We start from the raw sequence: 57,953 nt of genomic DNA, 5'->3' as shown, positions 1-57,953 counted from the left end.
TAGAATTTCGTTGACTCATCTTTTAACACGTGTCTTGATCTAAATTTATTAATTGAATTTATATTTATAAAATAACATCATTTTTATAAAATTATAGTAATCTCAAAATCATTTTTATTTTTTAAAAATATACAAGAGAAATTTTGTAGTAATGAATTCAAAAAAATTATTTCGTTTCCATTTCATTCTTTAAAATTTTGTGTGAAAAATGAACACAAGGAATTATATTTAAAAGCAGTTGTAATATATTAAAATTAAAAAAAACGGAGTAAGTTGTATTAGAAATGGTGGAATATGTCAAAAAAAAGGTGAATATGTGGGGTCCACAAAATTGCCTACTGTTGGGAGTTCCATCAATTGTTAAATGTTGAAGTCTTATTAATGAATCAAAGAAGTATCAATTTTTGATGCATTTGATTTACTACATTACATACTATAACTATATTTTTCTGGGCCAATTGAAAAAGCCGTTGAATCAATGAAAATACAGTTTTCATACATATGCTCTAAGCATATAAGTAATAAAAAGTTTCATTAATTGAGATCACTATTTAAATTATGACTAACACAGTATATATGTTTGGCAAGAGAAACATAGTTAAAGTACGGTAAAAACTTGTTTTATGAGAATAATATTTTTTGTATGGTTCTAAAGTACAACTTATATATGAGAAATGATGGAGGTCCTGTACCCAAAAATATTCAACTTATGGAAATAATATATTATATTTTAATTTAAAAAAATAAAATTTAAAAAATTAGGTAACTATATTTTATAAAAAATTTAAAGTGCTTATCGAGTTTCCCTCCCCTAAAAAATTGAATAGGACGATAGGAGTACGATTCAAATTCAACGGAGGGACTAGGAGTATAGTTATTCTATCACAGAATAACTATATTAAACTGATTCTTCACCTACGTGGAAGAAAAGGTGAGTAGATAAATAAGGGCTGATAGAATAACTATATTAAACTGATTCTTCACCTACGTGGAAGAAAAGGTGAGTAGATAAATAAGGGCCCGTTTGAAATTTCTTAAAAAATGTAACTTGTGACTTAAAGTTAGAAAGATATGAACATGATAACTTATAAGTTATTTAAGTGTTTGGATAATTTCATGTATAAGTTATTTATAAGTTTATAATGTCTTTGGTAAATTGTAACTTAAAAGTTATAATTTTTAAAAAGATAATAAAATATAAATTACAAATTACATAATTTAATAATTTTAATACATGAATATAAAAAATAAAAATCTAAAATCTAAAATCTAAAAACAAGTAATAAAATTATACGATTGGAATGAGTTTTGAAATAATATTAAAATCAAAGATACCTAACTATCATTTAAAATTTTAAATGTACAAATTTCATATCCAAAAAATTTCATCAAATTAATTTTATAAAAATATTTAATATATCATACAAGTTTTAAACTAATATAAATTTAAAAAGAAGAAATTAGGAGACAGAATAAATCATGAGTTGTGATAAAATGAAAATGAAGAATGGAAAGGAAATGTTAGGATTTCTAACATTCCATTTATGACTCAAAATGGATTCTATATGATCGATTAGTTAATCTGTCAAACAGCTAAGCAAATAGTATAATGGGCTTTGGACTCAAATGAGCCCCAAGAATGATGAGCCAAACTTGCACTAGGTATTGTAGTTGCTCATTCCCATTTTCTGTATTCATTTTTTTTTATTGATCAAATAAGTCAAATTTTGATAAAAAAAAATAAAGAGAAATTATCAAAAATACTAAATTTTCTAAATTTTTTGCAATTTTACTATCTTCGGAATTCTTTTGCAGCCAAAATCAAACAGATATGCAACTAGTTGAATGGAGTTGCATGTAATTGCAGAAACTCGTCAAATGTTGCATGCAATTCATTTCAGTTGCCAAAAACCATATTTTTGCAAAAAAAATAAAATTAAAAAATAGTATTTTGCAAATTAAAAAGTACTTTTGCAATTTTTTTTAAAAAATAACAGTATATTTGCAAAAATATTTTTAGACTTGGGTATTTTTTCAAAACACCCAAATATAAATCTTATTTTTATATTATTTAAAAAACTGAAAATTATATATTAAAGTAGATAAATATATTTTTTAATGATAAAATTTTTGTTTTTTTTCAATTATTAAATATTGAGATATTCTCTATAATACCACTATAATACCACTGTAGAATTGACTTTTCTCACCGAACCATCAATTTAATGACTTTTATCCGTGGTAACTCTCTACATTTGATTTTTTACTTGGAATATCCTGTGTTAAGTAAAATATTATTGAATTGATTTCGGATTGGAAAATAAATTTTATATTTGAAATTTTTGCAAATAAATACATGAAATAGACTTTTGAATCATGTAAAAGGGAGTTAAATTGAGTGATATATATTTAAGTTTCATAATCAAACTTTGATCATTAATATTTCACTCATATTTACTCCATTTTACATTATTTAAGTATCTATTTTAGGTACTTTTTCACAAATAATTTAACTATACAATTTGTTTTTCAAACCGAAATCAATTCTATTACATTTTACTTACATGAGGTTATCCAAAGTGAATTATTAATGAGTAGAAGCTAATAAATTATCATGAATAGAAGCTAATAAATTGACGGTATTAACGGTATTAACGAGAAAAGTCATTTCTATAATGGTACCATAGAGAATATTTCTAAAATATCAATAAATTTTGGTCAAATTGACTACACAAAAGTCAAATGTAAAAATTAAAAAAATATGGAGGGAATATTATTTAACTAAATCATTCTTCATAACTTTATCGTGATTACATTTGATTTAGAAAAATATTATTTATATAGTAATTTTGTTTCAAAGAAAAAAAGAGTGAAAATATAAAACTACCTTCTTACATTCACAATAAATATATCTTGAAAAGATTAAGGTACGAATAATTTAGTAATTTCACACTCTTTTGCTCCGAAAATAAAAAAAAAACTGCTTTGCAAATAACATTTACCATAATTTAAGATCTGCTAATAAAAAAAGTTTATTGGGAAGTGTTCTAAAATTCAAAAATGGACATTATTCGGTAGAGTTAACTTTTAGTGATTAATTGTATTAATGAATCGGATCATTAAGCATAAGTAATTTAATTATTTAAATAAGCCGAATAGTAGCGCTCCGGCACACGCACGTACATGATTCAACTCTAACTACCTGCATCCCCTGTCAAAGGCCCAAGTCATAGATATACACACATCATCTGTGTATGTATGTGTCTATAAATATTACTATAATTTTATCAAATATTGGTGAGGAAGAAAGATGCCATCTTCAGCACCGGGTTACCAAGATTGGAAATCCGACCCGCTCTTTTCAGCAGCCGAAGTTGTTCAAGACTCTGCTGACAGGTCCACTCCTCCCCCTTCATATATGTATATAACTATATATGTAGTCTGCTTCTTCTGTATGTATTGTTAATTAACTTGTCGAATTCAACTTCAATTTCAACAACTCTTATCTTGTTACATTGTACTATACAAATTGCAATTAATAATAGACTGCCAAGTTCTTGCTTATTGCTACGAGTGAAAAGGTTGGTTCTTGAAGTTCATAGTTGATTTGTATATCGAATATGAGTGTTTTCTTGTACATCATAAGAGAAGATATTGAACTTCTTGCTTATGCTATGACTTTAAATTGTTGCTTTTTTGTTATAGGATGGAATCAGTGTATCGAGTTTTGTTGCACGAGCAAAGTCTTGTTCAAGAAACCCGTAATCCTGACCATAGACTACTTGCGTCCTTAAACAATCACAAGTGTCAATTAGCAACTAGTCTCGAGACAGTAAAGTGGCAGGTGAATATCGTGCTTTGCTTTTGGTGTTTTTCTTTGTTTCCGTTGTTTTAGAATACTGATTTGTTACTGTTTTAACAGCTTGAAGATTTTGAAAGAGAGGTGGCAATGGCAGCAGCTACATTGGAAAAGTCTCAGAGGAAGCAAATTGCCATTTCTAGACATAAGCAATTTATTGCAGCCATTGTGGCACAGATAACACAAGTGTGTAATAGCTTGTCAGATACGTCCTCGTTGAGGAACCAATGGGTTGACTTGGATGAACAAGATAGAGATGGGTTTGCAATGTTTCTTTCAGGGGGAAAGTCTGTTCAGAATGTACCACACCATAATGTAGAAGATCGAAGCGTGATGACAATGTTTCTGGATCCCTCTTCGTCGTCTAGTTTCAATAATGAGATTGTTGAGCAGAAGCCTGGGGAGTATATTAGTTTGGATATGAGCGCATTTGAACAATCAGATAATTTGATGTTAAGAAACGCGGCCTCTAAGCATACTGTGCAGATTGGTTCCGAAGTGTCTGAACAAGATGAAAAAGAAAATTGGGTTCAGGAAGCTAAATATGTTAATGATAAGAGCCACCCTTACAGGAACAAGTTGGGAGTGTTATACAGCAAAATTAATCCTCTCGGGTCATTCAAAAACTTATTGTCAGCATACGGGACCAGAGGCTACAAGAGCTTTACTAAGAAGTGGGAAGATGCAGAAGAACTAGGACATTCTTCAAATGATATTTCACATGCTACGCAGGTAGTTTCACTGCATTTAGCTATGATGATCTTTAAATCAAGATACATTGTGCTTAAAATATATTGTGTTACAAACGTCCGTTTGCACACTTGTCTAAATCTATGCCGTTATCAAAATTTTGAGGTGGTTATATAATGTTGGTATTTTTTAATATAATTTTAGGTAAGAAAATATGTTATAAAAAAATTGTAACTACTTAGAGCACTTGTTCCAGTCTGGACATCTTGTGTTATAGTGGCATTAGAGCAAAATATAAATTAGGCAACGTCGTTTGGATTGGATTAACCTCTACTAACATGTTTTTCTTTTATAGGCAGCGTAGGCACTTGGTAATTGGTATAAGCTAAATGTATAAAGCAAAAACATTTAACTGGTAGCTAGACATGGTACCTATAAAACATTTAGATAACCCGTAATGTTTGTAAATCTCTGAGCTCCTAGGCTTTGAATAGTAAGGAAATGAATTTCTAAAGTGTTTGAGATTTAGCTAGAATAAATAGATGTACAACCGTCTGCAGACGGGAAGAGTCGTATTTGCAGCAGGATAGACAGTGTACAAATCACTAACAAGATAGAGACGTGGTGAGGAGAATACGCTGAGTCGATTTGATTCATTTGAAAATTTAGCAGGAATTTGAATTGTGAATTGAACTGAACTACACTAATTATTATGTTGCTTCTTGCTTCAAATCTTGTATTTACACTTTGTGATGTTTTGTTGCCAGCGACAGTCCATATTACTGAGATTTTCTATTGCATGGAGCAGCGTTCAAAGGTTGTGGTTGGAGTTATTTGCAGGAGTTATAGGACACTCACAATAGAAGTCTCCCAACTACTGTACATAATCCATGGTTGATAAGTGGTCTTTGTATTTTCAGTGCATCTGAATATTGCTTATACTAGATGTACATATTTATTATCTTATTTTATCTCCAATTCGGTTTCATTCCTCGTTGCTTATATTAATAATTATATGATGATGAATGTCTTTAATCATCTCTTCAATCGATAAACCCACAACATCCTGAGAGCCATGCCCTCTCATTTCTAGATCGTCATCAATCTTTTTCCTCCTTGAGGTGTTTCAACACACATTCTCTGATGATATTCGAAGCTCCGGATCAATGAACATTGGTGAACTCCTAAACAACTTCTCCCAAGCCCCGATATTTCCCTTAGCACTGCTGCCCCCATGGGAGCAGCCACAATCCCCACAGCTGCAGCCACAGCCAATACTAATCTATAGTTTCCTGAAGGCGAGATAGAAACATCATCAGTGAATGATACTGCTAATTTTTAGGAAGTTAACTCTGCCCAGAATCAGGCAACAAAGAAAGAGATGAACCTCGAGGATTTTCTAATTATGGCTGGTGTGGTGCGGGCACATGATCGTTCACCTCCTCTGCAGCAGTCATGTACACCTGGTTGTGCAGTTGTTATTGCTTCAGGAGGTGTAGGAAATGTGCCGGTTTATCAGCCACTGCCAGAAAGAATGGCCAGTGGATACCAACCACGAGAAGTTCTGTATGGTGAGAAGTTCTGCTAGTTTAGTTTCCCCTAAATTTGACAAGAATGGTAATGCAGCAGACATGTGCAGTGGTCAGTTGGAGAAGGTGGCGGCAAGGAAACAGCCCTGTATGATCAGAAACAGAGAATCTGCAGCCAGGTCAAGGGCAAGGAGGCAGGTACGGTCAATTTCCCGTGAAATGATTATACCGTGAACGAATAATGTGGAAGATGCAAAGTGATACTTAATACTTAGGTGGTTTCAGAAAAATTTACTTTTGTTTAAATTTTTATGTGAGAAGAAATCATTGTAATTATTTGACACCAGATGAGTAAATATGTAAAACTAAACACAGGACAAAGTACTTCGAGCAACAACTCTTTCTCAATATTTTATTGAACAGAAAAATAAAGCTTATAAAGAAAATAAACACCACACATTGTAGCAACAGATCGGGAAAAAAGAATCACACCACCTTCTTAATATTACTCCACTCCTATCATTATTTGCTGGCACTCATAAAATCTCTCTGAAACATAATGACCAAATCAATTACTTAAACAAACAGCTGAACTAAATAAGGTAATCAAATATTCAAGATTAACTCCAACATTCTCCCCCTTAATCTTGAATTGGACTTGCAACATTATTAACTCCCGGGAGCTTTCTCATTTTCTCAAATTTTACAGTTGACAAAGCTTTGGTCAAAATAACTGCACGCTGACTCTCAACAGGAACATGCCTTACTTCAATTTCACCACGCTCAATGCATTGACGAATGAAATGATAACGAATATCAATGTGTTTGCTTCGTCCATGAAACACAGGATTCTTAACAAGGTCTATGGCCGATTTGTTGTCAATGTAAAGAGTCACTGGTCCTATCTTCTCATTTGTCACCTATTGTAGAACATTCCGCAACCATATGCTTTGACATGCTGCTGCAGTTGCAGCCATAAATTCCGCCTCGCAGGATGACAATGCTACGTATTTTTGCTTCTGAGAGACCCATGTTATCAAACTTTCATTCAAGTAGAAGGCCATTCCCCCTGTACTTCGTCTATCCTCAACATGACCAGCAAAATCACTGTCTGAAAAACCTGTTAAGATATTGTTTCCACTTGTTTTTGAGTAAGAAAGACCTAGCTCCAATGTACCTTTCACATACCTTAATATCCTCTTCACTGCGTTTAAATGCAACATTGTTGGGTGCTCCATATGCCTGCTCACCATCCCTACTGAAAATGCTATGTCTGGTCTGGTATGCACCAGATATCGTAAGCCACCCACTAAGCTCCTGTACTTGGTGCTGTCAACTATTTTGCCACTCTCATCCTTCGTTAATTGCTCCTTAGGATCCATAGGAAACTTTGTTGGATTACAATCTGTCAAACCTGCTTGTGCCAGAATTTTCTTAGCATAGCTTGTTTGTTTTAATTTGATACGCCATCTTCTTGCTTTACTTCTATTCCCAGGTAATATGCCAATGATCCCATATCACTCATTTCAAATACCTGACTCATCTGCTTCTTAAAAATCTCAATGCTTGACAAGTCAGTGCCTGTCACCAGTATGTCATCGACATACACACATATTATCATAACTTCATCCTTATTTCATCGAGTGTACACACCATGTTCTGAGGGACACCTTTTGAATCCAAAATTTTCCAAGCAGCAGTTTAATGTTGCGTACCACGCACGTGGTGCCTGCTTTAGGCCATACAACACTTTATAAAGTCTATACACCAATTCTTCCTATCCTTCTTTGATGTATCCCTTTGGTTGTGCAACGTATACTTCCTCATTAATGTCTTCATTTAGGAACGCTGTCTTCACATCAAGATGATGGACTTGCCAGTCGTTCTTAGCTTCTAATGCCAACAATAATCGAATTGTTTCTAACTTGGTGACTAGAGCATAAACTTCATCATAGTCGACTCCGTGTTCTTGTACATACCCCTTTGCAACCAAACGAGCCTTGTGTTTCATAACTTTCCCCCTTGCATCCTTTTTCAGTTAAAAAACCCACTTCAGATCAATTACCTTGCGCCCATCTGGTAATTTAGTCAATTTCCAAGTGCCGTTCTTTTCTATGGATTTAATTTCTTCATCCAGAGCTATCCTCCAATCTTTTACTTTTACAGCTTGTTCATAATTATGTGGTTCTTCACCTTCTATCATCAGTAGTTCTTCATCTATTTTTACTTCTTTCGTATCAGCATAAATCTCTGAGAGAGGCCTGAACTTGCGTGGTGCTGTGCTCCCATCATATATGTCTGAACTTAAACTTGTCCCTGACGTCTGTGATAATGGTGAACTTTCAGTGCTGCTCTCATTCCTTCCTTGTGTGCGTGAAGGTGTTGTGACTTCATCTCCCCATGTTTCTTCAACATCCGATAGTTCTTCGACAACAACTTCATTTCCATCTCTCTCGAGTATTTCTGGCACTGAGAATGAACTTGAATTGCATGAATTATCATTTTTCTTGTTGTGCCCATGACCATCCCTTCGTTTCTTCGAAAACGACATCTCTGCTCACATATATACGCTTCCCCACAGGGTCATATAGTCTATACGCCTTGGTGCCTGGTTCACTTCCAAGATTAATTACTTGAATACTCCTGTCATCCAATTTCTTTGTATTAACTCTTGGAACTTTCATATAAGTCAAGCAACCAAAAATACGTAAATGCCCCAAATTTGGTTTTTTGCCCATCCAAGCTTCATAGGGTGTCTCACTTGACAATGCTCGAGTTGGTAATCGATTCAACACATACACCGCATGTCGAGCAACCTCACCCCAAAATAATGATGGCATTTCCTTTTCTTTCAAATAGCAACGTGCCATCTCCACAACTGTCCTGTTTCTACACTCTACCACCCCATTTTGTTGGGGTATATAAGGAGCTGTGTACTGTCTCTCGATTCCTGAGTCCTCGCAATAAGCCTTGAATGCATTTGATGTAAATTCCCCTCCACGGTCACTACGAAAAACTCTTATCTTCTTTTCTCCACCATCTTCAACTTTGGCTCTAAACCTCTTAAAAGCATCAAACGCCTCGTCCTTATTTTTTAGCATGTATACCCACATTACCCGACTAAAATCATCCACCAAGAGAAAAAAATATTTATTTCCTCCGGGCGTAGTGGGTTCTATAGGTCCGCACAAGTCACCATGTACCAACTGTAGAACTTTTGTTGCACTATAGCTTGACTTCTGCGGAAAAGCCTTTCTTGTCTATTTTGATATCAAACACCCTTTACAAACTTGTTTTGGCATTGACATATTATACAGACCATATACCATCTTGTGCTTTTGTATTAGTGTCATAGACATATGATTTACATGTCCTAAACGAGTGTGCCATAAATTTGTTACCTCATCTGACTTGGTCAACAAACATTTTGACTTTATGGTTTCAACAATCAGTTTATATAATCTATTGGAGATCGTTGTACTTTCATAAGCAATTCCCCTTGTTTCTCATACACCCATAGATAGTTACCCTTCAAAACAACCTTATTACCTTCTTCTGAGAGTTGACCCAAACTAATTATGTTACTACATAGAGAAGGAATGTAAAATACCTTACGTAGCATCCGTTCTTCACCATTTTTGCACTTAAAGGTTATCAGTCCCTTTCCCTTAATTTCCACAGCGGAACCATCTCTAAACCTTACTGTTCCTGTTATCTTCTCGTTTAGTTCCATGAATTTTTCTCTCTCCCCGGTCATATGATTACTTGCCCCGTTGTCCAGATACCACACATTTGAATTTGTATTCTTCGTCTTCCCATCTGTCAACAGCTTTGGTGTCACATTATCTTCATTCAACATCAATTATTTTCTATAGTTTGCCAGCAAGAGTGCTGATTCATCATCTTCAGTCCTTGACATAAGAGCTTCTTGCCTCCCTTCTTTGTCACGCTTTGGTCTTCGACACTCAACAGCATAGTGTCCATACATGTGACAATTATAGCATCTGATCCTGCTCTTATCTCTCCCACCACGACCTCTCATGTTATGGCTTCCTTTAGCACTTCCTCGATTCATACGTTTTTGCCAATTCTCCCTGGTAAGAAGTAATTTACCTTCATTTTTTTCTTTTGCAATCCATTCTTCATCTGTGAGTAGCAGTTGACTATTCACATTTTATGTACTTCCCTTTATCCTTTCTTCATGTGCTTTTAGTGAACCAATTACCTCCTCTACCTTCATTGTTTCTAAATTCCCAAATTGTTCCATTATGGACGCTATTTGTAAGAATTTTTGTGGGACTGCACGAAGCAATTTCTTAACCACGTAAGTTTCCTTCACATCTTCTCCAATGGCTCGAATGTTTGTCACCAGTCCATTAAGTTTCATACAGAAATCATCCAATAACTCTGTTTCTTTCATACTAAGAGTCTCGAATTCTGCCTTCAAAGTCTGAACCTTGGCCGTCTTAGCTTTGTCTGCGCCTTGACTCATAATTCTCAATGCTTCCCAGGCATCTTTTGCCTTTTTCTTATCTGACAGAGAAAGTAGCATTTCCTCTGGAATGCTTTGATAGATCATTGCAAGAGCCACTTTGTCAACCCGTTCTTCTGCACATGCCTTTTGATCGGTTTATGCCTTTGGATCTGTTTGTTCTATCGTCTCCCAAACACCATGTGCTTGCATAAGCACCTTCATTTTCATTGCCCAAACGGTATAGTTCGTCCTGGTCAACATAGGGTAACTCAAGCCCATTGATCCTCCTTTGCTCTTTCCCATATCCATTGTCTGTGTTTTTGACATACGTACTACTGCAACCTATATGGCTCGGATACCACAATATTGTAATTATTTGACACCAGATGAGTAAATATGTAAAACTAAACACAAGACAAAGTACTTCGAGCAACAACTCTTTCTCAATATTTTATTGAAGCTTATAAAGAAAATAAACACCACACATTGTGGCAACAGATCGGGAAAACAGAATCACACCACCTTCTTAATATTACTCCACTCCTATCATTATTTGCTGGCACTCCTAAAATCTCTCTGAAACATAATGACCAAATCAATTACTTAAACAAACAGCTGGACTAAATAAGGTAATCAAATATTCAAGATTAACTCCAACAAAAAATGTTCATAAAAATAAGAAATGTTTAGATTAAAACCGCGGTATTTAAAAGGGCTAGGCCAAGTCTATTTTAAATGTTTGTTTTCATAATTTCATATTGGCAAGGCTCATAAATGTGATTTGGAAGCAGAACTACAGGTTATAAAAGAAGAGAATGCAGGACTGCAATATGTTTTGGCAAGTAAGACTCCGGCTACAACTTTGGTTCTGTAAAACGAATTGGTATAATTATTTTACTTCTCTTATTGATTAATGCATACGTAAGCAAATAGCGACAAAGAGGATGAAGCAGAAGGTATGTTGACCATACACTAATCACTTCATATAACAAATTACAGTACACACATACATTGTAATTTTGCGGACAATGAAAACGTTTTCCTTCAGTACATGGAGGAGTTTATGAAAGCTCACAAGGCAAAAAAACGAAGGGAAAGGACTGAAAAGGAGCTGGAGCTGTTTGTACTAAGCAAGGACGACACCAATACTCCCCTAATAAAATCTATTTCGCCCCTATAGACTGCTATAGCACAATGTCGTATTTCATATTTCGATTATATCATTGTTACGCCGTTTTACGTGAACAGAGAAAGCATGTAGTTGTATTTCAATTGGTGCTCGTTTGGATATTTTTTCAGTATATTTCTGTTATGAAATTAAAATAACAATGAGGTAGAATGTGTACACTGCAAATCTCTTACATTGTGAGAATTGTAATACAAATAAATGCTACGTAATAAAGGTACTATTGTATGCTCTAAATTTTCATGTCATTCTCTATCATTTTTAACAATGGTACAAGATACGAAATAATTATCATGTCTAGAAATTATAAAGGAATTTTGTTTATATATTTAACTTGCCTATACTAACCTTTGTATGCAAACAAGATACGCCGCCTCACTTTCTGCACTTTATGTTGGTTTCATATATAATTCATGTTTATCAACTAAACGTCATTTTGATAGTTTTGCTAAATTTGCGTCATGTTATCTCCAAAGTATATAATAAATAACTATCGTCTAAGATAATATACGATATTTAGGAAGCAGATGGTTTAGACGTTAGTAGTGACATTTTCATTCATATAAATCACCATTAGACTTTGATAAGAGGTTTTGCTTGGTTTTGCAAATACTTTAGTTATATCAATTTGATAAAGTGATATCCAAATTTATTTAAATCTTTAAGGTCATTGTCTTTAAATTAATGTTAAATCCTTCCATTTGATTTTGGTGTAAGATGCTTAAAATATAATTTATATATCATGAGGTATTGTTCAGATTTCAACGAGTATAATTTACGCAATTAATTTCACATTTCAAAAAATAGGATTTCCATACAATGAAATTTTACCTCGTACATGTATAATAGAATTTGCAATTCAAAGAAATTTTACGTTGCAGTTTGATAACCATTCACCTCGCACGTTTGTAAATTGAGTGAATGAAAGTTTTTTAATATTATACTTATAAAATATTCATAGTTGTGTTTAAGATGACCAACACTTCTTCCAAAATAAACAATAATTTTGTCTATACATAAGTAATGAAATAATAATATTAATAATTTTGTTCGGATCTCAACAAACAAGATTTGTAATTCAACAAAATTTCACAAATTAACTTGTTAACATTTCACTTCGCACAATATAATTTGAGTGAATAGTAATTTTAAATATTACTTCTATATATTTATAGTTGTGGTTTAAGATCAGGGCTCAATAGCACTTCTTTAATAAAATAAAATAATAATTATGTTTATGCGTAAGTAATAAAATCATAGTATTATAATATATAATCGAATAAAAATTAAACCTATTATATTCGTCAACACAATTTTTCGGTCTCCCTATCCAATCTTACAATAATAAACTTTAAGTTATAGAATGTATAGTCAATTGATCATTGACGAATTTAGAAAAAAATATTTTCACTTTCATATCATTTCTTGAACTCACGCAGTTCAAAATTTATTATAAATATTTTTGAAAAACTTCTGTAGAACCTAGTGAAAAGATTTAGTTGATGTGGCCCTCACGATTTTGCTTTTTGTTTCATTCCTTTTGTTACAAACTTACAACACATACTTATCTATCATACTATAGATTTAATTATTATAAACAATTTATATGAAGAAATAAAATCTGAAAAATAATATATTTATAGGTGAATAAAAAAAATTCTATACGAATAAGATAAGAATGCTACTGGTGATGCCGACGTATGACATATTCCTACTCAAATTCTCTTGTACCTTTTTTCGCTAATTAAATTATCCTATACCTTTTTACCAAAATGTCGTCCTTTTTGTACCAAAATGTCGTCGTCACAAGATAAATCAAATTGGGGCCCACTTTTCTTACAGATAACTTAGCTACTATGTGATATCTCCGGTCGTGCCTTCGTCGCATTTATCCATTACAACCTACTACTATCGGCCAGTTTCATATTCTACTTCTTTAATATATGTGTTAATTTAACGAAAATATCTAACAATTTAAATATATTTTACAGCCAAAATATTTCAATTCTTGGGATTATGATTTGAGCTTAATAAAGGCGAGCTTAGTTGCTAATTAGTATTTTATTAATTCATATACATGCACTCTTCATTCTACAATGTGATTTAATTTTAAATTTATGTTTCACGGTATTTGTTTGTAACTAACAAGTGGAGAGAAATTGAAATGCAATTTAATGTCCAACCTTCTTTATTCTAATGTGACTCGTTCTATTGATAGCATTATTCTTAGTCAAGGTTCTAAGCTTAACCAATTAAGCATTTAGTTAAGTGTGCTCAACGAGTATATGTGTAAAAGACGGGACGTGTAGAGGTATAAAAGACCCTACATTTGGTTAAATTATTTCAGGTAGAGTTGCAATTTCGTACAAGACACGAAAATAACTGATTCTGGTTGACCTTTGTGGTTCACGAACATGAAAGTATATGAACATAAATTATACAGATAAATTTATTATCCGTTATGATTTACCTTTAGGTACACGACACGAAACGAAAATACACAAAGTGAATACCTATTTAAAATTACATAAATACATGTTTTTAAATAATTTTTTTGAATATAATATTTACATAAAATAAATACAAAATAGTTTGAATTTAATTTTCACAAGTTTTGACCAAAATGATTATTTATGCCATATTGATTTAAAAACTCGACTAGTAAAAATGTAATATTTAAATATTTTTATTTATTTATCTTAATTTCTATTTTATTCAAAATTTTCATGAACACGACAGGAAACTTAAACGGAAATAAAGGTACACGAACACGAAACGGAACAAATCTTTAATGCGTTGGGATGTGATTTGGCATTATCTACACGAAACACGAAAGTACACAATACGAAAGTATATGAAACGAAAGAATTGTCCAGGTCTAGTTCAGTAACAAGCCATATTATGTGTTTGATACAGCTAATACGAAAGTACGCGAAATGATTTCCATGTCTACAAACCATTAAGAAATTTTGTTTATATATGGCCTTCCGGAGACTTCTCCTTAATCTTTGCAACAAAACTAAGGCGCATCACTTTTCACACTTTATATTGGTTCCATATACAATTCATGTTTATCGACTAAACGTCGTTGAGGCCATTTCACTTCTTTTATGTCAATCTATCTATAAAATATATAAAAAATAACTATCATCAAAGATAGTATACGATATTTATGAAGCATGCGATTTAGTCATCCACAATTGAGTAATTGTTGCAGCATAAAATATTTTATGAAACAATTGAGTAATTTTTTGATCTTCCGTAGTGACCACTTCATCTACACTAAAACCCTAATAAATTAATATTCTCTCTAAAATAATAATTTTCTCCGGTCCTGACTTGGAGCAGTTCAAAAAAAGATCAATTTTGATCAATAATAAAATAATAACTGTTAGAATTTCCGGATAATATAATTCTGTTTATTTGTATAATTGAAATGTAATTTTTTGTATTAAAACTCCTACTAAATCAATGTGTTATTAATTATGATTAATTAATACCTCTCTAAATAAATAAAATTTCTTTGTTCTAACTATATTAATTTATATAGGTTTTACGGTATATAAATCAGCATTCGACTTTGATCTGTTTGGAAAATAATTAACTTAGCCAGTTCTTTGCAAAATCAGATGTTGATTGCTCTCTCCCTACCTAACAGTTATTTTTATTACAATCCTTCACTTCAATTTGAAATGTCAGTCATTCGCATTGAAAGCTTCCCAACTGACGATCAAAGTTTTAGCGTGATCCGTATTAGCAACATAAAAATTTAGTTCAAAATTTAGTAGGGGTGAGAAAAAAAACTAAAAAAAAATCAAGACCTCCGAAGTCCCAGCGTTCAGGGTATATACTGATTCAAGGCCTATTCTAACATCATTAATCCATATGCATGCATTCTTATATATAATTATATTTATCTCGTATTGTTCTTGCCTACTAGCCATCATTCCAATTTTTTACAATGTGATTTAATTTTAAATTTATGCTTAGTGTATTAGTTTGTAACTAACAAGTAGAAAGAAATTGAAATGCAATTTAATGTCTCAATTCTTCATTCTAATGTAAATAAGTGTTTTTGATAGCATTAGTCTTAGTTAAGGTTATGACCATTATAGCTTAACCAATTAAGCATTTAGTTGAGTATGCTCTATGAGTATGATGTTTAAAAGGATGGGATGAGTAGAAGTGTAAAAACACCCTACATTTGGTTCAAGTATTTAGTGGGCAATTCCGTACAAGACACGAAAATAATGAGTTTGGGCTGACCTTTGTGGTTCACAAAATTATACACATGAATTTATTGTCTACCTTGAAGTACACGACACGAAATGAAGATACACGAAATAAATAATATTTAAATTTTATGAATTCATATTGTAAATATAATATTTACATAAGTTAAATACAAAATAGTTTCAAATTTTAAGTTTCACTAGACTTGACCACAATTGATTCTTTATGACATATTGATTTAAAACTCTACCAGTAAAAATTTCATATTTAAATATTTTATTTATTTATTAGTATTTCTATTTCATTCAAATATTACATGAACTTGAAGCGAAACATAGAGGAAATGAAGGCAAATGAAATGAAATGAAATGAAGCGAATCTTTGATGGTTTGGGTTTTGGTTTGGCATTACGTGCACGAAACAGGAAAGTACGCGACATGCAAGTATACGAAATGAACGAATAGCCAGGTCTAATTTCAGCAATAAATCATATTATGTGTTTGATACTGCAATATCCTGTAATTTTTAGAATTTGATTAATAATAGAATAGTAGAAAAAGGTACTAAAATTAGATTAGGACTAGGATTTAAAATTGGGTTAGATTAATGGGCCTAAAATTTGGATCAGAATTTAATACAAATAACTTGGTGGTTAAGAAACAGGATTTTATATCGTTATAAATACACCATATTCATCTTACTCGTTTTAATTATTAAAATTCGTAGGCCTTTTTCTCTCATAAATCAGCAGTCTTATAAAATTCATATTTAATTCATCATAAGTAAGAATTCGTTGATTATGAACTTTTCGGAAAGGTTTTTGCGTTCTCTACAACTTTCGTGTTTCATGTTTCTCAAGAAAACGTCGTTTAGAGGGTCAAAAAGGCAATATTCAGATCTGACCAGGTTTTGAGGTAAGTACTTTTTGACTTACTTTTATTTTCGGAAAAGTTTTGATACTCTGATTTTGAATTTCGTATAAGATATAAGAATTCTGTTTGAACTGTATAAGAAATAAGATACGAGAATCTTTTGAAATCCAGTCTCTACCATTGCGAACCTGTTCGTAATTTATGCTATAGTGAACTAGTCTTAGATACCCTTAGTAGGCGCACAAGTGTGCAACTTTAGATACCTATTAAGGGCGCGTAATTATTGAACTTTAGATGTCAACCATGGAAAGTGTGGTATAAAGAATAAGAATATGAATTAGATGCCGACTACTGGCAAGTGTGGTCGTAGATCAAGACTGTGGTATTTATAAAAATTATTGTTTCGTTTTGTTTTATTCTGTTCTAATCTGTTATAAAATCTTCTTTGTTCTGTTTTAAATTCGGAATTTTAAAATATAAACTTTGGGTTGGATTTATTTTAGAAAATATTTTACAAAGTTATTATTGTTTTGAGAAAAAACGTTTTATTAAAACACCCTTTATTTTTCAGTTAAATAGTTAGTCAATTTTTCTTGCTAGGCTGTATAATTCATTACTTACAATTTCAGGTTCGGTGTGAGATTCGATTTGGATAGCATTGGAGTTCGTGGACCTAAGTTTTGGAATAAATTGACTCGTAATAGTACCTTTGTAATAGAATTTTGGATTAATCATTGTATTTTTGCATTAGTTTCGATTTTAGATTTAATAGTCCGAAATTGCGGGTTGTTACAAATACAGTGATACGAAAGTACAGAACACGAAAAAATTGTCATGTCTACAAACTATAAAGGAATTTTGTTTATAACTGAATTCGAGAGACTTCTACTAATCTTTGCATGAAAGCGAACGCACCTCACTTTAACACTATTGTTTTCAATATACAATCCATGTATATCGACTAAACGTCATTGAGGCGGTTTCACTCATTTATGTCATGCTATCTCTAAAGTATATAATAAATAACTATCGCCTAAAATAGTATATGATATTTATGAAGTGGTGGTATAGCCATCCACGGTTGTACAATTGCTGCAGTAATTTTTGACCATTCCTGCTAACCATTTCATCTATATTAAAACCTTCATAAAATTAAAAATCTCTATAAAATAATGATTTTCTCCGGTCCCGACTTGAACCCGTTCAAAAAACAATTTCGATAAAATAATAAGTTATAATTTTTAGAAACTCAGGATGACATAATTCTATTTAATTTATATAATTAAAATATAATTTTTTAATATTAAAATCAATCTTTAAATTAATCAATATTAATTTACAATTAAGTAATACCTCTCTAAATTAAAATAATTCTAAATTAATAAATTCCTCGGTCCCAACTCTATTAATTTATAGAGGTTTTAGTTTATATAATCAGCATTCGACTCTGATTTGTCTAGCAAATAATTAACTTGGACAGCTCTTTGCAAAATCCGAGGTTTGGTTTTCTCTCTCCATAATTATTTTCATTATAATCCTTCAATTCAAATTTGAAATTTCAGTCATTCACATTGAAAGCCTCCCTACTGAAAATCAAAGTTTTAGCATGATCCGTACTAGCAACATAAAATTTTAATTCACAAATTAGTAGGGGTGAGAAAAAAACTGAAAAAAAAATCAAAACCGATAAACTGTTAACCCAGGGTCGGCCCTTGGGTAAGGTGACCAAGGCGGCCGCCTAGGGCACCACCACGCACAGGGGCACCAAAATATTTCAATAACATATGTGTATTTATTTTTATATTATTTTTTTTTTATTTTTTTATATTTAAATACAAATTTTAATTAGAATACATTAACATATATGTGATTGGGGGATATATTAAAATTTTAAAATATATTATTATCTTTGTGATAACTTTATTTTAAAATTAAAATATAATTTACTTTAATTTACTTTAAAAATATAATTAATAAATTTATTTAATAAACAAAATAAAGTAAAAATGTGAAAGGTTTGGAGAAATTGAGTTTTTGGACTATGCGCGTCTATACCCATTACCCCAGATGGCCAGATGAAGTCATATAACAAAAGTACAAAACCCTCTCCTTCCCTCTGCTTAGCTACCGAATAAAATACAGAACACTGATTGTTCTCATTCATTCTGAATATCAATTATCAAACACTGGAAGTCATCGACTCATCGTGAAGATCGGATCATCTGTGCTTTGCAATTCAGCAATTATAACACAGGTATGTTTAAAGATTTCTATTCTAATTAATTTTTTAATAATATTGTAATTTACTATTTGTTTATTATTATTTTTCAATTTAATGATTTGATGTGAATAATAAGAGAATAATTGAGATTTGTTTTTGTAAAAAGTAGTATATCTTTTGTGATTTACTGATTTGGGATTGGTGACTAAAATTAATTGCATTATTTTGTTTGATGACTAGATAATTTGAAAATGAAGCGTAACCAGTTATCGGGGCATCAAAAAAGACAAAAGAAATTGAAAGCGGGTGGAAGCAGAGAAATTGCAAATGGGCTCTCTTGACAAGTTTTTTGGGAAAAAAACAACTAATAGTGGTGATATTGGGGTTCCTATTGAGAATACAGATATTAGAAAAGAATCTGAGAATGAAGCTACATATACTGAATTTGAGCAGGAGACTGAAACTGAGGAGCCAGAAACTCAAAATTTAAAAGATGGGCTTGTCGAGAATAATGTAGAAGAGACTGAGAAAGAAATTATTTCTTGTATATTGTTGATCAAGGTGCTTTTCAACTCAAAGAATGGTTTAAACAGTTTCAAGATTATAAGGAAAAATTTGGGTTTTTATTTAACCTGAAGAAGCATTTATCTGGTGATGATGAGGGGTTAAAATCTTGTTGCATGAAGCTTGAGGGATTTCTTAGACATGATATGCGATATGACATTGTTGGCGCAGAGTTGTTTAACAAGTTACTAGTACTTCGAATGGTAATACCCGATGAGATAACAAAGGCAATAGATGTGCTTAATTATTTAAGTTCTAGTTCAAAACAATAAATTATCCAAATGCTTGGATAGCTTATAGAATCATTGTGACAATTCCTCTTACAGTGGTAGAGGCGGAAAGGACATTTTCTAGATTGAAACTGATCAAATCTTATCTCCGCTCTTCGATGTCTCAAGATAGACTTAATGGATTGGTTTTATTGTCTATTGAAAGTGAGCTGGCGAGTTCTCTAGATTATAGCAAAATCATAGAGAGATTCACATCTCAAAAACCTAGAAAAAAGTTTCAAAATCAATAAAGGTAAACTCATTTTTATAACTTTATTTTGACATTGTTGTGTACTAGTAATGATGACTGTTCTATATTCATGATACATCAGTGGCTTGCAGGAGATTATTGCAGGAGGTTGAAAACTTGGATATTTTGCGTACAAGAAATTCATTATATTCACTTGCTACTTTAGATTCAAGTAAGTTTTCTTTATACAATGAATATATCTTATTGTGATTTTTTGGTTATGAATATGGGGCACCATTTTTGAATCCCGCCTAGGGCACCCAAATACAAAGGGCCGGCCCTGGGTTAACCGAACCGAAAAAATCGTTAGGGGCAATTCGATCGGTTAAAACCCGAAAAAAACAATTTAGTGGATTTTCTTATTTGGCGAAAAATATTATGCATACGAAAGTACACGATACGAAATGATTATCATTCCTACAAACCACAAAGCAATTTTGTTTATATCTAACTTCGATAAACCTCTGCTTACCTTCGCAAAAAAGCAAACAAACCTCGTCACTTTCCACGCTTTATTTCAGTTCTTTATACAAGTCATGTTTATCAACCGAACGTCAACGCGACAGTTTCACTTTATCTATGCCGATGCTATCTCTAAAGCATATAATAAATAAGTATAGCCTCAGATGGTAAAATATTTATGAAGCAAACGGTTTAGCCGTCCACGGTTGAACTCCCGCATTAATTTTTTGCATTTTATAGTGATCATCTCATCTCTATGAATCCGCATTCAACTTTAATCAGTCTTGCAAATTAACTTGGTCATTCTTTTGCAAATTCAGAGGTTTGGTTTGCTCTCTCCCCAACCTAGTAGTTATTTTTATTATAATCCTTATGCTAGTTGTACATATCTATTATCCTTAAAGTAATTGCTCAGTTTTACTTTCCTTGTGACGCTGCAGATACTGGTTACGTTCTGATGATCTCTCTCCCAGAATGGTGAGGACAGACAACTCAGACTTTCTATCGCGAGGAGAAATTGACTCATCTGTTCATTCAACAAACCCACAACATCCTGACAGCCATGTCCTCCCATCACTAGATCGCCAAAGGTCAATCTTGTCCCTCCTTGATGTGTTTCAACACACAATCTCTGATGACATGGGGATCTCTGGATCAATGAACATAGATGAACTCCTTAACAACGTTTGGACAGAAGAAGAAATTCAAGCTTTTGAACAAACACTTCTCCCCAGCCCCGATATTGCCCTCGGCGCTGGCCCCCATGGGAGCAGCCACAGTCCCCACAGCTGCAGCCACAGCCAATATTAATCCACAGTTCATCCCTTCAAACGAAGAGATGAACCTCGAGGATTTTCTTATCATGGCTGGTGTGGTGCGGGCACCTGATTATTCTTCTCCTCTGCAGCAGTCATGTGTGTCATACCAAAACAACAATAATACAACAGTTGGATCTGGGACACCTGGTTGTATGGTCAGGCCTGTCATTGCTTCAGGAGGGGGTAGAAATGTGCCAGCTTATCAGACACTGCTGGAAAAAAGCGACAAAGATGCAGCATCAGCTGCAATTGCAAGAAAACATAGTGGATACCAACCACGTGAAGGTGGATTTAGGCAGGGGTCAGCCGATACTCCAGTTTCCTCTGACAGTATCGGGGGAAACAATTCCGACAGTGTGAATAATCTTGATATAAATGTCAATTTAGCGGACAAGTCCAGTCATCCGGAATCCAAAGAGGTGTCGAGAAAGCAGCAGCGTCGCGTGATCAAAAACAGAGAATTTGCCGCCAGGTCAAGGGCTAGGAAGAGGTACGCTATGTTTTCACTGAGATAAATTTACCGTAAAGAATAACATAGAAGATGCAAAGTAATGGAAAAACTGATAAAAATAACGGATTTTTTAAAAAAAATTAACCAAAATAACCATTCTGAAAAAATGGCCAATTTTAGCCGATTGAATACTCCACCGTTAGTTGGGTATCCCAATTGTATAAGATACTCCACTGGTAATTGGCTATCATATATGGGATACTCAGGTGGGTATCCATGGGCTAAAGTTGATCAACTTTTCAGAAAATGGTCATTTTTGTTAATTTTATATAGAAATAGTCTAAACTTGTCCTTCACCCGAAATAATGCTTTGTGAAGGGGTTGTAAAAAAAATTGTTTTTTCTCTATTTAAGTATTACGTTTCGCAATTTAAATATTTTAGATTTAAACCATGGTCTGGAAAAGGTCTAGACCAAGTCTGTTTCTAAAGTTATTTTACATAATTTCTGGTTGGCTAGGCGTATACTCGTGATTTAGAAGCCCAACTGCACGCGCTAAAAGCAGAGAAGGCACGCCTGCAACAAAAAATGGTATGCAAGACCGTGGCTACAACTTTGTTTCTTCAAAACTAATCTATATGTTTATTTATAGTTCTCTTGTTGACTAATGCCTAATAGATTAATATGTTTAATACATTTGTAAACAGCAAGAGATGAAGAGGATGAAGCAGCAAGTATGTTGAGCACACACTAATCACTTCATAGAACAAATTGCAATACACAGATACATCGTAATTTTGCATTCAATGGAAATGTATACCTTCACATTTTCATGAATCAATTTCACATTTGCAGAACTTCGTGCAGGAAATGGACGAGGTCATGAAAGCTAGCAAGGGAAAAGGCGGAAAGAAGGGGCTCAAAAGGAGCTGGAGCTCGTTGTACTGAACCAAGACCGAAGCCAATATTCCCCTAATAAAATCTGTTCTGCTGCTGTGGACTCATGTTCTAGTGCAATGTCGTATTTCGCTCATCGTATTGCTGTGCATGGATTTGTGGTTCTCCGTAAACTGAGAAAGCATGTAGACTGTAGTTATCTTTCAATTTGGTGCTCGTTAGGATGTGTTTTTCTAGTGCATTTCTGTTATGAAATTAATATGACAATAAGGTAAATTGTGTTGGTGTGACATGTCTAGCTGCACATCTTTTAGAGGATTGTAAAATAAATAAATGTCATGCAATGTGTTACTATTGTGTGGATAAAATAAAACAAATGTTAAGTAAGAAAGGTGTACTTTGTTGAGTATGTGCTGTTATTGTCATATAATTTAGGCTTAATTTCACTTTGTATCCCTTGAGTTAACTTAATGCAGGTTAAGAACTTTAGTTATATGCAAAATGCATCTCTTATATTTCTATACTTTTACAATAACCAACCTTTAGTCAACTTTCTGTCAATTTTGACCAGGTTGACTAGGGGTAAAACGGAAATAATACATATAAAATATTTAAATAAAATAATAATAAATTGGAAATATTAGAAAAAAATATAATGATTTTTAAAAAAATTGAATGAAGTTTTAAATCGATTTTAGCACTTTTTAAAAATTAATAATAGTTTTTTAGTCTTTCTATTTAATTATTTCATCTTTAACATATTAAAGTTAAATCATATTTTGATATATTTATAATTATTACGCACGTTATAAAAATTTGTATATATACTCACACTATAAAAAATAAACTATAATTTTTACTTTTATTTTACATTTATTTTGAATTTTTAATATATTTTTTAAATTTTTTATACCTAATATCTCCATTTTACCCATAGTCAACCGATCAAAATTAACGAAAAATCGTGTCAGGGTAAGTCATTGTAAGGATATGAAAATCTAAGGGATGCACATTGCATATAATTAAAGTTCTCGACCAATCCGGATTATGCTGAAACCGAAGGAATGCAAAGTGATATTAACTCTACAATTTAAGGTTGTTATAGTTTATTATATTTAAAAAAGTATGACCCGGTTATTTGAAATGTCGCATTGTGTGCTGTGATTTGTTAGATCAATTTGTACAAAAAATGTTTTGTATAAGAAATATTAAAATGATTAAAGTTCTAGCAGGGAATGGTCTAGCAACATAAAAATTTACTTCACAATTTAGACCGCATAAGAAATTTTATTTTTATCTAATTTCACTAGACCTCTACTTACGTAAGAAAAACATGTCTCACTTTTCACACTTTATTTTGGTTCCACGCATAATTCATGTTTATCAACTAAACATTATTGTGACATTTCATTCATTTATGTCATGTTATCTCTAATGTATTTAATCAATAACTGTTGACTAACATAGTATATGATATTTATGAAGTAAATTGTTTAACTGTTCAGTATAATTATCGTCGTAGTTTTTGATTTTTTGTAATGTTCAGTATAATTATCGCCGTAGTTTTGACTTTTTGTAATGATCGTTTCATTTATATAAATTTGTATTAGACTTTGATCAATCTGGCACCACTTCTTTGCAAAATCAGAGGTTTGGTTTGCTCTCTAAGTCATTTACATTGTAAGCCTCCCAACCAAGGTACCGTTTAAACAAGGGGTTTTCATTATTAATAAGGGTTATAGATATATTAATACTCTGTTCTTCAAAACAAGTGTTGCTTTAATTACAGCGCACGTACTTTAAGGTGCAAAAAAATATCATATACCCATTTTTTCTTAATTTCATCTTTTAATGAATAAAAATTTAAATGTAATAATTTTATTAGAAAAAGAAAATTGTATAAATAATATGTGGAAGTCACTTTTTTGTACACCATAAAACATGAGCCCAAAGTCCAAGCGACTTATTTTGAGATGAAGGGTTATGCATTTTACAAATTTATATTGGGTTTCGAGGCATAAAACGCAATGGAAACAATGTTTTAAATTGTAAAAACCAGAAAAATCGAAACTCGACGCAGGATCAATGCGAAAAGACGATATTGAATTCGTGGTTAAGATATTTACCTTAAAAAGTTTTACGATTTCTGTTGTATAATGGGGTCCAAGCTTTCAACAATCACCATGTATCCTGTCGCGAAACGATCTACGGCTTGAAGGTATCCACACGAATGATCGAACGAAGGATGAGTGTGTGTACTAGAACTCGTAAATCAGAATCCGCCTTTTCTCTCTCTCTTTCTCTCTCAAGTTACTATAAAACGCACAACCCTAGTTGAGACTTAAAAAAAATTATATAGGCAAGAGAAAAAACTTCTAACCCTAAACTAATTTAGAGTTTTAATAAATCCGAAAATCCTAGTTATATTAATTAAGTCTTACTTAATCACTCAATAACTCAATTTCGGATTTAATAGTAAATTCGAATTTCTTATTTATTTAATTAATTAATTCTTACTTAATTAAAAATAAAGTATTCGAATTACTTACTTTTAATTTAAATCCAAATTTAAATAAAATAATTCTCCAATCATTCTTTGTGTGACCCTTTAGGTTATTATTACGTTGGCAACAATTTTAAATCTAATTTGAAATCGTAAATAATGAGCGGCATCTAGTAATAAATCATGTTACCCAGTAATAATATTAAATCGGTGATCGATAAACCTTTCGTGAATAATGTATAAGGTAATATAATACTTTTAACCAAATATTATAGATTTAAACTTGAGGCATGTTATGTATCATCATCTTCATGGTTTAATCCAAGTTTCCTTGATCAATAAGTAGACTATCATTTCAAACCAACATTTGAGCACGGCGCCACGCATTTCATAATCTAGCTCACATAAAAGGCCAATAAGATTCTTCTCCAAAATTATGAGGGTTAAATCTTTTCTAAATCATTCATATTTCTCACACGATTCCTAATTATACCCGAAGTCCACTTTTATCATTACCCGGTCAAAGGCAACTTTTGATGTAATCAAAGTATATTAATCATAATGATTTCAAGTCGAAGGAACATTAACATCATTATCACTGTGAGAATACTTATGACATAACAGACATGTAGAATCTTACATTGGGTCTATTGAACACCATGTATGTTTACATCTGCTTGTGTTTTCGACTTTAGTATCTTTATACCTATGATCAATGAGATGTAATCATCAGTAAACAAACACACTAGTTTTAATGCATTATTATTGTCCCTTAATAATAATTCTCGACTAGGGATATTTGGTAATATTGATACTATTTACATAATCTCACGTCTATGTCACGTACTTAGAAATATATAATTCATATCATATTCCAAGGACATTTATTAATCTAATATTTATGTCGCAGTAAATTAAGACTTAATAAATTATTAAAAGAATAAGTGATGGAACATGAACATTAATAATCCATATGTCATAGATAAACATAATAGTGTTGTTTTTAGGGTACAACACTAACAATTTAGTGTAGCCGATCTTGATTATGAGACTTGTTTTGTACATAGTAGTGTTGGTTCGAGCTTTTCGAACATTGTCGACTCAAATTTCAAGCTCCGGAAATAAGTTTAGTCAAACTCGAACCGAGTTTAATGGTGTTTACAGTCCGGGTACAAACCAATAAGTTCTAACTTCTATGTGCATGGGATATGTTTGGCCATTCAACTTTAGGCGTCGTCCAACAACAAAAGGTTATGAAAAAAGGTATACGATGAAAATTAAGAGTTTTGTGTAAAGTTAGAACTCTGAATTGGGAAGTATATGGGTAACGCGTGTAAAAACTCTGTGCATTTCATTCCATGTAAGAGCATATGGACCCGTTTGCTTCATAAATTTATCAATTCATCAATTGAATCAATGGCTTTAATTACTATTCACTCTAAATCAATATTTTTCATAGATTTTATGCACCCATACAACTTAATCAATTAATCAATTACTATTTCTCAATAAATAATACATAATCTCAACTATCCTACTTAATAATATAGATTTAAGATTATATATTTATTATCTTACTTAAAAACATAGATTAAATATTATATATTTAACTTCATCTCTATGTCTCACAAATAATAATTTTGAAAGTAATAATATGTTGTAGATAATTTTATATTTTCTTGATAATATTGTTGATAGTTTTAGATTTTCGATTAGAATTTCGTTTGACTCATCTTTTAACACGTGTCTTGATCTAAATTTATTAATTGAATTTATATTTATAAAATAACATCATTTTATAAAATTATAGTAATCTCAAATCATTTTTATTTTTTAAAAATATACAAGAGAAATTTTGTAGTAATGAATTCAAAAAAATTATTTCGTTTCCATTTCATTCTTTAAAATTTTGTGTGAAAAATGAACACAAGGAATTATATTAAAAGCAGTTGTAATATATTAAAATTAAAAAAAACGGAGTAAGTTGTATTAGAAATGGTGGAATATGTCAAAAAAAGGTGAATATGTGGGGTCCACAAAATTGCCTACTGTTGGGAGTTCCATCAATTGTTAAATGTTGAAGTCTTATTAATGAATCAAAGAAGTATCAATTTTTGATGCATTTGATTTACTACATTACATACTATAACTATATTTTTCTGGGCCAATTGAAAAAGCCGTTGAATCAATGAAAATACAGTTTTCATACATATGCTCTAAGCATATAAGTAATAAAAAGTTTCATTAATTGAGATCACTATTTAAATTATGACTAACACAGTATATATGTTTGGCAAGAGAAACATAGTTAAAGTACGGTAAAAACTTGTTTTATGAGAATAATATTTTTTGTATGGTTCTAAAGTACAACTTATATATGAGAAATGATGGAGGTCCTGTACCCAAAAATATTCAACTTATGGAAATAATATATTATATTTAATTTAAAAAAATAAAATTTAAAAAATTAGGTAACTATATTTTATAAAAAATTTAAAGTGCTTATCGAGTTTCCCTCCCCTAAAAAATTGAATAGGACGATAGGAGTACGATTCAAATTCAACGGAGGGACTAGGAGTATAGTTATTCTATCACAGAATAACTATATTAAACTGATTCTTCACCTACGTGGAAGAAAAGGTGAGTAGATAAATAAGGGCTGATAGAATAACTATATTAAACTGATTCTTCACCTACGTGGAAGAAAGGTGAGTAGATAAATAAGGGCCCGTTTGAAATTTCTTAAAAAATGTAACTTGTGACTTAAAGTTAGAAGATATGAACATGATAACTTATAAGTTATTTAAGTGTTTGGATAATTTCATGTATAAGTTATTTATAAGTTTATAATGTCTTTGGTAAATTGTAACTTAAAAGTTATAATTTTTAAAAAGATAATAAAATATAAATTACAAATTACATAATTTAATAATTTTAATACATGAATATAAAAAATAAAAATCTAAAATCTAAAATCTAAAAACAAGTAATAAAATTATACGATTGGAATGAGTTTTGAAATAATATTAAAATCAAAGATACCTAACTATCATTTAAAATTTTAAATGTACAAATTTCATATCCAAAAAATTTCATCAAATTAATTTTATAAAAATATTTAATATATCATACAAGTTTTAAACTAATATAAATTTAAAAAGAAGAAATTAGGAGACAGAATAAATCATGAGTTGTGATAAAATGAAAATGAAGAATGGAAAGGAAATGTTAGGATTTCTAACATTCCATTTATGACTCAAAATGGATTCTATATGATCGATTAGTTAATCTGTCAAACAGCTAAGCAAATAGTATAATGGGCTTTGGACTCAAATGAGCCCCAAGAATGATGAGCCAAACTTGCACTAGGTATTGTAGTTGCTCATTCCCATTTTCTGTATTCATTTTTTTTTATTGATCAAATAAGTCAAATTTTGATAAAAAAAAATAAAGAGAAATTATCAAAAATACTAAATTTTCTAAATTTTTTGCAATTTTACTATCTTCGGAATTCTTTTGCAGCCAAAATCAAACAGATATGCAACTAGTTGAATGGAGTTGCATGTAATTGCAGAAACTCGTCAAATGTTGCATGCAATTCATTTCAGTTGCCAAAAACCATATTTTTGCAAAAAAAATAAAATTAAAAAATAGTATTTTGCAAATTAAAAAGTACTTTTGCAATTTTTTTTAAAAAATAACAGTATATTTGCAAAAATATTTTTAGACTTGGGTATTTTTTCAAAACACCCAAATATAAATCTTATTTTTATATTATTTAAAAAACTGAAAATTATATATTAAAGTAGATAAATATATTTTTTAATGATAAAATTTTTGTTTTTTTTCAATTATTAAATATTGAGATATTCTCTATAATACCACTATAATACCACTGTAGAATTGACTTTTCTCACCGAACCATCAATTTAATGACTTTTATCCGTGGTAACTCTCTACATTTGATTTTTTACTTGGAATATCCTGTGTTAAGTAAAATATTATTGAATTGATTTCGGATTGGAAAATAAATTTTATATTTGAAATTTTTGCAAATAAATACATGAAATAGACTTTTGAATCATGTAAAAGGGAGTTAAATTGAGTGATATATATTTAAGTTTCATAATCAAACTTTGATCATTAATATTTCACTCATATTTACTCCATTTTACATTATTTAAGTATCTATTTTAGGTACTTTTTCACAAATAATTTAACTATACAATTTGTTTTTCAAACCGAAATCAATTCTATTACATTTTACTTACATGAGGTTATCCAAAGTGAATTATTAATGAGTAGAAGCTAATAAATTATCATGAATAGAAGCTAATAAATTGACGGTATTAACGGTATTAACGAGAAAAGTCATTTCTATAATGGTACCATAGAGAATATTTCTAAAATATCAATAAATTTTGGTCAAATTGACTACACAAAAGTCAAATGTAAAAATTAAAAAAATATGGAGGGAATATTATTTAACTAAATCATTCTTCATAACTTTATCGTGATTACATTTGATTTAGAAAAATATTATTTATATAGTAATTTTGTTTCAAAGAAAAAAAGAGTGAAAATATAAAACTACCTTCTTACATTCACAATAAATATATCTTGAAAAGATTAAGGTACGAATAATTTAGTAATTTCACACTCTTTTGCTCCGAAAATAAAAAAAAACTGCTTTGCAAATAACATTTACCATAATTTAAGATCTGCTAATAAAAAAAGTTTATTGGGAAGTGTTCTAAAATTCAAAAATGGACATTATTCGGTAGAGTTAACTTTTAGTGATTAATTGTATTAATGAATCGGATCATTAAGCATAAGTAATTTAATTATTTAAATAAGCCGAATAGTAGCGCTCCGGCACACGCACGTACATGATTCAACTCTAACTACCTGCATCCCCTGTCAAAGGCCCAAGTCATAGATATACACACATCATCTGTGTATGTATGTGTCTATAAATATTACTATAATTTTATCAAATATTGGTGAGGAAGAAAGATGCCATCTTCAGCACCGGGTTACCAAGATTGGAAATCCGACCCGCTCTTTTCAGCAGCCGAAGTTGTTCAAGACTCTGCTGACAGGTCCACTCCTCCCCCTTCATATATGTATATAACTATATATGTAGTCTGCTTCTTCTGTATGTATTGTTAATTAACTTGTCGAATTCAACTTCAATTTCAACAACTCTTATCTTGTTACATTGTACTATACAAATTGCAATTAATAATAGACTGCCAAGTTCTTGCTTATTGCTACGAGTGAAAAGGTTGGTTCTTGAAGTTCATAGTTGATTTGTATATCGAATATGAGTGTTTTCTTGTACATCATAAGAGAAGATATTGAACTTCTTGCTTATGCTATGACTTTAAATTGTTGCTTTTTTGTTATAGGATGGAATCAGTGTATCGAGTTTTGTTGCACGAGCAAAGTCTTGTTCAAGAAACCCGTAATCCTGACCATAGACTACTTGCGTCCTTAAACAATCACAAGTGTCAATTAGCAACTAGTCTCGAGACAGTAAAGTGGCAGGTGAATATCGTGCTTTGCTTTTGGTGTTTTTCTTTGTTTCCGTTGTTTTAGAATACTGATTTGTTACTGTTTTAACAGCTTGAAGATTTTGAAAGAGAGGTGGCAATGGCAGCAGCTACATTGGAAAAGTCTCAGAGGAAGCAAATTGCCATTTCTAGACATAAGCAATTTATTGCAGCCATTGTGGCACAGATAACACAAGTGTGTAATAGCTTGTCAGATACGTCCTCGTTGAGGAACCAATGGGTTGACTTGGATGAACAAGATAGAGATGGGTTTGCAATGTTTCTTTCAGGGGGAAAGTCTGTTCAGAATGTACCACACCATAATGTAGAAGATCGAAGCGTGATGACAATGTTTCTGGATCCCTCTTCGTCGTCTAGTTTCAATAATGAGATTGTTGAGCAGAAGCCTGGGGAGTATATTAGTTTGGATATGAGCGCATTTGAACAATCAGATAATTTGATGTTAAGAAACGCGGCCTCTAAGCATACTGTGCAGATTGGTTCCGAAGTGTCTGAACAAGATGAAAAAGAAAATTGGGTTCAGGAAGCTAAATATGTTAATGATAAGAGCCACCCTTACAGGAACAAGTTGGGAGTGTTATACAGCAAAATTAATCCTCTCGGGTCATTCAAAAACTTATTGTCAGCATACGGGACCAGAGGCTACAAGAGCTTTACTAAGAAGTGGGAAGATGCAGAAGAACTAGGACATTCTTCAAATGATATTTCACATGCTACGCAGGTAGTTTCACTGCATTTAGCTATGATGATCTTTAAATCAAGATACATTGTGCTTAAAATATATTGTGTTACAAACGTCCGTTTGCACACTTGTCTAAATCTATGCCGTTATCAAAATTTTGAGGTGGTTATATAATGTTGGTATTTTTTAATATAATTTTAGGTAAGAAAATATGTTATAAAAAAATTGTAACTACTTAGAGCACTTGTTCCAGTCTGGACATCTTGTGTTATAGTGGCATTAGAGCAAAATATAAATTAGGCAACGTCGTTTGGATTGGATTAACCTCTACTAACATGTTTTTCTTTTATAGGCAGCGTAGGCACTTGGTAATTGGTATAAGCTAAATGTATAAAGCAAAAACATTTAACTGGTAGCTAGACATGGTACCTATAAAACATTTAGATAACCCGTAATGTTTGTAAATCTCTGAGCTCCTAGGCTTTGAATAGTAAGGAAATGAATTTCTAAAGTGTTTGAGATTTAGCTAGAATAAATAGATGTACAACCGTCTGCAGACGGGAAGAGTCGTATTTGCAGCAGGATAGACAGTGTACAAATCACTAACAAGATAGAGACGTGGTGAGGAGAATACGCTGAGTCGATTTGATTCATTTGAAAATTTAGCAGGAATTTGAATTGTGAATTGAACTGAACTACACTAATTATTATGTTGCTTCTTGCTTCAAATCTTGTATTTACACTTTGTGATGTTTTGTTGCCAGCGACAGTCCATATTACTGAGATTTTCTATTGCATGGAGCAGCGTTCAAAGGTTGTGGTTGGAGTTATTTGCAGGAGTTATAGGACACTCACAATAGAAGTCTCCCAACTACTGTACATAATCCATGGTTGATAAGTGGTCTTTGTATTTTCAGTGCATCTGAATATTGCTTATACTAGATGTACATATTTATTATCTTATTTTATCTCCAATTCGGTTTCATTCCTCGTTGCTTATATTAATAATTATATGATGATGAATGTCTTTAATCATCTCTTCAATCGATAAACCCACAACATCCTGAGAGCCATGCCCTCTCATTTCTAGATCGTCATCAATCTTTTTCCTCCTTGAGGTGTTTCAACACACATTCTCTGATGATATTCGAAGCTCCGGATCAATGAACATTGGTGAACTCCTAAACAACTTCTCCCAAGCCCCGATATTTCCCTTAGCACTGCTGCCCCCATGGGAGCAGCCACAATCCCCACAGCTGCAGCCACAGCCAATACTAATCTATAGTTTCCTGAAGGCGAGATAGAAACATCATCAGTGAATGATACTGCTAATTTTTAGGAAGTTAACTCTGCCCAGAATCAGGCAACAAAGAAAGAGATGAACCTCGAGGATTTTCTAATTATGGCTGGTGTGGTGCGGGCACATGATCGTTCACCTCCTCTGCAGCAGTCATGTACACCTGGTTGTGCAGTTGTTATTGCTTCAGGAGGTGTAGGAAATGTGCCGGTTTATCAGCCACTGCCAGAAAGAATGGCCAGTGGATACCAACCACGAGAAGTTCTGTATGGTGAGAAGTTCTGCTAGTTTAGTTTCCCCTAAATTTGACAAGAATGGTAATGCAGCAGACATGTGCAGTGGTCAGTTGGAGAAGGTGGCGGCAAGGAAACAGCCCTGTATGATCAGAAACAGAGAATCTGCAGCCAGGTCAAGGGCAAGGAGGCAGGTACGGTCAATTTCCCGTGAAATGATTATACCGTGAACGAATAATGTGGAAGATGCAAAGTGATACTTAATACTTAGGTGGTTTCAGAAAAATTTACTTTTGTTTAAATTTTTATGTGAGAAGAAATCATTGTAATTATTTGACACCAGATGAGTAAATATGTAAAACTAAACACAGGACAAAGTACTTCGAGCAACAACTCTTTCTCAATATTTTATTGAACAGAAAAATAAAGCTTATAAAGAAAATAAACACCACACATTGTAGCAACAGATCGGGAAAAAAGAATCACACCACCTTCTTAATATTACTCCACTCCTATCATTATTTGCTGGCACTCATAAAATCTCTCTGAAACATAATGACCAAATCAATTACTTAAACAAACAGCTGAACTAAATAAGGTAATCAAATATTCAAGATTAACTCCAACATTCTCCCCCTTAATCTTGAATTGGACTTGCAACATTATTAACTCCCGGGAGCTTTCTCATTTTCTCAAATTTTACAGTTGACAAAGCTTTGGTCAAAATAACTGCACGCTGACTCTCAACAGGAACATGCCTTACTTCAATTTCACCACGCTCAATGCATTGACGAATGAAATGATAACGAATATCAATGTGTTTGCTTCGTCCATGAAACACAGGATTCTTAACAAGGTCTATGGCCGATTTGTTGTCAATGTAAAGAGTCACTGGTCCTATCTTCTCATTTGTCACCTATTGTAGAACATTCCGCAACCATATGCTTTGACATGCTGCTGCAGTTGCAGCCATAAATTCCGCCTCGCAGGATGACAATGCTACGTATTTTTGCTTCTGAGAGACCCATGTTATCAAACTTTCATTCAAGTAGAAGGCCATTCCCCCTGTACTTCGTCTATCCTCAACATGACCAGCAAAATCACTGTCTGAAAAACCTGTTAAGATATTGTTTCCACTTGTTTTTGAGTAAGAAAGACCTAGCTCCAATGTACCTTTCACATACCTTAATATCCTCTTCACTGCGTTTAAATGCAACATTGTTGGGTGCTCCATATGCCTGCTCACCATCCCTACTGAAAATGCTATGTCTGGTCTGGTATGCACCAGATATCGTAAGCCACCCACTAAGCTCCTGTACTTGGTGCTGTCAACTATTTTGCCACTCTCATCCTTCGTTAATTGCTCCTTAGGATCCATAGGAAACTTTGTTGGATTACAATCTGTCAAACCTGCTTGTGCCAGAATTTTCTTAGCATAGCTTGTTTGTTTTAATTTGATACGCCATCTTCTTGCTTTACTTCTATTCCCAGGTAATATGCCAATGATCCCATATCACTCATTTCAAATACCTGACTCATCTGCTTCTTAAAAATCTCAATGCTTGACAAGTCAGTGCCTGTCACCAGTATGTCATCGACATACACACATATTATCATAACTTCATCCTTATTTCATCGAGTGTACACACCATGTTCTGAGGGACACCTTTTGAATCCAAAATTTTCCAAGCAGCAGTTTAATGTTGCGTACCACGCACGTGGTGCCTGCTTTAGGCCATACAACACTTTATAAAGTCTATACACCAATTCTTCCTATCCTTCTTTGATGTATCCCTTTGGTTGTGCAACGTATACTTCCTCATTAATGTCTTCATTTAGGAACGCTGTCTTCACATCAAGATGATGGACTTGCCAGTCGTTCTTAGCTTCTAATGCCAACAATAATCGAATTGTTTCTAACTTGGTGACTAGAGCATAAACTTCATCATAGTCGACTCCGTGTTCTTGTACATACCCCTTTGCAACCAAACGAGCCTTGTGTTTCATAACTTTCCCCCTTGCATCCTTTTTCAGTTAAAAAACCCACTTCAGATCAATTACCTTGCGCCCATCTGGTAATTTAGTCAATTTCCAAGTGCCGTTCTTTTCTATGGATTTAATTTCTTCATCCAGAGCTATCCTCCAATCTTTTACTTTTACAGCTTGTTCATAATTATGTGGTTCTTCACCTTCTATCATCAGTAGTTCTTCATCTATTTTTACTTCTTTCGTATCAGCATAAATCTCTGAGAGAGGCCTGAACTTGCGTGGTGCTGTGCTCCCATCATATATGTCTGAACTTAAACTTGTCCCTGACGTCTGTGATAATGGTGAACTTTCAGTGCTGCTCTCATTCCTTCCTTGTGTGCGTGAAGGTGTTGTGACTTCATCTCCCCATGTTTCTTCAACATCCGATAGTTCTTCGACAACAACTTCATTTCCATCTCTCTCGAGTATTTCTGGCACTGAGAATGAACTTGAATTGCATGAATTATCATTTTTCTTGTTGTGCCCATGACCATCCCTTCGTTTCTTCGAAAACGACATCTCTGCTCACATATATACGCTTCCCCACAGGGTCATATAGTCTATACGCCTTGGTGCCTGGTTCACTTCCAAGATTAATTACTTGAATACTCCTGTCATCCAATTTCTTTGTATTAACTCTTGGAACTTTCATATAAGTCAAGCAACCAAAAATACGTAAATGCCCCAAATTTGGTTTTTTGCCCATCCAAGCTTCATAGGGTGTCTCACTTGACAATGCTCGAGTTGGTAATCGATTCAACACATACACCGCATGTCGAGCAACCTCACCCCAAAATAATGATGGCATTTCCTTTTCTTTCAAATAGCAACGTGCCATCTCCACAACTGTCCTGTTTCTACACTCTACCACCCCATTTTGTTGGGGTATATAAGGAGCTGTGTACTGTCTCTCGATTCCTGAGTCCTCGCAATAAGCCTTGAATGCATTTGATGTAAATTCCCCTCCACGGTCACTACGAAAAACTCTTATCTTCTTTTCTCCACCATCTTCAACTTTGGCTCTAAACCTCTTAAAAGCATCAAACGCCTCGTCCTTATTTTTTAGCATGTATACCCACATTACCCGACTAAAATCATCCACCAAGAGAAAAAAATATTTATTTCCTCCGGGCGTAGTGGGTTCTATAGGTCCGCACAAGTCACCATGTACCAACTGTAGAACTTTTGTTGCACTATAGCTTGACTTCTGCGGAAAAGCCTTTCTTGTCTATTTTGATATCAAACACCCTTTACAAACTTGTTTTGGCATTGACATATTATACAGACCATATACCATCTTGTGCTTTTGTATTAGTGTCATAGACATATGATTTACATGTCCTAAACGAGTGTGCCATAAATTTGTTACCTCATCTGACTTGGTCAACAAACATTTTGACTTTATGGTTTCAACAATCAGTTTATATAATCTATTGGAGATCGTTGTACTTTCATAAGCAATTCCCCTTGTTTCTCATACACCCATAGATAGTTACCCTTCAAAACAACCTTATTACCTTCTTCTGAGAGTTGACCCAAACTAATTATGTTACTACATAGAGAAGGAATGTAAAATACCTTACGTAGCATCCGTTCTTCACCATTTTTGCACTTAAAGGTTATCAGTCCCTTTCCCTTAATTTCCACAGCGGAACCATCTCTAAACCTTACTGTTCCTGTTATCTTCTCGTTTAGTTCCATGAATTTTTCTCTCTCCCCGGTCATATGATTACTTGCCCCGTTGTCCAGATACCACACATTTGAATTTGTATTCTTCGTCTTCCCATCTGTCAACAGCTTTGGTGTCACATTATCTTCATTCAACATCAATTATTTTCTATAGTTTGCCAGCAAGAGTGCTGATTCATCATCTTCAGTCCTTGACATAAGAGCTTCTTGCCTCCCTTCTTTGTCACGCTTTGGTCTTCGACACTCAACAGCATAGTGTCCATACATGTGACAATTATAGCATCTGATCCTGCTCTTATCTCTCCCACCACGACCTCTCATGTTATGGCTTCCTTTAGCACTTCCTCGATTCATACGTTTTTGCCAATTCTCCCTGGTAAGAAGTAATTTACCTTCATTTTTTTCTTTTGCAATCCATTCTTCATCTGTGAGTAGCAGTTGACTATTCACATTTTATGTACTTCCCTTTATCCTTTCTTCATGTGCTTTTAGTGAACCAATTACCTCCTCTACCTTCATTGTTTCTAAATTCCCAAATTGTTCCATTATGGACGCTATTTGTAAGAATTTTTGTGGGACTGCACGAAGCAATTTCTTAACCACGTAAGTTTCCTTCACATCTTCTCCAATGGCTCGAATGTTTGTCACCAGTCCATTAAGTTTCATACAGAAATCATCCAATAACTCTGTTTCTTTCATACTAAGAGTCTCGAATTCTGCCTTCAAAGTCTGAACCTTGGCCGTCTTAGCTTTGTCTGCGCCTTGACTCATAATTCTCAATGCTTCCCAGGCATCTTTTGCCTTTTTCTTATCTGACAGAGAAAGTAGCATTTCCTCTGGAATGCTTTGATAGATCATTGCAAGAGCCACTTTGTCAACCCGTTCTTCTGCACATGCCTTTTGATCGGTTTATGCCTTTGGATCTGTTTGTTCTATCGTCTCCCAAACACCATGTGCTTGCATAAGCACCTTCATTTTCATTGCCCAAACGGTATAGTTCGTCCTGGTCAACATAGGGTAACTCAAGCCCATTGATCCTCCTTTGCTCTTTCCCATATCCATTGTCTGTGTTTTTGACATACGTACTACTGCAACCTATATGGCTCGGATACCACAATATTGTAATTATTTGACACCAGATGAGTAAATATGTAAAACTAAACACAAGACAAAGTACTTCGAGCAACAACTCTTTCTCAATATTTTATTGAAGCTTATAAAGAAAATAAACACCACACATTGTGGCAACAGATCGGGAAAACAGAATCACACCACCTTCTTAATATTACTCCACTCCTATCATTATTTGCTGGCACTCCTAAAATCTCTCTGAAACATAATGACCAAATCAATTACTTAAACAAACAGCTGGACTAAATAAGGTAATCAAATATTCAAGATTAACTCCAACAAAAAATGTTCATAAAAATAAGAAATGTTTAGATTAAAACCGCGGTATTTAAAAGGGCTAGGCCAAGTCTATTTTAAATGTTTGTTTTCATAATTTCATATTGGCAAGGCTCATAAATGTGATTTGGAAGCAGAACTACAGGTTATAAAAGAAGAGAATGCAGGACTGCAATATGTTTTGGCAAGTAAGACTCCGGCTACAACTTTGGTTCTGTAAAACGAATTGGTATAATTATTTTACTTCTCTTATTGATTAATGCATACGTAAGCAAATAGCGACAAAGAGGATGAAGCAGAAGGTATGTTGACCATACACTAATCACTTCATATAACAAATTACAGTACACACATACATTGTAATTTTGCGGACAATGAAAACGTTTTCCTTCAGTACATGGAGGAGTTTATGAAAGCTCACAAGGCAAAAAAACGAAGGGAAAGGACTGAAAAGGAGCTGGAGCTGTTTGTACTAAGCAAGGACGACACCAATACTCCCCTAATAAAATCTATTTCGCCCCTATAGACTGCTATAGCACAATGTCGTATTTCATATTTCGATTATATCATTGTTACGCCGTTTTACGTGAACAGAGAAAGCATGTAGTTGTATTTCAATTGGTGCTCGTTTGGATATTTTTTCAGTATATTTCTGTTATGAAATTAAAATAACAATGAGGTAGAATGTGTACACTGCAAATCTCTTACATTGTGAGAATTGTAATACAAATAAATGCTACGTAATAAAGGTACTATTGTATGCTCTAAATTTTCATGTCATTCTCTATCATTTTTAACAATGGTACAAGATACGAAATAATTATCATGTCTAGAAATTATAAAGGAATTTTGTTTATATATTTAACTTGCCTATACTAACCTTTGTATGCAAACAAGATACGCCGCCTCACTTTCTGCACTTTATGTTGGTTTCATATATAATTCATGTTTATCAACTAAACGTCATTTTGATAGTTTTGCTAAATTTGCGTCATGTTATCTCCAAAGTATATAATAAATAACTATCGTCTAAGATAATATACGATATTTAGGAAGCAGATGGTTTAGACGTTAGTAGTGACATTTTCATTCATATAAATCACCATTAGACTTTGATAAGAGGTTTTGCTTGGTTTTGCAAATACTTTAGTTATATCAATTTGATAAAGTGATATCCAAATTTATTTAAATCTTTAAGGTCATTGTCTTTAAATTAATGTTAAATCCTTCCATTTGATTTTGGTGTAAGATGCTTAAAATATAATTTATATATCATGAGGTATTGTTCAGATTTCAACGAGTATAATTTACGCAATTAATTTCACATTTCAAAAAATAGGATTTCCAATACAATGAAATTTTACCTCGTACATGTATAATAGAATTTGCAATTCAAAGAAATTTTACGTTGCAGTTTGATAACCATTCACCTCGCACGTTTGTAAATTGAGTGAATGAAAGTTTTTTAATATTATACTTATAAAATATTCATAGTTGTGTTTAAGATGACCAACACTTCTTCCAAAATAAACAATAATTTTGTCTATACATAAGTAATGAAATAATAATATTAATAATTTTGTTCGGATCTCAACAAACAAGATTTGTAATTCAACAAAATTTCACAAATTAACTTGTTAACATTTCACTTCGCACAATATAATTTGAGTGAATAGTAATTTTAAATATTACTTCTTATATATTTATAGTTGTGTTTAAGATCAGGGCTCAATAGCACTTCTTTAATAAAATAAAATAATAATTATGTTTATGCGTAAGTAATAAAATCATAGTATTATAATATATAATCGAATAAAAATTAAACTATTATATTCGTCAACACAATTTTTCGGTCTCCCTATCCAATCTTACAATAATAAACTTTAAGTTATAGAATGTATAGTCAATTGATCATTGACGAATTTAGAAAAAAATATTTTCACTTTCATATCATTTCTTGAACTCACGCAGTTCAAAATTTATTATAAATATTTTTGAAAAACTTCTGTAGAACCTAGTGAAAAGATTTAGTTGATGTGGCCCTCACGATTTTGCTTTTTGTTTCATTCCTTTTGTTACAAACTTACAACACATACTTATCTATCATACTATAGATTTAATTATTATAAACAATTTATATGAAGAAATAAAATCTGAAAAATAATATATTTATAGGTGAATAAAAAAAAATTCTATACGAATAAGATAAGAATGCTACTGGTGATGCCGACGTATGACATATTCCTACTCAAATTCTCTTGTACCTTTTTTCGCTAATTAAATTATCCTATACCTTTTTTACCAAAATGTCGTCCTTTTTGTACCAAAATGTCGTCGTCACAAGATAAATCAAATTGGGGCCCACTTTTCTTACAGATAACTTAGCTACTATGTGATATCTCCGGTCGTGCCTTCGTCGCATTTATCCATTACAACCTACTACTATCGGCAGTTTCATATTCTACTTCTTTAATATATGTGTTAATTTAACGAAAATATCTAACAATTTAAATATATTTTACAGCCAAAATATTTCAATTCTTGGGATTATGATTTGAGCTTAATAAAGGCGAGCTTAGTTGCTAATTAGTATTTTATTAATTCATATACATGCACTCTTCATTCTACAATGTGATTTAATTTTAAATTTATGTTTCACGGTATTTGTTTGTAACTAACAAGTGGAGAGAAATTGAAATGCAATTTAATGTCCAACTTCTTTATTCTAATGTGACTCAGTTCTATTGATAGCATTATTCTTAGTCAAGGTTCTAAAGCTTAACCAATTAAGCATTTAGTTAAGTGTGCTCAACGAGTATATGTGTAAAAAGACGGGACGTGTAGAGGTATAAAAGACCCTACATTTGGTTAAATTATTTCAGGTAGAGTTGGCAATTTCGTACAAGACACGAAAATAACTGATTCTGGTTGACCTTTGTGGTTCACGAACATGAAAGTATATGAACATAAATTATACAGATAAATTTATTATCCGTTATGAGTTTACCTTTAGGTACACGACACGAAACGAAAATACACAAAGTGAATACCTATTTAAAATTACATAAATACATGTTTTTAAATAATTTTTTGAATATAATATTTACATAAAATAAATACAAAATAGTTTGAAATTTAATTTTCACAAGTTTTGACCAAAATTGATTATTTATGCCATATTGATTTAAAAACTCGACTAGTAAAAATGTAATATTTAAATATTTTTATTTATTTATCTTAATTTCTATTTTATTCAAAATTTTCATGAACACGACAGGAAACTTAAACGAAATAAAGGTACACGAACACGAAACGGAACAAATCTTTAATGCGTTGGGATTTGATTTGGCATTATCTACACGAAACACGAAAGTACACAATACGAAAGTATATGAAACGAAAGAATTGTCAGGTCTAGTTTCAGTAACAAGCCATATTATGTGTTTGATACAGCTAATACGAAAGTACGCGAAATGATTTCCATGTCTACAAACCATTAAGAAATTTTGTTTATATATGCCTTCCGGAGACTTCTCTTAATCTTTGCACAAAAACTAAGGCGCATCACTTTTCACACTTTATATTGGTTCCATATACAATTCATGTTTATCGACTAAACGTCGTTGAGGCCATTTCACTTCTTTTATGTCAATCTATCTATAAAATATATAAAAAATAACTATCATCAAAGATAGTATACGATATTTATGAAGCATGCGATTTAGTCATCCACAATTGAGTAATTGTTGCAGCATAAAATATATTTATGAAACAATTGAGTAATTTTTTGATCTTCCGTAGTGACCACTTCATCTACACTAAAACCCTAATAAATTAATATTCTCTCTAAAATAATAATTTTCTCCGGTCCTGACTTGGAGCAGTTCAAAAAAAGATCAATTTTGATCAAATAATAAAATAATAACTGTTAGAATTTCCGGATAATATAATTCTGTTTAATTTGTATAATTGAAATGTAATTTTTTGTATTAAAAACTCCTACTAAATCAATTGTTATTAATTTATGATTAATTAATACCTCTCTAAATAAATAAAATTTCTTTGTTCTAACTATATTAATTTATATAGGTTTTACGGTATATAAATCAGCATTCGACTTTGATCTGTTTGGAAAATAATTAACTTAGCCAGTTCTTTGCAAAATCAGATGTTTGATTTGCTCTCTCCCTAACCTAACAGTTATTTTTATTACAATCCTTCAATTCAAATTTGAAATGTCAGTCATTCGCATTGAAAGCTTCCCAACTGAAGATCAAAGTTTTAGCGTGATCCGTATTAGCAACATAAAAATTTAGTTCAAAATTTAGTAGGGGTGAGAAAAAAAACTAAAAAAAAATCAAGACCTCCGAAGTCCCAGCGTTCAGGGTATATACTGATTCAAGGCCTATTCTAACATCATTAATCCATATGCATGCATTCTTATATATAATTATATTTATCTCGTATTGTTCTTGCCTACTAGCCATCATTCCAATTTTTTACAATGTGATTTAATTTTAAATTTATGCTTAGTGTATTAGTTTGTAACTAACAAGTAGAAAGAAATTGAAATGCAATTTAATGTCTCAATTCTTCATTCTAATGTAAATAAGTGTTTTTGATAGCATTAGTCTTAGTTAAGGTTATGACCATTATAGCTTAACCAATTAAGCATTTAGTTGAGTATGCTCTATGAGTATGATGTTTAAAAGGATGGGATGAGTAGAAGTGTAAAAACACCCTACATTTGGTTCAAGTATTTAGTGGGCAATTCCGTACAAGACACGAAAATAATGAGTTTGGGCTGACCTTTGTGGTTCACAAAATTATACACATGAATTTATTGTCTACCTTGAAGTACACGACACGAAATGAAGATACACGAAATAAATAATATTTAAATTTTATGAATTCATATTGTAAATATAATATTTACATAAGTTAAATACAAAATAGTTTCAAATTTTAAGTTTCACTAGACTTGACCACAATTGATTCTTTATGACATATTGATTTAAAACTCTACCAGTAAAAATTTCATATTTAAATATTTTTATTTATTTATTAGTATTTCTATTTCATTCAAATATTACATGAACTTGAAGCGAAACATAGAGGAAATGAAGGCAAATGAAATGAAATGAAATGAAGCGAATCTTTGATGGTTTGGGTTTTGGTTTGGCATTACGTGCACGAAACAGGAAAGTACGCGACATGCAAGTATACGAAATGAACGAATAGCCAGGTCTAATTTCAGCAATAAATCATATTATGTGTTTGATACTGCAATATCCTGTAATTTTTAGAATTTGATTAATAATAGAATAGTAGAAAAAGGTACTAAAATTAGATTAGGACTAGGATTTAAAATTGGGTTAGATTAATGGGCCTAAAATTTGGATCAGAATTTAATACAAATAACTTGGTGGTTAAGAAACAGGATTTTATATCGTTATAAATACACCATATTCATCTTACTCGTTTTAATTATTAAAATTCGTAGGCCTTTTTCTCTCATAAATCAGCAGTCTTATAAAATTCATATTTAATTCATCATAAGTAAGAATTCGTTGATTATGAACTTTTCGGAAAGGTTTTTGCGTTCTCTACAACTTTCGTGTTTCATGTTTCTCAAGAAAACGTCGTTTAGAGGGTCAAAAAGGCAATATTCAGATCTGACCAGGTTTTGAGGTAAGTACTTTTTGACTTACTTTTATTTTCGGAAAAGTTTTGATACTCTGATTTTTGAATTTCGTATAAGATATAAGAATTCTGTTTTGAACTGTATAAGAAATAAGATACGAGAATCTTTTGAAATCCAGTCTCTACCATTGCGAACCTGTTCGTAATTTATGCTATAGTGAACTAGTCTTAGATACCCTTAGTAGGCGCACAAGTGTGCAACTTTAGATACCTATTAAGGGCGCGTAATTATTGAACTTTAGATGTCAACCACTGGTAAAGTGTGGTATAAAGAATAAGAATATGAATTAGATGCCGACTACTGGCAAGTGTGGTCGTAGATCAAGACTGTGGTATTTATAAAAATTATTGTTTCGTTTTGTTTTATTCTGTTCTAATCTGTTATAAAATCTTCTTTGTTCTGTTTTAAATTCGGAATTTTAAAATATAAAACTTTGGGTTGGATTTATTTTAGAAAATATTTTACAAAGTTATTATTGTTTTGAGAAAAAACGTTTTATTAAAACACCCTTTATTTTTCAGTTAAATAGTTAGTCAATTTTTCTTGCTAGGCTGTATAATTCATTACTTACAATTTCAGGTTCGGTGTGAGATTCGATTTGGATAGCATTGGAGTTCGTGGACCTAAGTTTTGGAATAAATTGACTCGTAATAGTACCTTTGTAATAGAATTTTGGATTAATCATTGTATTTTTGCATTAGTTTCGATTTTAGATTTAATAGTCCGAAATTGCGGGTTGTTACAAATACAGTGATACGAAAGTACAGAACACGAAAAAATTGTCATGTCTACAAACTATAAAGGAATTTTGTTTATAACTGAATTCGAGAGACTTCTACTAATCTTTGCATGAAAGCGAACGCACCTCACTTTAACACTATTGTTTTCAATATACAATCCATGTATATCGACTAAACGTCATTGAGGCGGTTTCACTCATTTATGTCATGCTATCTCTAAAGTATATAATAAATAACTATCGCCTAAAATAGTATATGATATTTATGAAGTGGTGGTATAGCCATCCACGGTTGTACAATTGCTGCAGTAATTTTTGACCATTCCTGCTAACCATTTCATCTATATTAAAACCTTCATAAAATTAAAAATCTCTATAAAATAATGATTTTCTCCGGTCCCGACTTGAACCCGTTCAAAAAACAATTTCGATAAAATAATAAGTTATAATTTTTAGAAACTCAGGATGACATAATTCTATTTAATTTATATAATTAAAATATAATTTTTTAATATTAAAATCAATCTTTAAATTAATCAATATTAATTTACAATTAAGTAATACCTCTCTAAATTAAAATAATTCTAAATTAATAAATTCCTCGGTCCCAACTCTATTAATTTATAGAGGTTTTAGTTTATATAATCAGCATTCGACTCTGATTTGTCTAGCAAATAATTAACTTGGACAGCTCTTTGCAAAATCCGAGGTTTGGTTTTCTCTCTCCATAATTATTTTCATTATAATCCTTCAATTCAAATTTGAAATTTCAGTCATTCACATTGAAAGCCTCCCTACTGAAAATCAAAGTTTTAGCATGATCCGTACTAGCAACATAAAATTTTAATTCACAAATTAGTAGGGGTGAGAAAAAAACTGAAAAAAAAATCAAAACCGATAAACTGTTAACCCAGGGTCGGCCCTTGGGTAAGGTGACCAAGGCGGCCGCCTAGGGCACCACCACGCACAGGGGCACCAAAATATTTCAATAACATATGTGTATTTATTTTTTATATTATTTATTTTTTTTATTTTTTTATATTTTAAATACAAATTTTAATTAGAATACATTAACATATATGTGATTGGGGGATATATTAAAATTTTAAAATATATTATTATCTTTGTGATAACTTTATTTTAAAATTAAAATATAATTTACTTTAATTTACTTTAAAAATATAATTAATAAATTTATTTAATAAACAAAATAAAGTAAAAATGTGAAAGGTTTGGAGAAATTGAGTTTTTGGACTATGCGCGTCTATACCCATTACCCCAGATGGCCAGATGAAGTCATATAACAAAAGTACAAAACCCTCTCCTTCCCTCTGCTTAGCTACCGAATAAAATACAGAACACTGATTGTTCTCTATTCATTCTGAATATCAATTATCAAAACACTGGAAGTCATCGACTCATCGTGAAGATCGGATCATCTGTGCTTTGCAATTCAGCAATTATAACACAGGTATGGTTTAAAGATTTCTATTCTAATTAATTTTTTAATAATATTGTAATTTACTATTTGTTTATTATTATTTTTCAATTTAATGATTTGATGTGAATAATAAGAGAATAATTGAGATTTGTTTTTGTAAAAAGTAGTATATCTTTTGTGATTTACTGATTTGGGATTGGTGACTAAAATTAATTGCATTATTTTGTTTGATGACTAGATAATTTGAAAATGAAGCGTAACCAGTTATCGGGGCATCAAAAAAGACAAAAGAAATTGAAAGCGGTGGAAGCAGAGAAATTGCAAATGGGCTCTCTTGACAAGTTTTTTGGGAAAAAAACAACTAATAGTGGTGATATTGGGGTTCCTATTGAGAATACAGATATTAGAAAAGAATCTGAGAATGAAGCTACATATACTGAATTTGAGCAGGAGACTGAAACTGAGGAGCCAGAAACTCAAAATTTAAAAGATGGGCTTGTCGAGAATAATGTAGAAGAGACTGAGAAAGAAATTATTTCTTGTATATTGTTGATCAAGGTGCTTTTCAACTCAAAGAATGGTTTAAACAGTTTCAAGATTATAAGGAAAAATTTGGGTTTTTATTTAACCTGAAGAAGCATTTATCTGGTGATGATGAGGGGTTAAAATCTTGTTGCATGAAGCTTGAGGGATTTCTTAGACATGATATGCGATATGACATTGTTGGCGCAGAGTTGTTTAACAAGTTACTAGTACTTCGAATGGTAATACCCGATGAGATAACAAAGGCAATAGATGTGCTTAATTATTTAAGTTCTAGTTCAAAACAAATAAATTATCCAAATGCTTGGATAGCTTATAGAATCATTGTGACAATTCCTCTTACAGTGGTAGAGGCGGAAAGGACATTTTCTAGATTGAAACTGATCAAATCTTATCTCCGCTCTTCGATGTCTCAAGATAGACTTAATGGATTGGTTTTATTGTCTATTGAAAGTGAGCTGGCGAGTTCTCTAGATTATAGCAAAATCATAGAGAGATTCACATCTCAAAAACCTAGAAAAAAGTTTCAAAATCAATAAAGGTAAACTCATTTTTATAACTTTATTTTGACATTGTTGTGTACTAGTAATGATGACTGTTCTATATTCATGATACTACATCAGTGGCTTGCAGGAGATTATTGCAGGAGGTTGAAAACTTGGATATTTTGCGTACAAGAAATTCATTATATTCACTTGCTACTTTAGATTCAAGTAAGTTTTCTTTATACAATGAATATATCTTATTGTGATTTTTTGGTTATGAATATGGGGCACCATTTTTGAATCCCGCCTAGGGCACCCAAATACAAAGGGCCGGCCCTGGGTTAACCGAACCGAAAAAAATCGTTAGGGGCAATTCGATCGGTTAAAAACCCGAAAAAAACAATTTAGTGGATTTTCTTATTTGGCGAAAAATATTATGCATACGAAAGTACACGATACGAAATGATTATCATTCCTACAAACCACAAAGCAATTTTGTTTATATCTAACTTCGATAAACCTCTGCTTACCTTCGCAAAAAAGCAAACAAACCTCGTCACTTTCCACGCTTTATTTCAGTTCTTTATACAAGTCATGTTTATCAACCGAACGTCAACGCGACAGTTTCACTTTATCTATGCCGATGCTATCTCTAAAGCATATAATAAATAAGTATAGCCTCAGATGGTATAAAATATTTATGAAGCAAACGGTTTAGCCGTCCACGGTTGAACTCCCGCATTAATTTTTTGCATTTTATAGTGATCATCTCATCTCTATGAATCCGCATTCAACTTTAATCAGTCTTGCAAATTAACTTGGTCATTCTTTTTGCAAATTCAGAGGTTTGGTTTGCTCTCTCCCCAACCTAGTAGTTATTTTTATTATAATCCTTATGCTAGTTGTACATATCTATTATCCTTAAAGTAATTGCTCAGTTTTACTTTCCTTGTGACGCTGCAGATACTGGTTACGTTCTGATGATCTCTCTCCCAGAATGGTGAGGACAGACAACTCAGACTTTCTATCGCGAGGAGAAATTGACTCATCTGTTCATTCAACAAACCCACAACATCCTGACAGCCATGTCCTCCCATCACTAGATCGCCAAAGGTCAATCTTGTCCCTCCTTGATGTGTTTCAACACACAATCTCTGATGACATGGGGATCTCTGGATCAATGAACATAGATGAACTCCTTAACAACGTTTGGACAGAAGAAGAAATTCAAGCTTTTGAACAAACACTTCTCCCCAGCCCCGATATTGCCCTCGGCGCTGCTGCCCCCATGGGAGCAGCCACAGTCCCCACAGCTGCAGCCACAGCCAATATTAATCCACAGTTCATCCCTTCAAACGAAGAGATGAACCTCGAGGATTTTCTTATCATGGCTGGTGTGGTGCGGGCACCTGATTATTCTTCTCCTCTGCAGCAGTCATGTGTGTCATACCAAAACAACAATAATACAACAGTTGGATCTGGGACACCTGGTTGTATGGTCAGGCCTGTCATTGCTTCAGGAGGGGGTAGAAATGTGCCAGCTTATCAGACACTGCTGGAAAAAAGCGACAAAGATGCAGCATCAGCTGCAATTGCAAGAAAACATAGTGGATACCAACCACGTGAAGGTGGATTTAGGCAGGGGTCAGCCGATACTCCAGTTTCCTCTGACAGTATCGGGGGAAACAATTCCGACAGTGTGAATAATCTTGATATAAATGTCAATTTAGCGGACAAGTCCAGTCATCCGGAATCCAAAGAGGTGTCGAGAAAGCAGCAGCGTCGCGTGATCAAAAACAGAGAATTTGCCGCCAGGTCAAGGGCTAGGAAAGAGGTACGCTATGTTTTCACTGAGATAAATTTACCGTAAAGAATAACATAGAAGATGCAAAGTAATGGAAAAACTGATAAAAATAACGGATTTTTTAAAAAAAATTAACCAAAATAACCATTCTGAAAAAATGGCCAATTTTAGCCGATTGAATACTCCACCGTTAGTTGGGTATCCCAAATTGTATAAGATACTCCACTGGTAATTGGCTATCATATATGGGATACTCAGGTGGGTATCCATGGGCTAAAGTTGATCAACTTTTCAGAAAATGGTCATTTTTGTTAATTTTATATAGAAATAGTCTAAACTTGTCCTTCACCCGAAATAATGCTTTGTGAAGGGGTTGTAAAAAAAATTGTTTTTTCTCTATTTAAGTATTACGTTTCGCAATTTAAATATTTTAGATTTAAACCATGGTCTGGAAAAGGTCTAGACCAAGTCTGTTTCTAAAGTTATTTTACATAATTTCTGGTTGGCTAGGCGTATACTCGTGATTTAGAAGCCCAACTGCACGCGCTAAAAGCAGAGAAGGCACGCCTGCAACAAAAAATGGTATGCAAGACCGTGGCTACAACTTTGTTTCTTCAAAACTAATCTATATGTTTATTTATAGTTCTCTTGTTGACTAATGCCTAATAGATTAATATGTTTAATACATTTGTAAACAGCAAGAGATGAAGAGGATGAAGCAGCAAGTATGTTGAGCACACACTAATCACTTCATAGAACAAATTGCAATACACAGATACATCGTAATTTTGCATTCAATGGAAATGTATACCTTCACATTTTCATGAATCAATTTCACATTTGCAGAACTTCGTGCAGGAAATGGACGAGGTCATGAAAGCTAGCAAGGGAAAAGGCGGAAAGAAGGGGCTCAAAAGGAGCTGGAGCTCGTTGTACTGAACCAAGACCGAAGCCAATATTCCCCTAATAAAATCTGTTCTGCTGCTGTGGACTCATGTTCTAGTGCAATGTCGTATTTCGCTCATCGTATTGCTGTGCATGGATTTGTGGTTCTCCGTAAACTGAGAAAGCATGTAGACTGTAGTTATCTTTCAATTTGGTGCTCGTTAGGATGTGTTTTTCTAGTGCATTTCTGTTATGAAATTAATATGACAATAAGGTAAATTGTGTTGGTGTGACATGTCTAGCTGCACATCTTTTAGAGGATTGTAAAATAAATAAATGTCATGCAATGTGTTACTATTGTGTGGATAAAATAAACAAATGTTAAGTAAGAAAGGTGTACTTTGTTGAGTATGTGCTGTTATTGTCATATAATTTAGGCTTAATTTCACTTTGTATCCCTTGAGTTAACTTAATGCAGGTTAAGAACTTTAGTTATATGCAAAATGCATCTCTTATATTTCTATACTTTTACAATAACCAACCTTTAGTCAACTTTCTGTCAATTTTGACCAGGTTGACTAGGGGTAAAACGGAAATAATACATATAAAATATTTAAATAAAATAATAATAAATTGGAAATATTAGAAAAAAATATAATGATTTTTAAAAAAAATTGAATGAAGTTTTAAATCGATTTTAGCACTTTTTAAAAATTAATAATAGTTTTTTAGTCTTTCTATTTAATTATTTCATCTTTAACATATTAAAGTTAAATCATATTTTGATATATTTATAATTATTACGCACGTTATAAAAATTTGTATATATATACTCACACTATAAAAAAATAAACTATAATTTTTACTTTTTATTTTACATTTATTTTGAATTTTTAATATATTTTTTAAATTTTTTATACCTAATATCTCCATTTTACCCATAGTCAACCGATCAAAATTAACGAAAAATCGTGTCAGGGTAAGTCATTGTAAGGATATGAAAATCTAAGGGATGCACATTGCATATAATTAAAGTTCTCGACCTAATCCGGATTATGCTGAAACCGAAGGAATGCAAAGTGATATTAACTCTACAATTTAAGGTTGTTATAGTTTATTATATTTAAAAAAGTATGACCCGGTTATTTGAAATGTCGCATTGTGTGCTGTGATTTGTTAGATCAATTTGTACAAAAAATGTTTTGTATAAGAAATATTAAAATGATTAAAGTTCTAGCAGGGAATGGTCTAGCAACATAAAAATTTACTTCACAATTTAGACCGCATAAGAAATTTTATTTTTATCTAATTTCACTAGACCTCTACTTACGTAAGAAAAACATGTCTCACTTTTCACACTTTATTTTGGTTCCACGCATAATTCATGTTTATCAACTAAACATTATTGTGACATTTTCATTCATTTATGTCATGTTATCTCTAATGTATTTAATCAATAACTGTTGACTAACATAGTATATGATATTTATGAAGTAAATTGTTTAACTGTTCAGTATAATTATCGCCGTAGTTTTTGATTTTTTGTAATGTTCAGTATAATTATCGCCGTAGTTTTTGACTTTTTGTAATGATCGTTTCATTTATATAAATTTGTATTAGACTTTGATCAATCTGGCACCACTTCTTTGCAAAATCAGAGGTTTGGTTTGCTCTCTAAGTCATTTACATTGTAAGCCTCCCAACCAAGGTACCGTTTAAACAAGGGGTTTTCATTATTAATAAGGGTTATAGATATAATTAATACTCTGTTCTTCAAAACAAGTGTTGCTTTAATTACAGCGCACGTACTTTAAGGTGCAAAAAAATATCATATACCCATTTTTTCTTAATTTCATCTTTTAATGAATAAAAATTTAAATGTAATAATTTTATTAGAAAAAGAAAATTGTATAAATAATATGTGGAAGTCACTTTTTTGTACACCATAAAACATGAGCCCAAAGTCCAAGCGACTTATTTTGAGATGAAGGGTTATGCATTTTACAAATTTATATTGGGTTTCGAGGCATAAAACGCAATGGAAACAATGTTTTAAATTGTAAAAACCAGAAAAATCGAAACTCGACGCAGGATCAATGCGAAAAGACGATATTGAATTCGTGGTTAAGATATTTACCTTAAAAAGTTTTACGATTTCTGTTGTATAATGGAGGTCCAAGCTTTCAACAATCACCATGTATCCTGTCGCGAAACGATCTACGGCTTGAAGGTATCCACACGAATGATCGAACGAAGGATGAGTGTGTACTAGAACTCATAAATCAGAATCCGCCTTTTCTCTCTCTCTTTCTCTCTCAAGTTACTATAAAAACGCACAACCCTAGTTGAGACTTAAAAAAATATTATATAGGCAAGAGAAAAAACTTCTAACCCTAAACTAATTTAGAGTTTTAATAAATCCGAAAATCCTAGTTATTATTAATTAAGTCTTACTTAATCACTCAATAACTCAATTTCGGATTTAATAGTAAATTCGAATTTCTTATTTATTTAATTAATTAATTCTTACTTAATTAAAAATAAATTATTCGAATTACTTACATTTAATTTAAATCCAAATTTAAATAAAATAATTCTCCAATCATTCTTTGTGTGACCCTTTAGGTTATTATTACGTTGGCAACAATTTTAAATCTAATTTGAAATCGTAAATAATGAGCGGCATCTAGTAATAAATCATTGTTACCCAAGTAATAATAATTAAATCGGTGATCGATAAACCTTTCGTGAATAATGTATAATGTAATATAATACTTTTAACCAAATATTATAGATTAAACTTGAGGCATGTTATGTATCATCATCTTCATGGTTTAATCCAAGTTTCCTTGATCAATGAGTAGACTATCATTTCAAACCAACATTTGAGCACGGCGCCACGCATTTCATAATCTAGCTCACATAAAAGGCCAATAAGATTTCTCCAAAATTATGAGGGTTAAATCTTTTCTAAATCATTCATATTTCTCACACGATTCCTAATTTATACCCGAAGTCCACTTTTATCATTACCCGGTCAAAGGCAACTTTTGATGTAATCAAAGTATATTAATCATAATGATTTCAAGTCGAAGGAACATTACATCATTATCACTGTGAGAATACTTATGACATAACAGACATGTAGAATCTTACATTGGGTCTATTGAACACCATGTATGTTTACATCTGCTTGTGTTTTCGACTTTAGTATCTTTATACCTATGATCAATGAGATGTAATCATCAGTAAACAAACACACTAGTTTTAATGCATTATTATTGTCCCTTAATAATAATTCTCGACTAGGGATATTTGGTAATATTGATACTATTTACATAATCTCACGTCTATGTCACGTACTTAGAAATATATAATTCATATCATATTCCAAGGACATTTATTAATCTAATATTTATGTCGCAGTAAATTAAGACTTAATAAATTATTAAAAGAATAAGTGATGGAACATGAACATTAATAATCCATATGTCATAGATAAAACATAATAGTGTTGTTTTTAGGGTACAAACACTAACAATTTAGTGTAGCCGGTCTTGATTACTGAGACTTGTTTTGTACATAGTAGTGTTGGTTCGAGCTTTTCGAACATTGTCGACTCGAATTTCAAGCTCCGGAAATAAGTTTAGTCAAACTCGAACCCGAGTTTAATGGTGTTTACAGTCCGGGTACAAACCAATAAGTTCTAACTTCTATGTGCATGGGATATGTTTGGCCATTCAACTTTAGGCGTCGTCCAACAACAAAAGGTTATGAAAAAAGGTATACGATGAAAATTAAGAGTTTTGTGTAAAAGTTAGAACTCTGAATTGGGAATTATATGGGTAACGCGTGTAAAAACTCTGTGCATTTCATTCCATGTAAGAGCATATGGACCCGTTTGCTTCATAAATTTATCAATTCATCAATTGAATCAATGGCTTTAATTACTATTCACACTAAATCAATATTTTTTCATAGATTTTATGCACCCATACAACTTAATCAATTAATCAATTACTATTTCTCAAATAAATAATACATAATCTCAACTATCCTACTTAATAATATAGATTTAAGATTATATATTTATTATCTTACTTAAAAACATAGATTAAATATTATATATTTAACTTCATCTCTATGTCTCACAAATAATAATTTTGAAAGTAATAATATGTTGTTAATAATTTTATATTTTCTTGATAATATTGTTGATAGTTTTAGATTTTCGATTAGAATTTCGTTGACTCATCTTTTAACACGTGTCTTGATCTAAATTTATTAATTGAATTTATATTTATAAAATAACATCATTTTTATAAAATTATAGTAATCTCAAAATCATTTTTATTTTTTAAAAATATACAAGAGAAATTTTGTAGTAATGAATTCAAAAAAATTATTTCGTTTCCATTTCATTCTTTAAAATTTTGTGTGAAAAATGAACACAAGGAATTATATTTAAAAGCAGTTGTAATATATTAAAATTAAAAAAAACGGAGTAAGTTGTATTAGAAATGGTGGAATATGTCAAAAAAAAGGTGAATATGTGGGGTCCACAAAATTGCCTACTGTTGGGAGTTCCATCAATTGTTAAATGTTGAAGTCTTATTAATGAATCAAAGGAGTATCAATTTTTGATGCATTTGATTTATTACATTACATACTATAACTATATTTTTCTGGGCCAATTGAAAAAGCCGTTGAATCAATGAAAATACAGTTTTCATACATATGCTCTAAGCATATAAGTAATAAAAAGTTTCACTAATTGAGATCACTATTTAAATTATGACTAACACAGTATATATGTTTGGCAAGAGAAACATAGTTAAAGTACGGTAAAAACTTGTTTTATGAGAATAATATTTTTTGTATGGTTCTAAAGTACAACTTATATATGAGAAATGATGGAGGTCCTGTACCCAAAAATATTCAACTTATGGAAATAATATATTATATTTTAATTTAAAAAAATAAAATTTAAAAAATTAGGTAACTATATTTTATAAAAAATTTAAAGTGCTTATCAAGTTTCCCTCCCCTAAAAAATTGAATAGGACGATAGGAGTACGATTCAAATTCAACGGAGGGACTAGGAGTATAGTTATTCTATCACAGAATAACTATATTAAACTGATTCTTCACCTACGTGGAAGAAAAGGTGAGTAGATAAATAAGGGCTGATAGAATAACTATATTAAACTGATTCTTCACCTACGTGGAAGAAAAGGTGAGTAGATAAATAAGGGCCCGTTTGAAATTTTTAAAAAAATGTAACTTGTGACTTAAAGTTAGAAAGATATGAACATGATAACTTATAAGTTATTTAAGTGTTTGGATAATTTCATGTATAAGTTATTTATAAGTTTATAATGTCTTTGGTAAATTGTAACTTAAAAGTTATAATTTTTAAAAAGATAATAAAATATAAATTATAAATTACATAATTTAATAATTTTAATACATGAATATAAAAAATAAAAATCTAAAATCTAAAATCTAAAAACAAGTAATAAAATTATACGATTGGAATGAGTTTTGAAATAATATTAAAATCAAAGATACCTAACTATCATTTAAAATTTTAAATGTACAAATTTCATATCCAAAAAATTTCATCAAATTAATTTTATAAAAATATTTAATATATCATACAAGTTTTAAACTAATATAAATTTAAAAAGAAGAAATTAGGAGACAGAATAAATCATGAGTTGTGATAAAATGAAAATGAAGAATGGAAAGGAAATGTTAGGATTTCTAACATTCCATTTATGACTCAAAATGGATTCTATATGATCGATTAGTTAATCTGTCAAACAGCTAAGCAAATAGTATAATGGGCTTTGGACTCAAATGAGCCCCAAGAATGATGAGCCAAACTTGCACTAGGTATTGTAGTTGCTCATTCCCATTTTCTGTATTCATTTTTTTTTTATTGATCAAATAAGTCAAATTTTGATAAAAAAAATAAAGAGAAATTATCAAAAATACTAAATTTTCTAAATTTTTTGCAATTTTACTATCTTCGGAATTCTTTTGCAGCCAAAATCAAACAGATATGCAACTAGTTGAATGGAGTTGCATGTAATTGCAGAAACTCGTCAAATGTTGCATGCAGTTCATTTCAGTTGCCAAAAACCATATTTTTGCAAAAAAAATAAAATTAAAAAATAGTATTTTGCAAATTAAAAAGTACTTTTGCAATTTTTTTTAAAAAATAACAGTATATTTGCAAAAATATTTTTAGACTTGGGTATTTTTTCAAAACACCCAAATATAAATCTTATTTTTATATTATTTAAAAAACTGAAAATTATATATTAAAGTAGATAAATATATTTTTTAATGATAAAATTTTTGTTTTTTTTCAATTATTAAATATTGAGATATTCTCTATAATACCACTATAATACCACTGTAGAATTGACTTTTCTCACCGAACCATCAATTTAATGACTTTTATCCGTGGTAACTCTCTACATTTGATTTTTTACTTGGAATATCCTGTGTTAAGTAAAATATTATTGAATTGATTTCGGATTGGAAAATAAATTTTATATTTGAAATTTTTGCAAATAAATACATGAAATAGACTTTTGAATCATGTAAAAGGGAGTTAAATTGAGTGATATATATTTAAGTTTCATAATCAAACTTTGATCATTAATATTTCACTCATATTTACTCCATTTTACATTATTTAAGTATCTATTTTAGGTACTTTTTCACAAATAATTTAACTATACAATTTGTTTTTCAAACCGAAATCAATTCTATTACATTTTACTTACATGAGGTTATCCAAAGTGAATTATTAATGAGTAGAAGCTAATAAATTATCATGAATAGAAGCTAATAAATTGACGGTATTAACGGTATTAACGAGAAAAGTCATTTCTATAATGGTACCATAGAGAATATTTCTAAAATATCAATAAATTTTGGTCAAATTGACTACACAAAAGTCAAATGTAAAAATTAAAAAAATATGGAGGGAATATTATTTAACTAAATCATTCTTCATAACTTTATCGTGATTACATTTGATTTAGAAAAATATTATTTATATAGTAATTTTGTTTCAAAGAAAAAAAGAGTGAAAATATAAAACTACCTTCTTACATTCACAATAAATATATCTTGAAAAGATTAAGGTACGAATAATTTAGTAATTTCACACTCTTTTGCTCCGAAAATAAAAAAAAAACTGCTTTGCAAATAACATTTACCATAATTTAAGATCTGCTAATAAAAAAAGTTTATTGGGAAGTGTTCTAAAATTCAAAAATGGACATTATTCGGTAGAGTTAACTTTTAGTGATTAATTGTATTAATGAATCGGATCATTAAGCATAAGTAATTTAATTATTTAAATAAGCCGAATAGTAGCGCTCCGGCACACGCACGTACATGATTCAACTCTAACTACCTGCATCCCCTGTCAAAGGCCCAAGTCATAGATATACACACATCATCTGTGTATGTATGTGTCTATAAATATTACTATAATTTTATCAAATATTGGTGAGGAAGAAAGATGCCATCTTCAGCACCGGGTTACCAAGATTGGAAATCCGACCCGCTCTTTTCAGCAGCCGAAGTTGTTCAAGACTCTGCTGACAGGTCCACTCCTCCCCCTTCATATATGTATATAACTATATATGTAGTCTGCTTCTTCTGTATGTATTGTTAATTAACTTGTCGAATTCAACTTCAATTTCAACAACTCTTATCTTGTTACATTGTACTATACAAATTGCAATTAATAATAGACTGCCAAGTTCTTGCTTATTGCTACGAGTGAAAAGGTTGGTTCTTGAAGTTCATAGTTGATTTGTATATCGAATATGAGTGTTTTCTTGTACATCATAAGAGAAGATATTGAACTTCTTGCTTATGCTATGACTTTAAATTGTTGCTTTTTTGTTATAGGATGGAATCAGTTTATCGAGTTTTGTTGCACGAGCAAAGTCTTGTTCAAGAAACCCGTAATCCTGACCATAGACTACTTGCGTCCTTAAACAATCACAAGTGTCAATTAGCAACTAGTCTCGAGACAGTAAAGTGGCAGGTGAATATCGTGCTTTGCTTTTGGTGTTTTTCTTTGTTTCCGTTGTTTTAGAATACTGATTTGTTACTGTTTTAACAGCTTGA

At 31.7% G+C, this 57,953-nt stretch overlaps 7 protein-coding genes across 11 annotated transcripts in view; 5 read left to right on the top strand and 2 right to left on the bottom strand.

The window, feature by feature from the left end:
- Positions 1 to 3,150: 3,150 nt before the first annotated feature.
- LOC141667282 (uncharacterized) lies at positions 3,151 to 5,525 on the top strand. Its single transcript, XM_074473707.1, has 4 exons — positions 3,151 to 3,396; positions 3,706 to 3,844; positions 3,923 to 4,591; positions 5,317 to 5,525. The coding sequence occupies exons 1-4, from the start codon at positions 3,311 to 3,313 to the stop codon at positions 5,410 to 5,412; spliced, it is 990 nt and encodes a 329-aa protein (XP_074329808.1). The 5' UTR covers positions 3,151 to 3,310; the 3' UTR covers positions 5,413 to 5,525.
- A 4,001-nt stretch (positions 5,526 to 9,526) lies between these two features.
- On the bottom strand, positions 9,527 to 9,937 carry LOC141665119 (uncharacterized). Its single transcript, XM_074471105.1, has one exon. It carries the CDS (start codon positions 9,935 to 9,937, stop codon positions 9,527 to 9,529), a length of 411 nt encoding a protein of 136 aa, XP_074327206.1.
- An 11,435-nt stretch (positions 9,938 to 21,372) lies between these two features.
- On the top strand, positions 21,373 to 21,942 carry LOC141665118 (uncharacterized). Its single transcript, XM_074471104.1, has one exon. It carries the CDS (start codon positions 21,373 to 21,375, stop codon positions 21,940 to 21,942), a length of 570 nt encoding a protein of 189 aa, XP_074327205.1.
- An 8,191-nt stretch (positions 21,943 to 30,133) lies between these two features.
- LOC141667281 (uncharacterized) lies at positions 30,134 to 32,507 on the top strand. Its single transcript, XM_074473706.1, has 4 exons — positions 30,134 to 30,379; positions 30,689 to 30,827; positions 30,906 to 31,574; positions 32,300 to 32,507. Exons 1-4 carry the CDS (start codon positions 30,294 to 30,296, stop codon positions 32,393 to 32,395), a joined length of 990 nt encoding a protein of 329 aa, XP_074329807.1. The 5' UTR covers positions 30,134 to 30,293; the 3' UTR covers positions 32,396 to 32,507.
- Positions 32,508 to 36,509: 4,002 nt separating this feature from the next.
- On the bottom strand, positions 36,510 to 36,920 carry LOC141665117 (uncharacterized). Its single transcript, XM_074471102.1, has one exon. The coding sequence runs from the start codon at positions 36,918 to 36,920 to the stop codon at positions 36,510 to 36,512; it is 411 nt and encodes a 136-aa protein (XP_074327203.1).
- A 10,823-nt stretch (positions 36,921 to 47,743) lies between these two features.
- Positions 47,744 to 50,191, top strand: LOC141663865 (ABSCISIC ACID-INSENSITIVE 5-like protein 4). 5 transcript variants are annotated; one of them, XM_074469708.1, is made up of 5 exons: positions 47,744 to 47,946; positions 48,065 to 48,935; positions 49,416 to 49,487; positions 49,604 to 49,630; positions 49,752 to 50,189. In XM_074469708.1, exons 2-5 carry the CDS (start codon positions 48,099 to 48,101, stop codon positions 49,842 to 49,844), a joined length of 1,029 nt encoding a protein of 342 aa, XP_074325809.1. In that variant the 5' UTR covers positions 47,744 to 47,946; positions 48,065 to 48,098; the 3' UTR covers positions 49,845 to 50,189. The 5 variants fall into 5 exon arrangements, with proteins under 5 accessions (XP_074325809.1, XP_074325811.1, XP_074325810.1 ...); XM_074469709.1 differs by having other exon boundaries at positions 47,745 to 47,946; positions 49,764 to 50,189; XM_074469712.1 differs by having other exon boundaries at positions 47,746 to 47,946; positions 49,604 to 49,687; positions 49,764 to 50,191.
- A 6,985-nt stretch (positions 50,192 to 57,176) lies between these two features.
- The window catches only part of LOC141664077 (uncharacterized), a 2,456-nt gene continuing 1,679 nt past the window's right edge, over positions 57,177 to 57,953 (top strand). Inside the window, exons 1-3 of the mRNA XM_074469936.1 lie at positions 57,177 to 57,422; positions 57,732 to 57,870; positions 57,949 to 57,953. The exon at positions 57,949 to 57,953 is cut by the window's right edge and continues 664 nt beyond it. Of these exons, the coding sequence (XP_074326037.1) occupies positions 57,337 to 57,422; positions 57,732 to 57,870; positions 57,949 to 57,953 (230 nt within the window). The 5' untranslated portion in view covers positions 57,177 to 57,336. The remainder of the gene's footprint in view (positions 57,423 to 57,731; positions 57,871 to 57,948) is intronic.

Source organism: Apium graveolens, chromosome 6, assembly GCF_009905375.1.
Source record: "Apium graveolens cultivar Ventura chromosome 6, ASM990537v1, whole genome shotgun sequence".
NCBI lineage: Eukaryota > Viridiplantae > Streptophyta > Magnoliopsida > Apiales > Apiaceae > Apium > Apium graveolens.
The sequence above is the reverse complement of the archived record's forward strand: the minus strand, read 5'-3'. Positions and strand labels throughout refer to the sequence as shown.

Excerpts from the sequence above, each read along its gene's own strand:
- LOC141665118 (XM_074471104.1), top strand. The coding sequence starts at position 21,373 with ATGGGAGCAGCCACAGTCCCCACAGCTGCAGCCACAGCCAATATTAAT.
- LOC141665119 (XM_074471105.1), bottom strand. The coding sequence starts at position 9,937 with ATGTTGAATGAAGATAATGTGACACCAAAGCTGTTGACAGATGGGAAG.
- LOC141663865 (XM_074469708.1), top strand. The coding sequence starts at position 48,099 with ATGGTGAGGACAGACAACTCAGACTTTCTATCGCGAGGAGAAATTGAC. Across the intron at positions 48,936-49,415 it reads GGTCAAGGGCTAGGAAAGAG|GCGTATACTCGTGATTTAGA; the intron begins GTACGCTATGTT and ends CTGGTTGGCTAG. Across the intron at positions 49,488-49,603 it reads CACGCCTGCAACAAAAAATG|CAAGAGATGAAGAGGATGAA; the intron begins GTATGCAAGACC and ends ATTTGTAAACAG.
- LOC141667281 (XM_074473706.1), top strand. The coding sequence starts at position 30,294 with ATGCCATCTTCAGCACCGGGTTACCAAGATTGGAAATCCGACCCGCTC. Across the intron at positions 30,380-30,688 it reads GTTCAAGACTCTGCTGACAG|GATGGAATCAGTGTATCGAG; the intron begins GTCCACTCCTCC and ends TTTTTGTTATAG. Across the intron at positions 30,828-30,905 it reads TCGAGACAGTAAAGTGGCAG|CTTGAAGATTTTGAAAGAGA; the intron begins GTGAATATCGTG and ends CTGTTTTAACAG.
- LOC141665117 (XM_074471102.1), bottom strand. The coding sequence starts at position 36,920 with ATGTTGAATGAAGATAATGTGACACCAAAGCTGTTGACAGATGGGAAG.
- LOC141667282 (XM_074473707.1), top strand. The coding sequence starts at position 3,311 with ATGCCATCTTCAGCACCGGGTTACCAAGATTGGAAATCCGACCCGCTC. Across the intron at positions 3,397-3,705 it reads GTTCAAGACTCTGCTGACAG|GATGGAATCAGTGTATCGAG; the intron begins GTCCACTCCTCC and ends TTTTTGTTATAG. Across the intron at positions 4,592-5,316 it reads ATATTTCACATGCTACGCAG|CGACAGTCCATATTACTGAG; the intron begins GTAGTTTCACTG and ends TTTTGTTGCCAG.